At 48.7% G+C, this 60,948-nt stretch overlaps 3 protein-coding genes across 5 annotated transcripts; all 3 read left to right on the top strand.

The window, feature by feature from the left end:
* The first annotated feature begins 266 nt into the window (after positions 1-266).
* Positions 267-9,859, top strand: PRRG3 (proline rich and Gla domain 3). Of its 3 annotated transcripts, none has more exons than XM_007992997.3 (4): positions 267-424; positions 4,747-4,784; positions 5,959-6,119; positions 6,469-9,859. In XM_007992997.3, the coding sequence occupies exons 2-4, from the start codon at positions 4,778-4,780 to the stop codon at positions 6,994-6,996; spliced, it is 696 nt and encodes a 231-aa protein (XP_007991188.1). In that variant the 5' UTR covers positions 267-424; positions 4,747-4,777; the 3' UTR covers positions 6,997-9,859. The 3 variants fall into 3 exon arrangements, with proteins under 3 accessions (XP_007991188.1, XP_072869457.1, XP_007991189.1); XM_073013356.1 differs by lacking the exon at positions 267-424 and adding an exon at positions 654-955; XM_007992998.3 differs by lacking the exon at positions 267-424 and adding an exon at positions 1,138-1,214.
* Positions 9,860-22,039: 12,180 nt separating this feature from the next.
* On the top strand, positions 22,040-27,241 carry FATE1 (fetal and adult testis expressed 1). Its single transcript, XM_007993000.3, has 5 exons — positions 22,040-22,241; positions 23,286-23,413; positions 25,434-25,540; positions 25,951-26,029; positions 26,674-27,241. Exons 1-5 carry the CDS (start codon positions 22,136-22,138, stop codon positions 26,803-26,805), a joined length of 552 nt encoding a protein of 183 aa, XP_007991191.1. The 5' UTR covers positions 22,040-22,135; the 3' UTR covers positions 26,806-27,241.
* A 16,416-nt stretch (positions 27,242-43,657) lies between these two features.
* On the top strand, positions 43,658-49,563 carry CNGA2 (cyclic nucleotide gated channel subunit alpha 2). The gene is made up of 6 exons (XM_007993001.3): positions 43,658-43,767; positions 43,961-44,053; positions 44,741-44,911; positions 45,937-46,044; positions 47,679-47,785; positions 48,158-49,563. The coding sequence occupies exons 1-6, from the start codon at positions 43,658-43,660 to the stop codon at positions 49,561-49,563; spliced, it is 1,995 nt and encodes a 664-aa protein (XP_007991192.3).
* The last annotated feature ends 11,385 nt before the right edge of the window (positions 49,564-60,948 follow it).

The following is a 60,948-nucleotide window of genomic DNA, read 5'->3' as shown; positions in this document are numbered from 1 at the left end:
TAGTTCTTCCTGGACTAGTGTAATCTCTGCTATGCGTCTTGTCCTGCCATGCTAAACCTCTCACAGTGCGGCCTCCAAAGGAGCCCCCAACTAGCGCTCCTTGCAGGCCCAGAAGATTCCTTCTCCCCTTACTGAGCCTTAGAGTTTTCCAAACCCATTTCCTCCTTCAACTCGCTGCAGCCTCGCGAGGGAGGCAGAATTCTCCCCATTTCTCGGACTTTGCAGGAGAGAAGCCTGCCTTCCCAGGGCAGGGTGGGGTTAGGTAAGTGAGGAAGCCAAGGTCACCCAGTCATTGGCGGAACGCGGCCTCGACTCGGCCCTTCTTCTGCGGGCCCTGTGGATCCCTGGCAAGGCAGGCCTAGGCTGCAGGCTAGACCCCCTCTCTTTTCGGCGGCCTCAGGAGCCGAGCGGGCCTGAATGGCAGGTGAGCCCGGAGTGGGGACAGGACGGGGGTTGGGCTGCGCAGGGACGCCTGGCGCGCGGGCCTTGAGAGCGGCCGCCCGAGCTCCCTGCTGCGCGGTATCTTCCGAGGGCCCACGCCTTGGGTCACGACTGGACCAGGGCTTTGGCCAAGGGTCCTCTGTGCGCCCCAAGCCCGCCAGTCAGGCCCCGCCCCCCGGCGGCACGGGCGGGGGCAGGGGCGGCGCCGGCAGAGTGGGGCGCGGGCGCGCTGTGCTCGGTGCGCGCCGCCGCCCCTCCGGCCCAGCTTGCCCGCCCGCTCTCCCAACCCCCTCGGCCCACTCCGTCGCCCCCACCCCTCCTTCCTCCACTCGGCCAGGAGACCCGGCGGCCCGGTGCGCAGGGCAGCGCGACGATCGCGGCCTGGCGATCGGGGCACTGCGGTCGTGGCGCGCGAGGCGCGGGGCGCGAGGCCAGCCCTGGCGCGGCGGGGTGTGGGGGGCGGGCAGCTGCGGAGCTCCCAGAGGAGAGCAGGGGCAGGCAGGGGGGTGCCGAGGTAATGGGCAGGGCCTGGGCGCCCGGCTGCGAGGGGCGGGTTTCCAAGCGCACTTCGGCCCTGGAGGGGCGGGCGACAGGGTACCTGGGGCGGTGGGAGGGCAGCAGGGAGGGAGGGAGGAGACGACTGGGCCGGACCGGGGGGCTTGGCAGACGGGTAGCAGGTGGGCGGGGACAGGGCCCCTGCTGGAAGAGGCGCAGCAGCGAGGTGGCGGGCTGCGTGCGCAAACAGGGCGGCCGCCTTCTGGGCCCGGAGAACGGTGAGGCCATTTGGGTTGGGTGTCCCAGTCCCGAGGGCATGGTTCAGTGTCCAGGGCCAACGAGCTGGGCGCAGGGCATTGTTGGAGAGGGAAGAGCTAGAGGCCTGGCCGGGCCAAGGTGATGGGGGGGGGTCTTGAGCAGCCCCGGGAGAAGATTGTTGCTGGGTCAGGGCGCTGGTGTCCAGCGAAGGTGGGCGAGAACAGGCACTTTCAGAGCTGGCTTGAGTGGAAAGGGACAAGGAGGCCCCAGAGTTTGAGTTTGAGCATAATTTGGGAGTTGTCGTGTCACTGGGTGGGTCGATGAGTCATGCGATTTGGAGATCACGGAACCGTTTCCTGGCGATCAGTTCTGAGGGATGGAAATAAGGTCTAGGGTTTGGAGAAGTGGTTTGGAGGCCATGTCTTGGGACACCAGGTGCTCTGGTGGTCACGAGGCTTCATGTGAAGGACTTTGGGAGTTGTGTCCCAGAGGGCTGAGATTCAGAAGCTTCAGTCTGGGGTGGAGTTAAGCAAGGTCTTTGTGGTGGCCAGTTCCCTGCCTTCCTTCCTTTCCAGGCTGTCAGGATTCAGCTGTGTTCCTGTGGGGAGTGGGTTAAAAATTCCTTCCGCCTACAGTCAGCTTTACAGTATCCACCAGGGGCAGGAGGGACATATACATGTATGGCTGCAGCATCATTCTCTGTCGTGGAGCCCTCACGCTTGCTTCCTTATTGTTGCTATAGTAACTGTCTATTGATGGTGTATTTATAGGGGAAGAAGCAGGCGCTACATTTTGGGGAGGGAGGGGGAAGAGACCTCATGGCAGGCGGCAGCAGCAGTGAAGGTGGCTACAGAATTGCTAATGGAGTGGACCATGCCGTGGGAACTGTTTTGGGGGGTTCCCGGCTTGACTGAAGCTTAAAAATGAACTGATGACTTCAGCAGATGCGTCAGGATAACATGTATTTGGGTCTATGATAGGTGTGACATATAGCCATCTTTGACCAAGGCTAGGTGTGTGGGGGACAAAAGATGGATATATATAATCTATTATGTAAATTTTTCCACATTTTTAAAAAAACCACTGCAGTTTCCTTTGATAAGCAATGTAACATATTTTTCTCTCTTCCCTTATTAGTTAAGACTATATGCATTCTTTTCAAACCCAGATACAACAGCTCCATTTTTCTTCAATCAAAAAATCCTTGCCATGAGGCATACTACATCCACACCCTCACCACATAAAGCTCAGCTATCCATAATGCAAGCATAATTTTGAGATCATATTCCATCTTGGTTCTGACAAACATTGAGGGCCAACTGTCTCACAAGGCACTCCCATCTGTTGGCAAATTCACATGTTGATAGTTTTGAATGGGATTGTTACAGGTTTCAAAAGAGAAAGCCCCTTGATGTAGCTTTTCCACAAATAGGTGTCAGATTTGCTGTTTTACCTTTAATTTTCCTTCCTTCCTTCCTTCCTTCCTTCCTTCCTTCCTTCCTTCCTTCCTTCCTTCCTTCCTTCCTTCTTTCCTTCCTTCCTTCCTTCCTTCCCTCCCTCCCATCTTTCTTTCTTTCTCTTTCTTTCTTTCTTTCTTTCTTTCTTTCTTTCTTTCTTTCTTTCTTTCTTTCTTTCTTTCTTATTTTCTTTCTTTCTTTCTTTCTTTCTTTCTTTCTTTCTTTCTTTCTCTTTCTTTCTTTCTTTCTTTCTTTCTTTCTTTCTTTCTTTCTTTCTTTCTTTCTTTTTTCTTTCTTTCCTTCCTTTCTTCCTTTCTTCCCTTCTTCCTTTCTCCCTTCCTTTCTCCCTTCCCTTTCCTTCCTTCCTTCCTTCCTTCCTTGCTTCCTTCCTTCCTCTCTCTTTCTTTTCTTTCTTCTTTCTTTCTTTCTTTCTTTCTTTCTTTCTTTCTTTCTTTCTTTCTTTCTTTCTTTCTTTCTTTCTTTCTTTCTTTCTTGCTTTCTTTTCTTTCTTGCCCAAACTGGAGTGCAGTGGCGCAATCTTGGCTTACTGCAATCTCCGCCTCCCTGGTTCCAGTGATTCTCCTGTCTCAGCCTCCTGAGTAGCTGGGACTACAGGCGTGCACGGCACCATGCCCAATTAATTTTTGTATTTTTAGTAGAGATGGGGTTTCACCATTTTCTGGTCAGGCTGGTCTCAAACTCCTGACCTCAGATCATCTGCCCACCTCAGCCTCCCAAAGTGTTGGGATTACAGGCATGAGCCACTGCGATAGCCTAAATTATTGATTTATATCCCAACTGTTTGCCAAAAGGATTAGGTGACATATTATACATGCACAATAAGACACTGGAAACATAAATAGAAAGCTGTATACCACATCACAGGAGAGAAGCATATGTGCTTAACAACTGGGCTTCCAGTGTGCCTGTACTTGACTGGCAATAGTGACGCTGAACTTCCTGGCAGCCTAGGCAAAAAGGAGGGCTCAATGGATTCCACAGTTCACGTGTCTTGCAACCAGTTAGTCATAAAACCAGAGCTTCTGCTTGGGGAGGGGAGCAGTGGGGTGATTGCTCCCAGATGTGGACAGCTCAGCAAGGGCTCCAGAATGTGTGTATGAGTGGGTGTGTGTGTTGTGGGGAGGGACAGAGGGAGCAGTGTGCTGTTACCACGGTTTAAGTACTGGCTGGATAGCTCCTTAGCAGGAGAAAGGCTTTCGGACAATAGCTCACATTAGGGGCAACTCTTCTAGTTGGCATCTCAGTGTTGGTCATCTAAATTCATGTCTTGGTACTCTACTGCTATAGGATTTAATGCAAAGAGAGAAGAGAGGCCTGGTTCCAGAACATTCCAGGTATCTTGCCTCTTTGTCTGGTGAAGATGAACACAGTGAGTCACCTGGGCTTGGGTCTTCTGGATATGCCTGAGAATATGAAGAATGCAGCATTGCTGTGCATGGAGGATGAGACCCTGTAGAAGATGTGTCAATTGAAGATTGCTGTAGGCTAGTCCCAGCAGGGCAGTGACTTTTGAGATGGTTGATGATGTGTTAAGCTTTGTTTTCAGGGAACGTGCTTGTCATTGGAGGTATCTGTGACTCACCATTGTGATCAAAATTAGTTGTGAATTCTGGTCCTGCCACTGTCACTGTTGATTTGCTTAACCTTGTCTGAGCACGTCTCTCTGGGCTTTATTTCCTCATCTATCTCTGAGGTCCTTTCCAACTGGAATTTGCAAAGATTCATTGAGGGGAGCAAGGAAGGAGGAGCCTCAGTCTGTAGGAGCTTTCCTTTCTTAAAGAAAAAGGTCAACCCCTGGTTCTTATAGATGCTCAGAACATGTTCTTGGGGGAAAACGCTTAAAGGTTTGCTTTGGGCCCTGCTGGGCCTGGGGAGGTCTCTGGAGAAGAGCTTGGGGCAGAATCAGAAGCAGCAGAAGCTATGGGTGGCTGCATGGAGGATGATGCACCCCACAAGGTGCTGCTTCAACCTTTTGACCAGGCCAGTGGGAGGGGGGCACATCCTAGAGCCAAGAGGGTTCCCTGTAAATTTCTAGATGTGGTTTCACTGCAACTTTGCTTTTCTCTTACTCCAGAGAAGTGAGACCCTGGAGCTGAGGGAGCATCATGGCAGGTGAGTTTTTCCAGACCCGGGCAGAGCCGTGGAGGGTCATGCTTAGGGGTTCATGAGTCAGGTTTCAAGTCCTTCCCAGCTTCCCTGCCCCCCACTCCCCAAGTGGCCCTGTAGCCATTTTCCAAATAGCTGAGTAGCAGTTTTGCCCTCTCAACACTTTGGCTCCCTTCTGGAGCATATGTTACTGGTAGATGTGTACCTACCCAGACTTGCCTGAGTGACACTAACGTGACAGGCCATAGGACCTGGGGAAGGGTGCTTGCCCACTGGCAAAGACATGCCAGCTTGGGTATCCAGGGGGAGTTGCTTTACATGGGAACCAGGAAGTCCCACCTCTAGGTGAACAACAGGAGCAAACGTCACCTCTTCTTTCATCCTTCACAGTCTCAACTTAGGCTTATGTGGGTGCAGAGCTCAAGCTATTCTGGTCAGCCTGGTTGTAGCTGGGTCTCTCTCTCTGGAATAAGTAGATATGCGCACCATCCAAAGACAGTATTGTAGGGGGAGTCTGTGCCCTGTCTGTAAAGGCTTAGACTCTCCATCTGAACCCTGCTGCTTCCCATCCCCAGAGGTGCTCTTAGGCTCGTGTATGCCCACTTGTCTGATCTAGCCCAGGCTGGCTTTGCATTAGGCTTTCTTGAACAAGACTATTGATGCCAGACAACTTGGTGGCACAGGTGGATGTTCAGGTGGAGGAATGCCACCCTGGTAGAGTCTTCTAGGATTATCTGGTATTAGTTCTACCAATATCAGCCTTAAAGAGGAATACATTCTCATTGCAAGGGCTCCAACTTTCACTTTTCAAGGTGATGCAAAAGATACTGGAGATTTAGTCACTGAAGATTGCCTACTCACAGTTCTTATTCTTTATTGTTCCTGTGCAACGTGCACTTTCCTTGCAGTTGGCTCCCATTTTCTTCCATGTAACCAGGGGCCTGAGCCTTGTTGGGGCCGTGGTATTCTAGACAGGTGTATCATGGCACCATAGAATGTCAGCCTTTCCATCCCTTTTACAAAGGGCTGGCTATGTCCTTTGATCAGAAGCCTAGTGTCTTGCCTGCTCACTCGGCCTTGTTTCCCTGTGTAATTATGCTTCAGTTGCTGGGCTGGGCCTGGTTTGAAGGAGCCCCTGGGCATCTCCCCATTCCAGACCTCAGTAGGGCTGTCTCTTCAGTTTTTCTGGAGGCCAAGGATGCCCATTCGGTCCTGAAACGATTCCCTCGTGCCAATGAGTTCCTGGAGGAGCTGCGCCAGGGCACCATCGAGCGAGAGTGCATGGAGGAGATCTGCAGCTACGAGGAGGTCAAGGAAGTGTTTGAGAACAAAGAGAAAACGGCATGTACCACCCTGGGACTGGTTCTGGGAGTAGAAGTAGCCTCAGGAATAACAAGAACAGGCCCTGGTAATGCAGATGAGTCAGAAGCAAGGAAAGCCACCCAGCGTAAGGCATAGCCACTAGGGCCATCAAGGAGCAGATAAAGTCCGTACAGTCCCATTGTCTGACTCTTTTGGGGTCCTCCTCACTTGGGAGCATTGTCCTTTGCCCTTGGTACATTCTGCTGCCTCTCTAGTAACTCTCTGAGACAAGTCAGATGGGGAAGGGTAGGAAGCAGCAGACTTACTGAAGGTCTCTGAGCCCACCTGGAGCTTGAGCTTCTCATAAGTACCCCTTTTTCTTTTGCAGATGGAGTTCTGGAAGGGATACCCAAATGCAGTATACTCAGTCCGAGACCCCTCACAGAGCTCAGATGCCATGTACGTGGTGGTACCCCTTCTGGGGGTGGCATTGCTGATTGTCATCGCCTTGTTCATCATCTGGAGGTGCCAGCTACAGAAAGCAACTCGTCACCACCCCTCCTATGCTCAGAACCGGTACCTAGCCAGTCGCGCCGGGCACACCCTCCCCCGGGTCATGGTGTACCGGGGTACCATGCATAGTCAAGGGGAGCCTTCTGGGCACCGAGAGGCAGTGAGCAGCCCCCAAGTGGTGGTGGGGCCCAGTCGGGGGGGCAGGACCACAGTCCGACTCGAGAGCACTCTCTACCTCCCTGAGCTCTCTCTCTCCAGACTGTCCAGCACCACCCCTCCCCCCTCCTATGAGGAGGTGACTGCGCCCCAAGAGAGCAGCAGTGAGGAGGCCAGCATGTCTTACAGCGACCCACCCCCAAAGTACGAGGAGATAGTGGCCGCGAACCCTGGCGCTGACAAATAGTGGGACGTTTATGCCCTGTCCCGGATGAACGCCTCTTTCTGAGGTCTCATATTTTCTTTTGAACTTTTTAAAGACTGTGCCACCACAAAACAGCCTTAGCCTCCTCGTTGCCAAATAATTCCCTAACTGCGGAGTTTTAGGAAGTCAGCTGTCACAGACAAGTGGGGAGGGTGGGGGTAGGGACCACACATGAGTCAAAGCTCCCGGAAGAGCCAAAGGCCAAAGTGCCCAACTCTTTGGGATGACCCCCAAGCCTCCAACATCCTGTCTTTCCATCAGGAACTGGCTTCTCTTATGCCAAAGGAATCACCCCATTGAGTTGATTGTAACCAGAATGTCCAAAGGCCCAGCCCGGGGGCTGTGGGGCTGGCTGGAGGCCTGTCTGTGTCTGGAGCCCTGGGCCATAGGGGTAAGGGAGGGAAGCCAGCCTTTCAGCACCCCTTTCCCTCCACAGTTCTGTGCTTTCTGTCCTTGCTTATATTTGGAGGACAGGGACAAGGATTGAGCAAAAACAAAGTGAAAAAAATCATGACAAATAAATAATGAACACAATAGAACAAAACTCTAGCACCCGGGCCGTTCATAGGAGGCCAAGGGAAATTGATCACATGGATCTGTGATGCCCACCTGCCCCAAAACCTGTCCCCACATTCCTGGAAGGAGGACAGGGTGTGTGAAGCATGAAGGCCAGAGGGCTGGGTGGCAGAGTTTCCTCATCCACATTGACCAAGGGGCCCACGTGGACTCTGCCATTCAGTTTCTAGTGTGCTTGTCTCTCCAGACATGTGGACCAGCTGTGTTCAAACCACTACCCACTGGCATGAGCCTACTTTTTGTGAATGGTGCATTGAAATTGAACTTCAGATTGAGAATTTCTCCTTAATGATGGTGCCCATCTCGGGAGAAGATCCTAAAGTGTCCCTTTTAAAACACTTGTGGAGAAGCCCGTGGCCTGGAGTCGAAGGCCCATTTGGGGTTTGCTCTGCTGTTGCCAGGTGCCAGTCTGTTTTCAGTGAGGCTTTGGACAGCAGTAGGGCAGAAGGCACCTGCCCTTTAACTGTCAGTGACCATGCTAGACACTGTTGATACTGCCTCCCCCTACTTCCGTCTCCATCCTCTTGACCTCAACACCAAACCATTTCTCCTCTGTGGTGCTTTAAAAACTGTAGCAAATTTTTGTGTGGTGCAGGAATGCATGGCCTGGGTCTATTGGCAACCACAGCAGTTTAAAATTCACTCAGTTGACAAGCTTCTTTCTATCAAAATATCTCTCTAAGGCAGACATTGGGACTCATTCCTTGAATGCAGCCCTGCCTTCAGGCCACAGAGGACTTCTGGAGGCTGCTATAGCCCTGAGGACTTGTCCTGGGACGTGCTTCCAGTGAGAAGGCTTGTGTCCCTATCCCAGTGAGGCCACCAGCTTGGACCACTCGACCCTGTGGCTGGGGTTTTCCATCCTTCCCCCTACCTCATAGGCCTGTTGGAGGCTGACTGAGCAAATGCCTGTGAAGTGCTTGAAGTGCCAGGAAGCCAGTGAGGTTTGCCTTAGGAAGAGTCTTCTAGAAAGGTGCAGGTTGTAAGGAAGCAGTCTTAGCTGAGGCCCTCATATGCCTCTGATGTTGAGTCTCCACTTGGGGAGTCAATCTCCCGTCAGTTGACCCTTTCCATCCTCTCGTCCTCCCCAGAGCTCCCTGATGCCAGAGATGCTAAGCAGGTGACATTCTACCTTTCATTCCTTTGTCTTTCCCTCCCCTGGGCCTTCAACATTGCACTCTTGCCCTTCGTCACAAAGGTGTTTTTGGCTTAGAAGGCCCCTGCTTTTTCCATGTTGGGGGACCTGGGGAAACCTGAAGCTCGGGGCTAGCCCTGGCTCTCCCAATATTTCTTCAAGTAGGTGCCAGAGTGTGACCTGGGAGCAGGTGAGAAGAAACTTATCCTAAGTCTACTCAGCACAGAGCCGGGCATGAGCTCCGCTGATCAGAGCCAAAGGGAGCTTGCCAAGAAATGCCCGCTGCCTTTGGCATCTGAGTTGCAGCTGGGTGGTAATGGGAGAGAGCAGGAAGAAGCCCAAAGCCTGGCCCATGGAGAGCAGCATGTGTCCTTCAGGGACTGAGGACAGGCCATGGGAAGAGTCACAGGTGGTTGCTTAAGGCCTGTGGTGTTCGGTTCAGATGCTTCACGATGTTCTGCCAGGTGGGGTTGCACCATGGTCTCTGGGATGGTTTTTGCAGCACATTGTAGAAAAAAGACTGTACAGCACACAGCGGCATCACTCCTTGCGGTGCACACTTGGCTTTTACGAATGCCCTGTACATATCTTTTCAAACTCTGTCTTTGTATGGAGGTGGATTTGATACAATGCTAACTCTTTTGTGGCTACATTTTTGTTGTTTTTGGACTTCTATGCGTGTGTGTGTGTGTGTGTGTGTGTGTGTATCTAAGTGTGCACGTTGCCTTTTCTCATTGCTTATCTGAAACAATAGCCGGTGTGCAGCTATATTTGTACCAGGAAGGATCCGGTCTGAAAAGAGGAATGTCACCTCCCCTCCCAGGGCTGAGTAGCCTGATGACAGGACCCTGAGCAAGGAAAAGTGACATTAACTATTGGACGCCCAACCCCCAAAGTTGTCACCCTTTGCCTCCTTGAAAAAGGCTTTGGAAGAAGACAAAGCAGCTCCATTCTGCAGGCCTCCACCCTGTGCAACCCCCGCTCACACGCCCTTTTGGCATGATGCCCCTGGCCCAGGCTCCTGTTCTGTGAGTGTCAGCAGCTGAAAGAAATCTGAGCACTCCTGGGCATGTTTTTTTTTTTTTTTTTTTTTTTCTTTTTGTGGAAAGATGTGTGACTATTGACTTTGGGTATGGCGGGACTAGTTACTTAGATGTTTTTCATTTTTCAAAAAGAAGTCTTTAAAAATTTCTTGAAATGTGACTGTCACTTGTTTTCAACCAAAAACTTTTTAAGATTTTTTAAAAGAAAAATCGAGATCCTGTCCCTCCCCCCACTCCCCATTGCCTCTGGTTTTCAAAATGAAAGCACAAGTGCAAGAGTGGGGTGCACAGGTGCCTGGCGTGTGCACACCACCCGCACAGCTGCGTCGAGCCCTGGCTGAGGGAGACGCAGTGCTGAGCAGTCAGCCCCGGGAGGTCTCTCTTTCAACTTCCAATCCCACTGCCATGAATGTGAATTCCTTAGGGTGCTTCCAGAAACAGGAGTCTGCCTGGTCTGTCGGACATCGCCTTTTTGGTAGCCCGAATATGAGGAATTCAGGACAGGAAAGTGTCTTTTTGTCAAGTAGTAAGAGCCGAATGGTTCCCCTCTCCCAGTGGGTGGAGCATCACAACCCCCAGCCGGAGCTGATCTTTTGACAACCAAATGACATCCCATGAGAAGGAAGAAAAAAAAAGTTAAACACTGCCTCTAGATTGTTATTTTGTCCGAGAGAGAGAGAGATCATGCAGAGAGTCTCACTCACAGAGGCTCTGTCTTTCTAGGAGTATGTATGTGTGCTGTCTCATGTGTGGACACTCACAGTTGAGGCTGAGATGGATGTCTTGGCAGTAGAGCTGCTGGTCTAGGTGGCTTTTCAGCCTGACAAGTAATGAAGCTCCATTTCAGGACTTCACCGATTCAGAAACAAGCACAGCCCCCCACCCCCCTGCCACGGAACTCTACTGATACTAATCACTACAATTAGCTAATTTAAAAGTACAGTAATCAGACTGCTTGCAACTATAGTAAAAGTCCATTAATTTGAAGCCCACTACTTCAGAACTTCGAGAAAATCACAACTCAAGACAATTCACAGTAGCTGTGATTCTGGCTACGTAAAAATATTTGAAATATTCTTCCCTTTAGCCAATGTTCAGGGTCTTTTGTGTAAGAGAAATCCAGTTTAAAATGAGTACCCTTTTCAAAGAAAAGGCCCAAGATATTAAGGATCCCTTCACCGTGCCTTCAGCTTTGCGGTTCAGCACTTCTTGTATGTACAGTGTGATCTCTTGTTCTCTCTCCATCGCAAGGATGTTGGATATTGCAGCCTTTCACTCTACTCCTTTATTTATCCTGTGAATAACATAGTTTGTGAACTGGACTGCAATTTAAACTAATACACGTGATGTATCTTTCTAAATATTCTGTAAAGCAGATGCTTCACTGTCAGACTGGCCGCTCCATCATTCGCCTCCAAATATTCAAACGTGGGAGCTTTTCCTTTCAGACTGTGGGCAGCGAGTCTCTCTCTAGCAAGAATTTCTCTGACAAACATACCCAAATAGCACACCCTCTCAAGCTCAATGCCTCAACAGTTGTTTCACTATACTGACATCTGACTGCTGAACAGTGCCTGCCCTTTACCCACCCCCAGCCTTCAGATCTTCAGGATTGGGACAAATCCCCCAGCTGCTTTTGCCTCTCAATCCATCTCCTCTCACAGATGCCACTTTTCCAGGCCTGAACACATCTGCTATTTCATTCTGACATTGTGAATTTGTGACAGTGGAAACCCTGATATGTGCAACTGAGCTTATAGAAATAATTACTGTGAAATTGATTAATTTTGGTACCACTTTAAACTGTGCTTGTATTCATGTGTTAACCCTTGTCAGCTGGGAAATCTGTGCATTCAGTAATATGTCAGCATTTCACTGGAGCCTGGGAACAACAGACAAACTTGCTTCTGATTTCTCTCTCTTTCTTTTCATAATTGTTGAGTTTGGCTGTTACATTTTGTCTTCTTCTTTACAAGAAAACAATAATAATAAAGAGCAAATGGCATCCACTTGAATCCTGTCCTCATCCATCTTGGATCCCTACTGACTCCCAAACTTCCAAGGGGTATGGGTGGTTGTGGGTCAGACTGTAGGTAAGGAAGTAGCCCAAACCAGTCCAGGAGCAGGAAGCAGATATGTCCTGGGTCCTAAAGTTTGTCCCCAGTGTGTAAAATGATCTCCTGACCTGTCCTTCTGGGATGAGGTTAGTAAGATCTGTCACAAATCATAGCTAGAAACTTCCTAGTCAGATTATCCCTGCTTACTAACAGAGGTGTCCCTTGCTGGAAGGATGCCCTGCTTGGTTTCAAAGCTGGGAGAGGAGTAGAAGGTGTACAGTACTCAGGTTTTGCCCTGGCTGGGCTTCCTGAGTTCTAAGGATGGCAAGGGTCAGGGATTGTTCAGAGGGCAATAATGCGCAGCTTCTGCACAGAGGAAACATGGTCTTAGCCCTCAGAGATTCCCAGCTGTGGGTATGCAGAGAGATATAGCCACAGGAAGTCGCAAGTGCTAGTTGTGCCAACTCCAAGTAATGAAAGTAATCTGTCCTTTAATCGGGAAGACCCTGGAAGTGATGGGACAATGGCAGTGAAACTTGGGACCTCCTTAGAAGACTGAATATGGAGCCCAAATGCCATGAATGGCAGCCAGAGGCCTTGGGGAGATGGGGCTTGAGTGATGCTTACCTTCTGGGGATGCTGGAAAGTCAAAGGAAGGCCCTTCAGGCACACAGATGGGGTCATATTCTGAACATGGGTTTTGAACTTTAGGCTCTTTTGCCAGAGACAAATGTTCTAGGCAGTGACTTAGGGTCCCAGTTTGCGCATGCAAGGAAGTTAATACATGAAGGATGCCCTGGGCTTCCAAAGTCCCCCTTATGCACCATCCAGTGGACTGGGCCTCCCTTGCTAATCTAGCCACAGGTTCTGGGGCCAAGGCATTTGCTTATAGACGATGAGGGCAAGTCAGGGGCAGGGACTTAATGGGGTGATGGTGGAGGGAGACAGTTCTACCCCCAGAGACAGGGGATCAGGTGAAAAGCAGACCCTGTGCCTCAAGGGTGTGGCTTGGGAAGGTGGGGTCCCTCTCCTTGCCCTCTCCCCAGCCTCCCATCCTGCACCAGTGCCACTCCCTCATAGTAGCTGGCCTGAGGCTACAAGGAGTGACAGGATGGAAGGGCAGTGGGGAAGATGCCTGAATTGTGATTATAAATGATCATAGCCAGCATTTATTGAGCACTTAGTATATGCCAAGCCTTGTACATGCACTGACTGACACAATCCTCTCTAGAAACTTGTGATAAGGGGTTTATAACTAACCCTAGTTTACAGCAGAGGGAAGCAAAGCCAGCAAAGACATGCCATTTGACGAAGATCTCACAGAAAGGAAGTCCTGGCTCCATCATGTGAATCCAGGTCTGTCCTGATGTCCCCACCCCAGGCCATGCACCTAGCACTGCTGGTCCCTTTTGGGGAAGGGTGACTTTGCGTTGGTTTTGTGTTGACTATAGATCCCTCCAAAATGCCCCCTTCCTCTCCCTGCCCTATTGGTAACCCCATTTGGGCAGGGACCATGTATAACTTTTCTCACCACTTCTGCCCTAGAACACAGCACAGTGCCTGGATCACAGTAAGTGTTCAATTTTTAAAAATGTATTGATTGATTGTGTTCTAGAATTGGAGCCCAAACTCCATGCATTAGTTTGCTTGGGCTGCCAAAACAAAATATTACAGGCTGGGGGGCTTAAACCACAGAAGAATTTCTCAAGGTTCTAGAGGCTGGAAGTCTGAGATCAAGGTGCTGGCAGGGTTGATTTCTTTTGAGGCTTGTTTACTTGGCTTGCCGATGGCCATCTTTTCCCTGTGGCTTCACAGTATCTTCCCTCTGTTCTTTTTAGTGCTCCCAATCTCCTCTTCCTTATAAGGATGCCAGTCAGATTGGATTAGGTCCTACCCCATTGACCTCATTTCCACTTAATTAGTCCTTAATTACTCCTACAGTCACATGTTGAGGTCCTGGGGGTTTACAACTTCGACATATGAATTTTAGGGGGACAAATTTTGGCTCATAATGCTCCACTCATGGCAGGAAGACTCTTTGTTGCTCCTTCCTCCAACCTAAGCACATCATGCACATTCTGGAAAATCTTGAAGGGTGAACATCACAGCTTCTCTGAGATGCTGGCAAATACAGAGGGGCACCTTGTCAGTCTCCAACCAGGCCCCAAAGCAGTTTCTTCCCTGCCATGCTGGACAGACTTGGGACAGCTGCCAAAAGTTTCCACAGGGCAGGTGAGTTGGGAAAGGAGAAGTGGGCTTCAGAATGCTTCATCCAGGGTTCATCTGTGGGAAGTGATGTGAGAACCCAAAGCCTGAAGAATAGACACAACGTTTGTGCCCCACAGGTTGTTTTTATAGACAAAATATATTGTTTTGGGGAATCACAAGACCGCCAGATCCAATGACGTTAACTTCAGCATTTTCTCTGAAGAGCTCAAACTGCTTGATGGGTTCAGTTTCACTAGGATTTCTGAGCTATAAAAATAGAGACTGGGTAACATTTCATATCAGGCTGATTGCATGGGATTACAGGAGCCCAGAGGGTGGGCGAATTGGTGGTGGCACTGCTGGGTCCTTGGGCTGATAGGACATATAGGGGTGGGTGCTGGCAGAGCATGATGCTCCACAAGCTGGGGCATGCAGGCCCTGGCTGCCTGGAGCTCTGGGCATAGCTGGGTTGGGGAAACATCAGAACAGCTGTAGCAATGGTGCAAGATGAACTTTATGCTAGGGGAAGTCCAGAGGGCTGAGGCTGGGGGCTTCCAGAGAAAGTCTTCCTGAGGAAGCCATGGCCAACCAAAGTGAAGGATGGGTAAGAATCAGCCAAGCAAAGACCATGCAAGACAATTCAGACAGGCAGAGGGGCAGCACGTGAAGAGGCCTGGAGTTTAGCAAGTCCATCGTGGTTTTAAGGAAACAGAAGACAGGGTAGCATGAGGATAAAGACCTGTGCAAGATGAGATTTGCAAGATACATGGAGGTGAGCCTATGTTAGGGCCTTTAGGCAGCATTCAGAGCTGTAGTCTTTACCCTAGTGATAAGGGGAAGCCACCAAGGGGTGTCTTAAGGAGCAAGAGGGCATGGCCAGGCATGCTTTGCCAGCCATGTGGAAAACAGGCTGCGGGAGCTGAAGAATAAGAGAAGTCAGGGAGGTCAGGTTATTGCCATCACCCAGGCAAGAGACAGCAATAGGATGGATGAGGCTGATGACAGAAGAGACAGAGAGAAATAGACTGTTGAGAAGGTTTTTACTCAAACTTTGATAGGCACAAGACCATCTGATTGTTTAGAATGCAGATCTCCAGATCCCACCCTCAGAGTCTGATACCTTGAGTCCAGGGTTGGGCCAGGCATGTGCATTGTGGCCAGATCACTCAGTTGATTCTTCTGCAGGGGATCTTTGCATCACATTGGAAGAAACACTGAATTCTCTATTCAGGAGGTAGAACCATGCATGGTGACTGATTGCATTGGGAAGGGGTAGCAAGTAATCCCAGATGACTCTCAGGTTTAGGGGCTCAGATAGGAGAGTAGATGGTAGGGCCATTCCCTGGGAAGGGTCACAGTTGAGGAGGAGAAGGTTTAGGGGAGCAAAAGACTACAGGTTTGAGTTGACGTGTTGCATATGTGGTGTATAGTGCATTTGAGTGTAGTTGAGGAGGGAGGCCTAGGCTGCAGCAGAAGAGATCAGAATTGCTTGAGGTCTCAGAAAGACAACAAGTGGTCTTGAGTGTGGACCCAATGGCCCAGAAGGGAGGCCAGACAGGTGGGAGGAAAAGCACTGGAGTATGGAGCCCTGAAAACCAAAGGACTAGAATGTTTCTAGAAGGAGACAGTAGACAATGATGTGAAATGCTTTCAAGAAGCCAAGAAAGATGACAGCCAAAGTGAATTCATTGTATGGAGCCATCAGGGGGTCATTGGTGACCTTGGCAAGGGGTGGTTTCAGTTCCATAGTGACTGAAGAAGCCAGACTAGAATGAGCAGTGGGATGCCTGGGAGGCAACAAGTGGAGACAGTGCATATGATGGAGGCAACACTTTCCAGGAGTTGAGAGTTTAATGGCATAAGACAAGATGCTAAGGGGGGATCGTTTTGTTTTCTAACATTCAGGTCATTCCAATCCAACCACTATTTAGTAATCTTCTAATATGCTGGGCAGCATGCTAAGTGCTGAGGGGCCAGCAAACAAAGCAGACAAGGTCTCTGTTGATCTCTGTCTTCTAAGAGTGAAGGGCAGGTCAGAGTAGAATAGGGGCTAGAGGATGTTTTCTGAAATTCTCTGGAGCCACCTTCTCCTTGGGACTTCCTCTTGGTCTAGCAAGGACCCTGGAGTGTTAATGTGATGACCTTGGTTTATCACTGAATCAGTGAATTGGGTCATATCTCAGCCCTCTCTTCCCACCACTGTCCAGGTTTTCCATCTGTAAAATGGGGGCATAGTGGAATAGTGTCCACTTCATAGATGGGAACATCTGTCATTAGCTTCCTGTCTGAAAAAAAAAAAAAAAAACAAAAAAAAACAAAAAAACAAAAAACAAACCCATGCAGCTTCTCAGGGCTGTGCTTCCCACCTTGGGCCTTCTTTCCTCCTCTCCAACATCTTTCTCCAGCTTGGAGGGGCAGCTGCTCCTTGTGTTTTGAGCAGGTCATTGTCTGAGGTTTTGTACCACATTTTCTACTTCTTCCTTTGGCCTCTGATTCTCCTGATTTTTACATACACATCACAATTCAGCCATTGAGCACAGAAACAATTAAAAGCAGATGCATTTTGATCTGAGGAGTCACCACACAGCCGAGGCCAAGGATTTTGTGAGGTCACCTTGCTTAACCCCCCTTCCTGAGGATCAGGAAAGAGACTCTTTCCCAACAGCTCCAACGGATCTCTGGACACAAGAGCAAAGTGCCCTAGCCTCTCAGCTGGGGGGCAGGGTGACACTGGGCCACCGTGTGACAGATAGGCAGGAAACAAACTCCTCTGTGTCTCTGAAACTTCTGCAGCTTTTGGGGGAAGGATTTCTTGGGCCAGTGAAGAGAAAAGGAGAAGGCGGAAGAAGGAGCAGGCAGTGACAGCAGCTGGCTGCGCTAGGAGGCGCATTTCCCCCATTTCTGGGTGCTGTTCTTTGTCGCATGCAGGGTGGTCCTGAGTTGTTTCTAGGGCAGTCAACCAACAACAATTACCCTGAGCTCTTTGCAGCTCCACCTGAGCTGCTGAGGGAGCCTCCCCTTCTCGGGGGGAATCTTGAGGTGCTGTTCTGAAGGGACTCAGGGCACAGCAGGATGGTCTCCGGACCCCTAAGCCTGGAGGACTGGGCTGTTTGGGAACCACTTAGCATCTCAGCAACTGCAGTCCTACCTGTTGGTTTGAAAGCCGAGGCATCTGAGCCCACTTGGGAGGTAGCGAGCTGCCCCAGGCGGTGTGCAGTCAGAGGCTGCAGAGGCTGGGGACATTGCTTGGGACAGATCTCCCTTGGGCCCCTCCTTTTTAGGTTTGCCAAGCTCTAGTGAGCACCCACCACACTCCCAGACAGGCAGAGTGCAGCAGGGTTAAGGGCATGGCCACCACATAAACAGCTGCCTGCTATTGTCCCCACAGACAGATGGACTTCCTTCCTATCCATTTGATTCTCTGTTCACTAGAGCATGAACTTTGTGAGGACAGGGACCTCATCTCCATCCCCAGTGTCTAGCACATAGTCAATCTTGATTCAAGACAGAAAGCTGGAAATCAACGTGGCCCTGTCCCCATGGGAGTGGGTCCTAAGGGCTGCCCTAAGTGGCCCTGATACTTTTAATTTCCCTCTCTCTGCTCACAAGATGGCCTTCCTTCCCTGGGCCAGCTATGGTCCCTGCAGTTTGACCCTGTGTCCTTCTGTCTGTCATCCCTGCCTCTTTAAGGAGAGGCGGGAGAGATGCAAGACTCTGCTAGTCCCCTTTCCCCTTCCTCTCTGGTGTAGGGAGGGCTTTGGGGCTCCAGGGATGACCTCAGTACCAGCTGCTTCCAGGAGCAGGAAGGAGAATTGTTTATGGGTCCATAAGGTTCATTAACAAGCCAAGAGGAAGCTCTCAGCTGCCTGGAAGATCCACGTGCACCCATTTGCTTGGGTGTGGGGCTGTAGCTGCCTGAGACTGGGCTCTGAGCAGGACTGGGAGATAGGAAGTCATCACACCCAATGGCTTTTTTAACTTTCCTTCAAGACATTTGGCTTGAATGACCTCTTCCATAAAGCCCCAATATAAGAAAGTGGTAAGAGCTGAGCTGCTCTAGATGAAGAACAGCTAGAGTTTGCCTTGAAGCCCAGGCAGCACCCACAAATCTCCCTAAAATTTCCATGTGAAGATGGGAAACTGAGGCTCCAAGCAGGTGAAGCAACTTGCCTAAGATATCCCAGTGGCAGGACTCTGAGTCACTCACAGATGTGCTGACTTTGGGCTGGGTTCCTGACATCTCCTGCTGCAGCTTGCAAGGGAGGTGGGAACATGGGGCAGACAGAGCTGCGACCCTGAGCCATTGGGAACTGGAGCAGAGTGCTCAGCTGACTGAACATCTGGAAGAAGCTAATGGTTGGAAGGCACTGTTGGAGGCAGGTGATCAGGCTGGCTGGGGGCAGGCAGAGAAGACAGGCAGATACAAAGGCAGATGGGCAGGTAGGTAGGCAGCAGCCTGAGTTGGACACCTTCTCCGTGGGTGGCTGGATGCCCTCTAGGTTTCAGCAAAAGCTTAGATGCAATTAACTGGATTTGTTTGGTCCCCAGTGGAGGCTCTGGGCTCACGATCCCCCTTAGGGAAAAAGATGATACGTTTCCTTTGGAGATACTTAACTTGAAAGGAGGGAGAGTTTTTGTCTTATTCTTTTCTGTTAATAAAATAGCTCTTGTTTTAATAAAGATCCAAACCCTCCAGCAGACAGTTCATGGGAAAGAAATACAGAAGATCAATAAACATGTGAAAAATTGCTCAAGATTATTCATAATTAAGGCAATATAAATTAAAGCAACAATGAGATAGATATCATTTTTCACCCATTATGCCTTTTAAATAGGGGCATAATATTTCTGTTGATCAGACTGGGAAGAAACACAGACTTTCTTCTCCTAGGTGAGGCCTCACTTTGTACAGCCTCTTCGGAGGCTCCTTTGACAATATTGGTCCATATAGGTCAAAATAATCAACACACATACCCTAGAACCCCACAATTCCACTTCTAGGCACCCACTGTGCAAACACATTTACATATGTGTGCAGAGAGACATGTTCAGGAACGCTCAGTGCTACATTGTTTCTAAAAGTAAAAAAGCTCTAGACACCCAAAATATCCATGAGCAAGTCAATAAAGGAGCAACGGGAGGCAGCTGTGTAGGGAAATGCTATGCTGGGCTGAAAAGAAACGAGGTAGATTTGTTCTGAGATGGAGAGATCCGCAAGGCACCTGGTTCACTTGAAAAAATAAGTTGCACAATGGCACACATCTCAGATTTGTAAGATCTCATTTATGTAAAACACTGCACATTGAAAGCAGATAGACACACATACAAGCCAGGTATGTTCTGGACCCTTCCTTCCCCTATGAAGAAGCATCTGCCGAACCTCTGGGTGAGCAGGGCCTTCCACTGGAGTGTTAGGGCTCTGCAGTCTGTTGTCTGCAATTGGCCATGTGCCATCTTCCTGGACCCAGGCACCGTGTAAGACTTGAAAGATCTCCCTCTGTATCGCAGGTGCTCTAGTCCTTTGGGGCCCTGAGGTTAGCACCCAGACTTTGGGGTAGGGGGCTTTTCAGAATGGTTGGAGTACGAATTTTGGGCCATTTCAAAAGGAGATTACCGTGTAAATTACAATTATGAAATTATAATTAGCTAACATGCTAAGAGACAAATTCAAAGGCACATTAAACTCTCTGTCACCTCCAAGTTGTCCTTGGCACTCAATCCAAGCGGGGAAGGCACGCTAAGGGGGTGAGATGCTGGGGTTTCTGAGTGACCTTGGGGGTTCAGGGATTGGGAAGGAATTCTCCCACCCTCTTTGCTTGGCTTTAGGTGGTGGATTCTTATGCCACCAGGGGGCAGTGCCTCCACATGCACCTGGACCCTGTGCTCCTGTGCCCAAGAAGCCCCACCAGGGTCAGTTGATAACTAGACAGAAATCTGGCCTCCATAGCCTGAGGCCCCGTGGCAAGCCAGTGCCTACACTACTGTAGCTTTGCTGACTTCTGAGTGCTCCTCACAATCCAGCCACCCTGTAGGGAGGCTTGTCCATGGTGGAGACTGACACCAAAAGAAGGGAGAAACTTGCTCGAGGTAAAATCTTGAGGTCATAGTGAGATAAGATTGTCAGATAGAATACAGGATATGCAGCTAAATTTCAATGTTAGATCAACCCATGAATCCTTTTTTTAGTGTAAATATGTCCCAAAGGTTAGTGTACAAGAGAGAATACTTACACTACAAATGTAGTATAAGTACAGATGTGTTGTTTATCTGAAATTTAAATGTACTTCGTATCTGTATTTTCATTTGCTCAATCTGGCAACCTTGGCTGGGCTTCCCAGGCTCCTGAATCCCACTAAGCTGAGCACACTCAGCAGTTTCTCTGCTCCCAAAGTGGCCCTCCAGAAAGCTCAAATTTCATCGCAGCTGCTCCACTAGATCTGGGAAGGGCTTCTTTGGGGCCCCCAGCAATGCAGGCAGGGCCTATATCAGCTCTGCTTCCCAAGAGCTCGGCCCCAGCGCTGGACAGGTGAGGTGGGGGCAGGGGACAGGCAGCCTCAGACCATGCTGCCCTATCTCAGCTAGTTCTGACCCCTTCCTTTCCACTCCCTCTCCTTCCTTCCTTCCTTCCTTCCTTCCTTCCTTCCTTCCTTCCTTCCTTCCTTCCTTCCTTCCACCCTCCCTTCCTTCCTTCCTTCCTCCCTTCCTCTTTTCCTCCTTCCTTCTTTCCTTCCTTCCTTCTTTCCTTCCTTCCTTCTTTCCTTCCTTCCTTCCTCCCTTCCTCTTTTCCTTCCTTCCTTCTTTCCTTCCTCCCTCCCTCCCTTCCTCTTTTCCTCCTTCCTTCCTCCTCTTTATCCCACCTGGCCCAAGGGCTCTGGGGGAAGAAGAGGCTATTTCTAAAAGGAACCTTTTATAAACCTGTCCTGATTCCTTTCACAAATAGCCTCCTATTCCCCCAGGGGCTCTGGGGTTGTTTCCTAGAATGAAGGGTTCATCATAGGTCGTTGTAGCAATCAGTGTTTTCCAGAGAAACAGAACTGATAGGATGTATATATGTATGTATGTATGTATCTGCATATGCACAAGTATATATAAATTTATTTTAAGAAATTGACTTATGCGATTGTGGGGCTGACAAGTCTGAAATGTGCAGGGCAGCCTGGCAGGCTGGCAACTCAAAGAAGAGTTGACACTGCAGTCCTGGGGTAGAATTACCTTTACTTTGGGAAACCTCAGTCTTTGCTCTTCAGGCCTCTCAGTTAATTGTGTGAGACAAACCCACATCATCGAGGCTGTGTCTCTACTTTACTTCAAGTCCACTGGTTGTAGATGCCAACCACAGCTACAAAATGCCTCCACAGCAACACCTAGACTAGTGTTTGAAGGAGTCACTGGGGACTAGAACCTGGCCAGGTGACACATAAACCTGACCATCACAGTGGTCTAATCAGTAGGGAAGCTGAGGGAGAATTGGGACTTAGAAGGTGCAAGGCCTGAGGCCCCTGGGAGTTCTAGTGGCTGCAGTCAGGTCCCACCTCTCTTACCCTTCTCTCCCTTTGTTCTCATGGCTCCTCCCTAGTCTGACCTACTTCAGAAAAGGGCTACCTCCCATGTCTGGGGACTCTGGACGGGGGAGGTAGGATATGCTCTCCAGAGAATCCCTTCTGAAGGTGTGGTATGGCCTGGATTGCTAGGACCTAACTCTGCTGTAGCCACTGCCTGGCTCTTGGACCCTGTGCCAATCCCTGTTTCTTCATAGAAATGATGGAGGGTAGACCCCACCCTTCCCCCCATGGGCTAAATATGGAAATTCATGAGCCAGAGCAGTTCTCACAGTCAAAGGCATGGAATTGTATCTCTTCTCCTAAGTTGCTTACAGAGTAGCAAGGAGAAGGCCACGGACCTAGCCAACAAGATACAATAGAAACAGAAAGTGCTGAGTCCAAGGCCTCAGCCTAGAGAGGGAGTCTTGCTCCACCCCCAGGTCTGACTATATCTTCCTTGAGCTCCTGTTCCAGGAAGAGGTGATTTTCTGAGTGTGACTCCTCTGTTCCTGGCACCCTGTACATCCTTAGCCATAGCTTACAAGTGAACAGCTGGTTGTGATGGCAGGAGGCCCTCCCAACACCAAGGCAGAGATGGAAATGTCCCTGACAGAAGAACTGAATCATGGACGCCAAGGGCAAAACCAAGAGCACCTGGTGATAGCGGGTGAGGATCCCCTAAAATACCCCTAAGCTACAGCCAACTGTGTAGATACATGTCTGTACCTGTGCATGTGTGTGTTGGGAAAGGTGCATGTGTGCATGGAAGTGTTTGCACATCTGTGTGTTGGGTGGGCTTTGAGGATTTGTGGGTTGATGGTAAGGGATCTAGGAGAAAAGGGAGAGATGATGTGAGCATTTTGCACTGGGAGGGAGGAGGATGGGAACAACATGTGTGGTCCCTCTGTCTTCCCCTTGTCCAAGCCACCACAGTGTCTGTTGCAAAATACTCAGAGGGCTCAAATTATGAGACCAGAGATCAATTCTCTCTCCCAACCCAAGAATTCATTTTCCTGCCATTTGGAGGAAAATCCAGACTCCATGATCTATAAGATTGTATCAGCCTCCTCAAAACATTTCATACTATGATATAGACAGAAAATACCATTTCTATAGCACACAAAAGGATCCAGAACACATTGCATTTATGTTTGTTCTTACAATGCTCCAAGCCTGCTTCTTCCTCAAAGACCCTGCATTTGCTGTTTCCTCTGTCTGGAATGCTCTTTCCCTCAATTTCCCAGGGCTGGGTCCTTTATTTCTTTCAGGTCCCTGCCTCAATTGTTGTCTCCTACTTTTCTAGGAAGAGCCCTTTCCTTCCACTGTGTTACCCTGTTTTGATCGTTTATGGAGCCTGCATCTCTCTGTCTGCATTTGCAAGGATAGACCTTCTGTTTTACACCTGTCATTCACTCTTATACACAAAACAGATGGTCAGTTCCTTGATAGCTGGAATCTTGTTCTTGGTCATTGCTCTCTAGATTACTGGAGAGTAACCTAGTCTCGAGCTGAGCCCTCAGGAAATTCTTGTTTAACTTTTGAACAGATGAACAAACTGAGACCTGGGATCAGCTGGTGGACAGTGGTTAATGGGTGCTGAGTGATTCCCAAGAAAGCTGGGGACTCTGTCTTCTTTTTGGTGTGTTTTGTGCCCAAGAAGCCCTGGTACAACTTCTATGGGTGCTCCTGGGGTCTCTGTTCTTCTCTCTAGAAATGATGGAGCATGGATCTCGGTCCCTGGGTGCCTCCCAGAAGAGGCAGAAGTTGGAACAAAAAGCTGCTGGCTCTGCTTCAGCTAAACGAGTTTGGAATATGACTGCCACCCGATCCAAGAAAATGGTACTGCATGGGGTCCTCAGCACATGTTGGCCAGGTTGGGGTTGGGAGTACTGGTTGTAGGGGCTGTAGCCTGACCAGGTCAGGCAGGGCTAGACATTGACTTGTGAGGAGGAGGAAGCTCCTGTGTTCCAAGCTGGCAAATGAGGACAGAAAGGTCAGGGTCATCCTTTCCTATGCTTGGTATGCAACCTTGGGAGTTCAGAATGCCTGAAACAAATATTGCATGGGGAGTACATAAATATTTCACTCTGTAAATCCATTGTGTGAAATAACGCTTCCTGTATTTAAAATTGTGTGTGTGGTGCGTGTGTGTGTATACACACAATAACTCAGGTGAGGCTCCTATGCTTTCTGGCTGTTAAGAAATCCAGTCAAGTGGTCTGGCATGGTGGCTCATGCCTGTAATCTGAGCACTCTGGCAGGAAGAGGTGGGCGGATCACTTGAGGCCAGGAGTTGGAGAACAGTCTGGCCAGCATGGTGAAACCCTGTCTCTACTAAAAATACAAAAATTAGCTGGGCATGGTGGCACATGCGTGTAATCACAGCTACTCAGGAGGCTGAGGCACGAGAATCGCTTGAACCTAGCAAGCAGAGGTTGCAGTGAGCTGAGATCATGCAACTGTACTCCAGTCTGGGCAACAGAGCAAGAGAAAGAAAGGGGGTGGGGGGGAGAGAGAGAGAGAGAGAAAAAAGAAGGAAGGAAGGAAGGAAAAGGAAAAGAAAGGAAAGGAAGGAAGGAAGGAAGGAAGGAAGGAAGGAAGGAAGGAAGGAAGGAAGAAAGAAAGAAAGAAAGAAAGAAAGAAAGAAAGAAAGAAAGAAAGAGAAATAAAGAGAAAGAAAGAAAAAAGAAATCCAGGAAAGTGAATCTGACCATTTTGTAGCCAGTCCTTTTAAGCTACATTCGATATGGATGAAGGAATGTTTTAGAACAAATAGTGGCTATACTGTTGCAAATGATATTGGGAAAACACAGTCATTTTGGATGGGGAGGGAAGCCTGACTATTCTAGAGAATTAAGTGAGTCCCACAGTTCTGTAGCCAATCATTTTAGCTAGCTAAATTCACTGTGAGTAAGGGAAAGTTTTACAAAAATTGTTGTTATGCTGTTGCAAAGGCTGCTGGGAAAAGGCAACAAGATTGGAGAGGGAGGGAGGTCTGACTGCTCCAGGAAATCATGTGAGTCCCACAGTTCTGTAGCCAATTCTTTACGCTACATTCATTGTGGGTGTTGAATCTTCTAGAAAAATGCTGGCCACATTGTTGCAAAGGATACTGAGCCATTTTGCAGAGGAGGTAGACCTGACCATTTTAGGGAATCATGAATCCCATCATTGCATAGCCAATGTTTTTCACCACATTCAGGTGGATGAGGGAAAGCGTTAGAAAATGGTGGTTTTACTGTTACCACAGTAAAGTTTGAAAGTTATTGGGGGGGCAGTAAGGTTGGAGAGGGAGGGAAACTTGATTGCTGAAATGATTTTCTGGGGCAGAGATATACACACTCGGGAGTCGTTGGCAGATGGATGAAAATGAAAGCCACAGGGATGGCTGGCTGGGCTTACCCAGAGGAGTTGGTGGTTTCCCAGTAGCCAGGGTTCTAGCCTTAGCCCTGACATTTACCATGCATCCTTGGGAAGTAAAGGCACCTCGCCAGGCCTCAATGGCCTGGGCTGCCAATCAAGGTTTTACGTTCTCCTTCAGTAGGTTGCTCAGCCTCTCAGCTAATACCTGCATGTGAAAGTTCTTGCAGAGGACAGAGACCCCTGTCACTGCTCTTCTTTTGCCACAGCCTGCCTGGATGACCAAGAGCTACCGAGGAGCATGGTGCGGGTGGGGTGGTGGCCAGCAGCCTGTGTGGAGTTCCCAAGCTTTCCTAGAGGCCTGAAGCTGCCAGCCCTTGATTCCAGAGACCAGGCACCATGTGACTCCCCATGGGGTGCACCATTGGTTCTGGGCAAACTGGGGAAGCCACTCACGTGGGGCTGGGCAGGCTACTTTACTGATCATTCCTTTCTTCAGGGGTCCCAGCTGCCAATGCCCAGAATGCTGAGAGAATCAGGCCATGGGGATGCCCATCTCCAGGAGTACCCTGGCAATTTCCAAGGCATGCGTTTCCATTATGATCGGTAAGAGCTGAGGGTCTGTGGGCCCTGGCTGCTCAGACAGGGCCCAGAGTGGGGCGGAGGGGCTGGTAAGCAGCTTGGCCAGGACAGAGTCATGAGGGCCTGGAATGCCTCCCTGTCAGAGACCATGAGCACCCTGGCTCCCTGCCCATTTGGGGCATCCCAGTGCTCTGTGGGCTAGCCGAGTTGGGCTGGGCCAAGCTAGGCCAGGCTGGCTCAGGCTAGCTCAGGCTGACTCCCAGTCCTCAAGGCCCTAGGCCCTCTTTACCATGGGAGAGGACTGGAGGCTCATAGAGTCACTGTCCAAGAAGATCCCTACCTTACCTGCTTGACCTCATTGCCTTCTTGTGCTCACTGCCAGGTCCTGCCGGGGCCACCAGCAGCTTTGACCCTCTGTCTTTTTTCTCTCCCAGCAACCCAGGTACAGATGCAGTGGCACAGACTAGCCTGGAAGAGCTCAATGTACTGGAGATGGAAGTCATGAGAAGACAGGTGAGGAGGGACCCAATTGGTGGGTGCAAGCAGAATCACAATGCCTTGGAGTAGTCAGGGCTCAACAGCTGGGGTCTTGTAGCCCCTTACAGTCATCTTTCCCTTTAGCGCTGGAGGTGGGGCAGATTCCCTTCCTTTTCCTCCTCATCCCCATGGCTCTGACCCAGGTAGATGTCCAATCTCAAACCTACTGCTGTCCCTGAGATGCTGGCAGGGAATAGGGGCCGATAAAAGGTAGAGGAAGAGGGAACATACAAGGATAAGTGTTCTATGTCCAGAGAGAGAGTGATACCCAACAGTCTGAGAGAAGGGTGGCCTTTGTTCGAATCAAACCCAGACCTTCTCAGGAGGAGACCCTTTCTCCCTTGGCTCCCCGGAGCAGCTGGAATGGGCTGGCCTCTTCCAGAGAATGGAAGTGAGCATCAAGGGAGAAGGCAGAAGTAGGGCCTGCAGACGCAGCAGCCAAGTCTTTGGTCCAGCAGACCTGGCCCAGCCCCCTGCTTCTCACTAGGGGCACTCCCCGCTCCACCGCCAAAGGGCAATCAAGCCCCTTCTTGCTTTAACTTTATGCTTTTCCGATGGCTGAGCTGTGGGCTTCTGGAGAAGAGCCTGGCTCAGCAGTCCTGCCTTTGGCTCCTCTGCAGCTATATGCAGTCAACCGGCGTCTGCGCGCCCTGGAGGAGCAGGGCGCCACCTGGCGCCAGAGGGAGAACCTGATCATCGCCGTGCTGGTGTCAGCCAGCATAGCCAACCTGTGGCTGTGGATGAACCAGTGATCGCCCCCGCGCGACCTCCGTATTGGAGCCCTCCCTGCTTCCCCTTCTTTCTTTCCTCTTTCCCCGGGCCGCCATTGCCCATTCCCCTTTTATCTCCCAGCAGCCCTCAGGCAGCGTCAGGGTCATTTTCAACTCTGGTTAGGCCTCCTACCTGGGGAGGTCAGGTCACTGCATTGGGAGGTCCTGGCTGCTGCGAAGGTGGAGGAGGACTGCATGGGCTGAGATGCCACCCTTTGAAGGGTGAAGAGCATGGCGGCATCTGGACGCCACAGTAACACCTAGTGGCAACCTTGCCTTCCTGACCTCAGCGGCCCTTCTGTTGCATCCTCTGTGGGCAGGGTTGTGGCTTTGTTTTCCTCCCTCGTTTGCTTCCACCTCGTGCACAACGCTCTGCGCAAACATCATGCTCAATAAAAGTTCCGCCATAGCAGCAAAACTCTGTGGCTGAGGTTCCTGTGTCCAGCACTCATTTGGGGCAACAGTGGGGTTGGGGTGCACTGAGGAACAACAGCGCCTCTTCACAAAGACCTTGTGGCTGGGATTGAGCCTCTGCCATTGCCCCAGGTGCCCTGGTTTCCTCCTCCCTTTCACCTTCCCCGCCTCACTGTCCCCAGCCCCAGCTTTGCAAAGTTCTTCCTGTTGGGCTGATGCAAATGGGTGCTTGTGGGTGTGTGGTTCTGGGAGCATGTCTGGACTGTGTTGCAGGGATGCAATCAGAGGAAATCTCCTGAAAGGGACCAGAAACATTCTCATTCGCACAAGAGGAAATTGAATTCCAGAGGGAGGAAACATGTACCTGGGTCATCCAGCGAGACAGGGCCTGGGTGTGAGTTCTGTGGTTTGAGTTTTCCTGAGTCCTACGCTAGGGTTTGGCCTGCCTCCTGCAGACAGACTCACTGGAGATGAGGTCCTGCCTCAGCTCTACAGGCTGAACAGGAGCTACACATACCCTGCACCCTACCCACCACACAGTCTGGGTCCACAGCCCATGAAGCACACCTCAGACAGGGTGAATAGCCGGGTCGTCCAGTGGGGCTGAGCCTGAGAGGTGGAGAATGTTGCCTGCCATATGAGGGCCTGACCACACTGCAGATGTGCCTGGCTGCAGGAGGCCTACGGAAGAGCTGCAATCCCTTTCCCTGGGACCAAGGGATCAACACACATGTCTCTGACCCAGAACTTTCGATTGGTTTTAGTTGCTAAGTGCACCTTCCCTAATCCCCCAAATCTGTCAAGGATTCTCCATCTATAAAGATTGGGGAGTGTGTTAGTCACTAGGTATGAAATGAATGTGTGTGCCTGTGTATGTGAGACAGAGAGACAGTGAAGAGACAGGGAGAGGAGGAGGGGCGAGGAGAGAAGAAAGCATGCAGGAAGGGAAAGGCAGAGAGAGAGAGAAAGTCAGAGACACAGAGCAGCAGAGGGAGGGAAGTTAGAGTAGAGGGAGAGAGAGAAGATTGAGTCCCAGAGCCTGCTCTGCCCCTGCTCCCCATCTTTCTCTCTGGTCCTCATGGGCTCCTATACAATGAGGGGGTTCTTCCACACCTGACACTCTAGGGCTTGCAATACTTCTAAGATGAGGATGCAGGGCCTCCTGTCAGCCCTGTGGGACACCAGGTACGTGGTCCCTGGAGCCTGGGCCCTGCTCAAAGCAGAGAAAAGGACACCTAGGAAAGAAACAGTTGGGAGATTCTCTCTCTGGTCCCAGAGCACAGAGGTAATCAAGTGCTACAGGAAGCCCCTCTGCAGAATGGGGAAACAGCAGCACCCAGATATGAGTACTTCTGGCCAGGAGAGCCAAGAGGGCCAGGGAGTACCAAGGGTGTTCCCTGTCCTCTGCAAATGGGCTCTGGGGCCCCAGGAGTCACCCATGGGTTAGATGGAAGACGGGGGGACCTCCTTGCAGGCTGCCCCTCCTCTTCTTGCAGCCTCAGGACAGATCAGGACCCAAGATATAGAGGAATATTAAGGGAACCAGGGAGATGGAGCAGGGGCAGCACGTGCAGCTTCTTGCTGTCAGCCCAGGGCTCCCACTGCCATGAGTCCAGCCTTCACACTGTCTACCCTGGGCTGCCCCTTTCTCCTGCCCCAGTCAGACCTCACAGGAAGCTCAGAGGAAGAGGAGGCTGCAACCGGGAAGGGCTGGGTCTGCCCTTTGGGACCTAAGTGTTTGTCAGCCTGCACAGACATGGACATAGTTGCAGAAAAAGTCTGGCTGAAAATATGTTGTGAAACAAAGGTTCACCCTTGGGAGCAATTTAGCTGAGTTGCAAACAAACAGCATGGCAGTGCCCTGGAGGAACGTCTCCTGAGCCGGATGAGCTCATAAGGAGCCCTTGACTGGGCCTCCACCCTGCCTTTCTGTGTGACCACTTGGCTGGTTCCCAGCAGGGCTGGGGGCCAGTTCCTAGATGGGCATTCTTGCTCTATCTCTAGAACTCCCTGCCCCACCTAGAAGACCTCAGGAAGCTCCTACCAGGAATTGGAGTCAGAGCTGCCCAGGCTGGGCCCCTCTGCAATGTTCCTTAAGGGGCATGGGGACCATATTGTGGGGGCTGGCGCATCTGTGATTCCTGAGCCCCTGGGAGACCCAAAGAGGCTCAGGGGGCAGAGCGCCAGGAGGCAAGTTGGCACCTCCTGCCTGGCCCTCTGGCTCTGACCCACCTGGAGCATTTGCTCATCTGATTGCATTTCTCTGCCAACCTGTCCTTGCCTTGCCCAACCCCTCCACCCTGAGCCCACCCCTTCCTTCAGCAAGCCATGAACTTCCCCATGGCGAAGCAGGATGCTGTGGGTGAATGAATGAGGGAAGGAACTCATTCTTACTTGGGGGTAGGGGAGGGGATTCTCCTGGCATGCTGTTTATCTCTAGTCTGTGAAGCTTCCCAGGGGCTGACCAGGCTTAGTGTTAGAGGGGTACACATCAGTCCTCCACTGGATCAGTAGCTTCTTGAGGGCACAAGGTAGCCTGCATTGTCTTCTGCACTCCTGGAACAAGTAAAGGACTGGCAGGATGGCCTCTGATTAGGGTCCCCAGAGATTGATTCTAGCCCTGGTCTTCCCCTCCTGGCCTTTAGGGCGTGCCTTCTGTTGAAAACCTTTCCCTACCAAAGGAAGTCAGTTCTATTCATTGCTTCCTACGGCACATCTACTCTGTGCCATACACGTTGTATCTTAAAAATGTTTAATTACACAAGTTGTTCATGAACACATTCTCCCCAAAAAGGCAAACATTCCAGGCCTAGCTAACACAGTCCCTTGCACCCCAAGTGCCAAGTCCCTCCACCAAAGTATTTCCCATGGTTTGGTTGGTGCGTATCCTTGCAAACTCTCTATGCTGTTCCATGCAGATTATGCGCACCTGTATGTACCCCAGGCTTTGCACGCAGGATGTCATTTAAGCCACTCCTAACAGCCCCCGAGGGAGTGGCTTGTCTTCCCAGCTGGCTGCGCAGGTGGGCAAAGCTTTAATCCTCCATTTATGTAGTTTCCTGCCCTGCCAAGTGGGCCCCTGGTCCTCCGCCAGTCCTGAGCAAAAGCTGAAACTCAATATTCCAGTTCTTTTGTCACAGGCTGGCTTCCTGGCAGCTGGTGGAAGGTGGGAAGAGGAAGGTGGGCGTGTGAGGAGGGGTACATGAGGGTGCATGGAGGGGAATCTGCTGTACCCAGGAGCAGCCTGAAATCCTGGTTTCTTGGAAAGGAGCCCAAAGCTCACTGCCCCAAGGGTCTTGCCCTGTTTCCCTTCCCTAACCCCAACCCTTCTTGGAGGCCAAGTCCAGGGGACCTGACAGAGAAGGTATGGATTTTCCCCCTCAGGCCAGGCCTACCCCAGGTACCTCTTCTCTCAGATTTCTCCCTGGCTTGACCTCAGATCAGGTGGACTGGCTGAGATTGTGCCAAGACCTGGAGGCAAGTACACCAGAGCTGTGAGCTGGTGGGGTTGAATCCCCAGACACAAAGCTCTGAGCATGCTCTGTACAAGGGAGGGCTCCTCAGGGAGCTTGGGAGGGGCTGGTTCCTGGATCTGGGCAGGCAAGCAGCTTCCACAGCCAAGCAGCCCAGCATCCAGCCCTCGCCTGCCAACAGCCTGGGGTGTACAGGGCCCACAGACAGGCCAGCTTCTCCAGTGGGCAGGTGACACCCTGGGGCAGCATCTTGAGTTTGCCTTAGCTATGGGCATGAGCTCTTCTCGGCCTCTGCCAGCTTCCCCTGTTGGCCTCAGGCAGGGTGGGGCAGCTTTCTGACCTGGAGGCTGCAGCTAATTTGTCAGGGGCTCAAGGGCCCTGCTGGCCTGAGGGGCAGGAATGGCAGGAGATCTCTCTTAGCTCCAGATGCTGATGAGCCCCCAGTTGTTTGTCTCTGACTGGAGGTTGTGCAGAAGGACCAACAGATGCTGACTGCTCAGGAGATCCCCTGCCTCTGAAGCCATCTGATTGGTGAGGAAAGGGGCTGACCTTGGGCTGATACCTTTCTGTGACCACAGGCCAGTTGCCTCCATGGGGTTACAGAGCTGGAGTCCGTGAAAAGTATGTAGGCCCTAGAACCTGGCTTGACATGGGTCTTCATGTGCATGGTCTGCCGAGGGAGCTGAGGAAAGTGGCTGTGTTGGGAAACTTTGTCCCTTGTTAAAGCAGTCAAATAAATTGTTTGGGGCTCTAGGAGGGTGGAAGCACTGAGTGCCACACAAAATTTGTCCTGAAGCAGCTGGGACTTTGTCCTTTCCTAGGAGAGTGGCAGGGAAGGTTGCTGGAGAAGATTTGGAGCAGAGGGACTTAGGGCCTGCCAGACAGGCAAGCTTCAGTGGGAGGAATTTGGGAACCCATGGGCCTTCACTGCCTGCCTGACTCTGAGCATTTCTGGCCCCCCCCAGCCTCAGAACATGGGCAGTGTTCACTTGGAGCCTGTGGCTCTCTGCATATGAGTAGCAGTGGAGGTAGGGGCATGGGTTATGTGGCCTTCTCTCAGGAACCATGCTGGGATTTCAGCCTTTGCTTTTGACTGTTTGAACTGCACCCTGACTTCTTCTGGAAATCCTTAGATTTCCAGAAGAAGTCAGAAGCACGCAATTCAGGCCTCTCAGGCTTGGGAGCCATCCACTCTGCCATTTGGGGAAATGCATGCGGGGTGAAGCCCTTGGAGCTTCTGGCTGAGGGAAGATTCTGGAGCCAGGCAACAGGCCTGGGGCAGAGATAGGCTTCCAGGGCTGGAAGCAGAGATAGGCTTCCAGGGCTGCTTCAGGCCTGGCACCCAATTTGGGCCCTCCAGCTGAGCTTGCATCCATCTCAGCTTGAGCCCAGAGTGGCAAGTATAGGCTCGGTCTATGTGAGACTGTGGCCACAGGAGGCAGCTAGTATTGGAGCAGCCTCATCTCTAGACATCCTGCCAGTAGCTGGGTCCCTGGGCCCCTCTTTCTTCATAGCTGGGCCCCCTCCAATTGCTCCTTAGTACCACTCATCAGTGACCACCTTCTCCAGAGGGAGGGACACTAGTGCTTAGACTGGACACATGCATGTGGCAGACAGAATATGTATGTGGTTGGTCTGCAGGTGTCATGGTGGCCACAAAACTGCCAAGACCAGCCCTGGCCACACCCCCACTAAGCTCCAACACAAAATGGCCCCATAGGAGATGAGGCTGCAGAGATGGGTCTAGTGACATCCTGAAGGAGTTTGAAAGCCTGAGTGCAGAGTTTGGAATGTATTATTTAGATGATCCTTTCATTCATCCAACAAATACCAGACATGATCCCTAATCCTGGCATGCAGCAGGGAACAAAAAAATCTGTAGTTCATTGTCAGGATATGATAAATCTATGATACAAATAAAGTCGGGGAAAAGTGAACATGAAACAAGGTAGATTTGGGAGAGTACAGAGCAAGTTCTGGGAATTCATTCATTCATTCATTCATTCACTTGCCAAATATGTATCAAGCACTTATTACGTGCTTACCATTGGGTTCAGCTCTGCAGATTAATGACTAAAAAAATTAGATGAGTCCTTGTCACATAAAGTTTATTTCTAGAGCGCAGTCTTCTTTCCATGGGTTTTCAGAAGAGCAACAAACAGGACCAGGTGTAGTCCTATGGAACTCACCCTGGTGGTGTGGAAGGCAAAGGAAAGGAAGAGCTGGAATCTGAAGATAGAGAAACAGTGAGACTGTGACAGAGTCTGGGCCAGGCCCAGGGCAGCAGCAGTCAGAATGGATGGAGAAGAAGGTGCTGGAGAGAGATTCCAGCAGAATAACAAATACGATTTGGGGAGCGTGTGTGAGGTATCAAGGATGATGCCTAGGTTTCTGAATTAAGCACATGTGGGGCAAGATATGCCTTTCTCCAGATAAGGTGCTGGGTACAGAGGAACTGGGGTAGAGGGACAGAAGTTCATGTCAGTTTGAACATATTGGTTCCAGGGGCCCAGTGTCTTCCTCCAGGAGATGGAGATGGCCCATGGGCACCTGAAGATGTGGAGCTCAGGAGGGGCTTCTCAGTGAGGACAGGAGCATTTAGGGAGATGAGCTACAATCACTAGGATTCAGCCTGTCTTGGGCGGCCTTCTAGGAGGAGCCTCCCTTGGGGTGTGGACTGTGTGCGGCTGATGCCAGGTATATTGCCCCAGCCCCATCTTTGTCTGTAAAGAGACGAAGCCTCCCTTGGCAAAGCAGCCCAACCATGGTAAGTTGGGCATAGTGGTATCCACACTAGAGATTGTAGCCCCCTGTCAAGGTAGTGATCAACCACGCTGGCCTGCCAAGCCTCTTGGGCAAAGCCCTGCCTCTTGTGTATCCTTCTGAAGATTTTATTCATTCAACAAGTAGTTCTCAAGGACCTAGTTCATGAAGCTGCTGTGCTGGAGCCCGAACTCAGGGAGGCTGAGGCGGCTCAGACTCAAAGGCCTACTACCTGCCTAGTGAGTGCCGGACATGATCTCCACCTCCAGCTCCTGCAGCTCACCTTATCACAGTGGGGCCCCCTCCCACTGTCCCTCCTGAGCCTGGGCACAGGGGGTCACGGCAGCTTCAGCTCCACACTCAAAAGTCAGTCCAGGAGCCTGCTGCTTCCAGTGCAGTTCTGACCATACCTCTCTTTTTAGTACTTGTGCACTTCCTGGCTCCTTTTGCCTTCTAAACTGGCCCTGTGACTGAGTGTGCTTTTGGAGCCAAATTGCTTAGGTATGAATCTGTGCAATGGGGATAAGAATAGTGTCAACTTTGTCAGGTTGTCATGAGGATTAAATGAATTAACTTATGTCAAGTACTTAGCACAAGGTAGCTGCTCCATGAATGAGAACCTGCCCCTGAATCACCAAATTCCAGCTTCCTGTCAGGGATACCCACTGCTTCCTCTGGGACTTCGCTATTGCTGCTCACCCACACACTTCCCTGCTTCTCTGCCTGCCTGCCCTACTGCCCTGCCCCCCATGATGTCTATGACTATCCCCTGTACCGTTCTCTGCCTGCCACCCAAGACTTTTGCCACTGCAATGGAAAATATCTGATATTAAAACATAACAGATATTGACTATCTGGGGGACTAGTTTCCAGCTAAGACGTGTAGTATCTCTGGGCTGTCAACCATGAAAAAGATCCCTTCCCAGTATCAGTGGAAAAACTTTGGCTTGACCCGGTATTAACTTGAACCTGAAACCAAAATGGGCTGAATTTTTGTTACTGTTGTTGTTTTAAAGTAATATTTTACTTTATTATATAGCCCTATAACCTCCCTTCCCGACTACAGACATCACATATTACAATACAGAATATTGGACACTATAAAAAATATACAAAGGAAAACAATTTCCCTACACCCTCAGAATTGAGAAATAAAGTCTTGATCTTGTGAGTTTATGTATCTGTGTGTGAATGTATATCACACATGTATGTATGGACTACATTATTAACATAACAGAACTTTCCATTTTGAAACCTGCTTTCCCCCTGACAAGAAATAGTCTTTTACAATAGCAATACCATTTTAAGGGCTGCATTGTATTCCACCCTATGGTCTTGGTTCACTCGGTTAATTGATTAATTCATTAAGATATACGTTACTGTGACTAGTATCTTTGCATCTGTGTTTTTGTGATTTTACTGTTTCTATTTTTTCAATATATTGATTTGTAAGATCTCTGTTTATAAAAAAATCTTTTTCTTTCTCTGTCAATTTTTTTTTCAGTTTATTGTATTCTTTTAAATGTTGGGTTTAATGTGAATTTATGTTCAATGTTTTCTTTCATGGTATTGTCTTTCTAACTCAATATCATATAAAATGTTTCCTACAGTTTCATCATCATAGTTTTGTTGTTTACATTAAATTTTTTTGTTGATACATAGAGATTATAAATATGTAGTACACGTGATAGTTTGGTGCATGCATACAATGTGTAATAATCAAATCTGGGGATACTCATAATCTCACACATTTATCATTTCTTGTGTTGGGACTATTTCAAATCTTCTCTTTTAGCAGTTTTGAAATATACTATGAATTATTAACCATAGTCTATTTAAAACATTTCTTTTTATTCCCAGTACCTATGCACTTCATTTATTTTTCTTGCTTATTGCACTGGCTAAGAAATCCAGCACAGTATTGTTTAGAAATGGTGAGGATTTACTTACTTTTTAAAATTCCTTTTTTTTTTTTTTGGAGAGAAAGTCTTACTCTGTCTCCCAGGCTGCAGTGCAGTGGCGCCATCTCAGCTCACTGCAACCTCCACCTCCCACGTTCAAGTGATTCTCGTACCTTAGCCTCCCGAGTAGCTGGGATTACAGACGCCTGCCACCACGCCCAGCTAACTTTTGTATTTTTAGTAGAGATGGGGTTTTGCCACATTGGCCAGGCTGGTCTCGAACTGCTGGCCTCAAGTGATCCACCTGCCCCAGCCTCCCAAAGTGCTGGGATTGGAGGCGTGAGCCACCATGCCCTACCTAAAATTCCTAATCCCATGAAAAAAGAAAACAATTTCTTAATATTGAAATAGATTATAATGTATATATAATATATATTTATATTTATATATTATGTATTTCTATGTATATATTAGGAATAGAAAGAAGGTCCTTTCTATTTCTGATTTCATAAGATATTTAAAAAGTAAATAGGTTCTGAATTTTGTTCAATATTTTTTCTTTTTTTTTTTTAAATTTATTTATTATTATTAAACTTCAAGTTGTAGGGTACATGTGCACAACGTGCAGGTTTGCTACATATGTATACTTGTGCCATGTTGGTGTGCTGCACCCATCAACTCGTCATTTACATCAGGTATAACTCCCAATGCAATTCCTCCCCCCTCCCCCCTCCCCATGATAGGCCCCGGTGTGTGATGTTCCCCTTCCCGAGTCCAAGTGATCTCATTGTTCAGTTCCCGCCTATGAGTGAGAACATGCGGTGTTTGGTTTTCTGTTCTTGTGATAGTTTGCTGAGAATGATGGTTTCCAGCTGCATCCATGTCCCTACAAAGGACACAAACTCATTCTTTTTTATGGCTGCATAGTATTCCATGGTGTATATGTGCCACATTTTCTTAATCCAATCTGTCACTGATGGACATTTGGGTTGATTCCAAGTCTTTGCTATTGTGAATAGTGCTGCAATAAACATACGTGTGCATGTGTCTTTATAGCAGCATAATTTATAATCCTTTGGGTATATACCTAGTAATGGGATGGCTGGGTCATATGGTACATGTAGTTCTAGATCCTTGAGGAATCGCCATACTGTTTTCCATAATGGTTGAACTAGTTTACAATCCCACCAACAGTGTAAAAGTGTTCCTATTTCTCCACATCCTCTCCAGCACCTGTTGTTTCCTGACTTTTTAATGATCGCCATTCTAACTGGTGTGAGATGGTATCTCATTGTGGTTTTGATTTGCATTTCTCTGATGGCCAGTGATGATGAGCATTTTTTCATGTGTCTGTTGGCTGTATGAATATCTTCTTTTGAGAAATGTCTGTTCATATCCTTTGCCCACTTTTGGATGGGGTTGTTTGTTTTTTTCTTGTAAATTCGTTTGAGTTCTTTGTAGGTTCTGGATATTAGCCCTTTGTCAGATGAGTAGATTGTAAAAATTTTCTCCCATTCTGTAGGTTGCCTGTTCACTCTGATGGTAGTTTCTTTTGCTGTGCAGAAGCTCTTTAGTTTAATGAGATCCCATTTGTCAATTTTGGCTTTTGCTGCCGTTGCTTTTGGTGTTTTAGACATGAAGTCTTTGCCCATGCCTATGTCAATATTTTTTCTATACCAATTGAGATGATGTAATTTTTTCTCTTTTAACTAGATCAAGTATTCTAATTATATTGATTGAATCATTTAAGTCCTTATTGAGCTTCTTATGCTTTTCTGTCAAGGATGGGCTGGGCTGTATAAGAAGCTGGGACGTCTGGTTACTTGGAGAAACCGGTTTCATAAACCACTCCCTCACCAACCCCACTCCCCAGGAAGACCCCCTGCATCTATTCTCCCCTGCTCACTGCTTTAGGCTCAGCACTTCCCTTTTCTGAGCTCTGTCTTCTGAGATTCCTCAGAACTTCACTAAGATCTAGCCTTTATATCTTTTTCCCTCTCTCTCTCCCTCTCTTCCTTCTTTCCACCAACATATATGCAATGCTTTTCAGGAGCCAGCCTCAGTGTGGTGCAGGAAAGTAATGGACAAGAACAGACACTGATGCCTGCCCTCAGGCAGTACACACTCTAGTGCAGGCAGTATTGGCAAGAAGGGTGGCATAGTCTGAACACAGGCTTCACCCCAGGACCTGAGAAACTTGGCAGAAAGCTGTGGACAGGGAGAAGGAGCCTGGGCATGCTCTTCAGGGAGAATTTAGAACGCCAAGCCACCCTGGAAGCCAGCAGTTGAGGGTCTGAAGGCCCAGTCAGTCACAAATGTCTGTCTGTCAAAGGGCTGATGGTGGCAATGAATAGTGTGACTTGAGGCAAGATGAGCTGCAGCTTTCCAAGGGCACCCAGAGAGTAATGTCCAGTTGGAAGTTGGAAGGAAAGCTTGAAGCTTAGCAGAGAGGTCTTGTTGTCACCTGTACCTTTGTTAGTGGATATTAGATGCCATCCACACTTTTGTGATTCAGTGCATAATGCGTCTTCTTTCTCGGGCAACTGTTACGATTTCCCTATTATCAGTGGATGTGGGCACTTTGATACTCATATGCCTTGTAGTTTCCACTGACGCTTTGCTTTTTATTGTTGCTGTTGCTGCTATTGTTGTTTTCTGATTATCTTTTCTTTCTGTGCTACACTGTGGATAGTTTTATTGTCTAAATAAATACTGTAAATTCATTTTAAAATCAGTTTGTCTGTACGTGCACTAATTCCTTCTTCTGCAATATCTGATCTTCTGTGAATCCCACATAGTGTAATTTTCATCTCAAAAATTGTAGTTTTCATCTTTAGAAATTTGAGTTGGGTCTTTTTATATATTTCATGGCCCTACTTAACTTTTTGAACATATAGAATACAGTTGTATTAGTTGTTTTCATATTCTTGTGTACTAATTGTACATCTGTGTCAATTATGGGTATATTTCAATTGATAAATTGTTGCCTCCTCATTATTGAGAATTCATTTGCATGGCTGATCATTTCTGAGTGGATGCCACATTGTGATTTTTACTTTGTGGGTGCTGTGCGGTTTTGTACTTCTAGAAACATTCTTGAACCTTGAACCTTGTTCTGGTGTGAAGTTAAGTTAATGGAAAGAGTTTGATCCTTTTGGGTCTTGCTTTTAAGATTTTTCAGTAGGACTAGAACCATACTCAGTGAAAGGAACAGTTATTCCTCCTGAGTGAGGTAAGCCTCTTCTAGGCACTCTACCCCATAGCCCATGAACCACTAGGTTTCCAGTTTGACTGGTGGCATGAAGCACTATTCCAGGCCATGTGTGAGAGCTGGAAACTATAATGTCTAATTTGGGGGGATGGTTCTTTCCTAAGCTGTGGATAACCACCTCATTGGTGTATGCAAATAAGCACTCAGATGGATACTTGGGAAAGACTCTTTGCAGGTCTCCAGAGCTCTCTCTGTGCACCTCTCTCCTTTGCAGTACTCTGTTCTGCAAACTTTAGCTGCTTTGGTATCCTTTCATTCTGTTCTCTGTCCTTAACCCAGGGAGTCATCCATCAGGTTCCACCTGCATTCTCCTCTGTGCCATGGCCTGGAAACTCTCACAAAGGAGTAATCTGGGGCAGTCACAGGATTCACATTTGACTCCTGTCTCTTAGGGATGGCTGTCCTTTGTTGCCTAATGTTTATAGTCTTGAAAACTGTTGTGTCGTATATTTTTTATATGTTTGGTTATTTCATTCTGGAGGAAAAATATGATCCCTGTTACCCCATGTTGGCTAAGAGGAAAAGGGTGGCATGTTCCTTTAAAATCAAATAATTGATACAGCAGAATCCTATGCTGTACAATGAAAGTAAAAAGAGAGGGAGTAATGGACTGGGAAAAATGCAGGTACCATGCATAGACTACTCATTTAAAACTTATTTATTGAACACCTACTATGTTCCAGGCACTGAGAAAAGATGGTAGCTTTGATTAATGTGGTAATGGTGGAGACAAAAGGTGATTGGATAAGAGGTATGTTTTTAAGGTAGAGCCCATATGATTTGCATATATGTAGAGTCCATGGGGTATGAAAAAAAGAGGAGTCAAGGATGATGCTATGGTTTGTGACCAGAGTAACTGGGAGTATGGCTCCCAGTTATATGGCTTTGCCTTTACTGAGATGCAGATGATTATGGAAGGATAAGCTTTTGAGGGGAAGATAACTCACTTTTGGACATATGGAACCTGAGATGCCTATTCAAAATCCAAGTGGTTATGTGAGGGAGGTAAATTACTGTCCATGGGATAGGTTGAACTGGTTTTAAGAGTTTGCAAGTCACTAACATACAGATGTATTTAAAGCCATGAGACTGGAGAAGGAGGTGATGAAGAGAGAAAAGACAAGAAGTCCATTGAAAGACTGAGTTTGGGACTCTCCAACATTTAGAGTTGGGGAAGAGGAGGAGGCCTCTTCAAAGAACATTGAGAAGTGGCCAGTGAGGTAGGAGGAGAACGAGGGGAGTAGAATCCATTATTTCAAGAAAGGTGGAGTGGATAAACTGTTAGATGCTGCTCAGTGGATAAACTGTTAGACGCTGCTCAGAAACAGAACAGAACGTGAACAGAGAAGTGACTTGCGATAAATCGTGTTCCTATCTGTCTCTTACTCTGGGAGTACCACTGAGATCGAGACTGTCAGACTCTTCTTTCTGAACTCAGCACCCAGCAAAGGATCCAGCACATAGTAGGTGTCTTGGGTATGTGTATGAGATAGATGAGTGAATGAATGGGCCATGAACTGAAACTTCTAATCTTGGCTACATGACGAACTTGTTCCTTCTCTCTCTGACTTGACTTCTAGAGGAAGGAATTTTCCTCAAAACTCTTTCAATAAACTCCTTGACCAGGCTGGTTTTTCTTTAAAGTCTTGGGCTGGCTGCTCAGCTTGTGGATAAGGAGAAAAGAAGCCTACAACTCCACCTTGACTGTGTTTGGACTTTTTATCAAATAATCATGCCTTACTGTAGGCTGTTAAACCACCCTCCTTGAGAATCCCACTGCTCATCTGTTGCCCATCTCTGTTCTCTTTGGTAGGTACATGGTCTGTTGTCTTCCTTGTCAAGCCTTTACTTGTCCTCACACTTGTTTGGTATCCCCTGTCTCTCTTTGCAGCAGCTATTGCAAACGTTCTGGCCTCCTCCAAAGTCTGCACCTACTCTGCCTGGTGTCTCTGAAGATGAAAGCCCCCGCACCCTTCCCATTTCACTTAGAACACTGGGGTTTTGCAAGAGTGAATCCCTTCAACTGTCTCATGGCCTGTTTCTCAGCAGCCCCTTCCCATTGTCCTGGATCTGTCTCCTGTCACTTCCTCTGGTACCTGAACCTTCCCATTCCACCCATCTTTCATGGGCTCCAGCCTCAACTGGAGTTGCTCACAAGCACACATATTTTTATTATCTACTGAATTCCTCCTGAAAACCTTTAAGCTTGCTTTATTATCTTCTTGACACAGAATAATAACAGCAACAGCAAGACAGAGAACCTTTGTCAGCCTCGCACCCTCCTCCAGTTCCCACTCTATCTTTCCTCTTTTTCTTGGTCAGTCTCTTAGAAAGACTGAGCTATGTGCTCTATCTCTTGTCTGTCCCCTCCTACTCCTTGCTTGAAACTTTGTGAAGCAAGCTCTCTTTGACCACCACTCCTTGACGCTACTCTTGATAAGGTCCCCAGCGAGGCCCCTATTGTTCCACCCAGTGCCCGCTCCAGCTCTCATCTTAAGGGCAAGGAGTATCTGGCACAGAGCACTTATCTTCCTGATATGGGAGGGGGGCATTGGCCTTGCAGACAGCTCCCTTCCTGAAAGTCTGCCTTCCCTGGGAACTCCCTCATGTTTCTCATACTCCCAGCCTCATTCCCCTTCACTCACTCAGCCCCTCAGCTATCTTTCATGGTTGCAGTTCCCCAGAGCTCCACCCTTAGCTTTTCTCTCTGCTGTCACGATATGGGGATGGATACATCCCCCTGAGAGCTTTACCTGCAATGTAAACTCTGGTGCTCATGTGCCCCCTCCAGTCCAGATCCCAGCGAATGCTGGGCCATCCGGAGTCCACTGCAGCAGGCCTGGAGAGCCATGTTGAAAGCTTGAGACCAGTCCAGGGCCTTGGGGATGGAGGGCAATGGGTGGACAGAACTTTGACGCTTTTTGTAGGGGCAATCAACTCAGGACAGAGGCTGCTTGGATGTGATAAAGGAAACAAGGAGTTACGGTTGACACCAGGCTTCCAGCTTGAGTGACTGGGAAGAGGGCAAGCCCCTTTCAGAGGTGGGTAACTTTGAGGAGGAGCTGATTTGACGCGATGGTATCTGGAGCCTTGGGACTTGAGGTTTCCTGGAGAAGGTGTATACATGAGACCCACCAGTCCAACTGCCTTGTTTCCCGCAAGCAGCCTGAGGGGCAGTTTCTGACAAAGAGGAGGGTATGCAGGCAGTCAGGCTCAGGGATGGGTCTGTTTCCTGGTACAGAAGAAGCAGGGGTCATGGGGTGGGGGGAATCTGTCTTTGTGGCAGAACCTTAGAGAGGGTGTGAACATATACACTGCCCCCGGCACTGGCCTGGCCCTGGATTACAGCCCTTTTGATCTGCCAGCTTCAGCTTCAACACCAGCTTTTCCAGGAGGCCAGCCCTGAAACTCTGGTGCGAATGGCTCTGGCTTTGTTTGTGTTGCCTGAAACTTTTTGTCTCCATGGTCTGCTGTCTCCAGGGTCCAAGCAGGGACTCAGCGATGCTGGTTCCTTTCCCTCAAGTGCCCTCATTACTATCTTGGTGCCATAGTCCCACAGAGAGCACCAGGTGAGCATCTCTGAGGCTGTTTGACGTGCCTGCCATTGCCATGGTGATAGCTTCAGAGGCTGGAACAAGCTTGGGTGGGGGTTAAGGGAGCTCCCGGAACAGCTTCCGGACTGTGTGGGTCCAGCAGCATGGGCTGTGGGAAATCTGGGGGTCATGCTGACCATTTCTGGCCACACCTGGTAGGGCATGCCAACCAGCCCTGGCAGGGAAGAACTCCTCCAAGTATCTCCTGACTCTGTGGCAAGAGATACTGTGGGACACAATCTCCTGTCCCTCCTCTAGATTGCTACCTCCTGGGCTATTCCTTCTCCATCTGTTTTGTGGGCACCTCATCCTCTGCTCAACTCTTAAATATTGGGGTTCTCCACAACTCTGCTCCAGACTCTCACTTTGTCTCCTCTTTCTTTGTGATCCCACCCACTCTCTCCATTGCTCCCCACATGCACTCCTTCTCTGAGTCCCATCCATTCTCCTTCCTAGATAGTTACACACTCTGCCTTCTTGTCTTGGGCTCCATTGGTACTGTTGTCCAGCCTCCTCCCTGCCCCAACCTTCACTCTTGCTATCCCTCTAATGCAGGCTCCACAGAGCAGCCAGAGGGATTTTTCTGGCAAAGAATGCTACCCTTGTCCCTCTCCTGCTCTGCGCAGAGGAGAGAGCCCTCACTACCAAACTATCAAAGCTAAAACAAAACAAAATGAACAAAAACTGTTTAAGCCATCTCCCTGTGCCTTCGCTTTGCAGATGTCTGGCACACGCTTAAGCTGCCGAGCAGTTCCAAGGCAGCCACTGCCCCAGAGCCCTGGCCCAAGGGAGGAGGTATGTCTCCCTGGCCCAGAGCAGCTGCTCTCTACCCCACACCTCCCCAAGCCACCCAGCTTTCTGGTTCTCCTCACTGGATACCACCTCAGAGCTTATGCTCCTTAAGGAAGAGGGAAGTTATTCTGGGTCAGGGATATGCACTTCCTCCCTTGGGCCAGGGCTTTGGGGCAGTGACTGCCTTGGAGCTGCTTGGCAGCTTACATATGTGCCAGACATCTGCAAAGTGAACGCACAGGAAGATGGCTTAAACAGTTTTTGTTTGTTATGTTTTGTTTTAGCTTTGATAGTTTGTATGTAAAAAAAAAAAAAAATACTGGAGTAAAATAGAAAAGCAAACACTTTTTGTAGTTTAGCACTGTTTCCATTTGCAATTACATATTAGGGTTGGGGGAGTACCCTCATTTTCTTGGCCCCTGGTGCCTGGCACTTAGGGAATGCTGTATCCCACTGCCCTGACGGTCATAGCAGTGCCTGAGGGTGCTGAGATTGGCGAGGTGGGCCTGGGTTCTAATCCATTCTGTTTGCTTGCCACTCTCCCACTCTCTGTGGGTGTCAGGGTCCTCTGTGACCTTCTTCTTGGCCCTCTTCCTGGCAGATAAGCGCTCTGGTTGTACATGGAGGATGACTGAAAAAGCCAATGGCGTGAAGAGCTCTCCAGTCAATAATCACAACCATCATGCACCCCCTGCCATCAAGGCCAATGGCAAAGATGACCACAGGACAAGCAGCAGGTGAGTCTGCGTGGTATCAGGGAGGGTACAGAGGCTGCTACTTCTTCCCAGCTCTGCCTCATTGTCACAGAGCAAGCAATCTTTGTCTCCAGGACAGCCTCTAAAAAGAACATGGGATTTCTAAGCATGACCCAGGAGGGGAGACAAGTCATGCCCTGATAACCCTGGGTCAACCCTGCTCTTTTTTCCGCAGGCCACACTCTGCAGGTGACGATGACACCTCTTCAGAACTGCAGAGGCTGGCAGACGTGGATGTCCCACAGTGGGGAAGGGGTGACTTCCGCAGGTGGGTCCCACCACTACCCTGCTGCTTCCCCTTCCTACTCATGGGGCCTGTCAGGGTGGTGACCACTGCCCTCCTCTTCCCGGTCCCACTAGTCCTGTCCACCAAGACCTCCAGGGAGCACTGTCGGTGGTAGCCAAACATAATTATTTCCTCATGAGGCCTGGGCAAACCCCAAGGCAGGCAAGCTCAGAGGGGCCAGAAGAGGCCTCCCTTCACATTTGGCTGTCTCAACATCAGAGAGTGATACCCTTCCCAGTAGAGAGGCCTAGGTAGAGGACCCAAGGCCTCTCTATCCCAGAGTCAGAGGCTCCATAGGGAAAGCAGGAAGCTCGGGGCAAGCTTTACTCCTGACAGTTCCTGCCTTAACACAACCTCCATCTTGTCCTGAAGACCTCCTCTTTGCTCTTCTCACCATCAACTGAGATGGCACTTCCTATAGGAAGTCTTCCCAGGACAGCTGTCTTCCCCTGGACTGCATTCAGAGTCACGCCTGAGCCCCAGACCCCGGCCCTAAGTGCTGGCCTCTACCCCAGCTTTTAGCACACGGGAAATCATGGTCTGGCCTGTTTGTAGGTTTCACTGTCCTTCTTTCACCTTCCTCAGCAGACAGTGAGATCGTGGGGACAGGTGCTCTCTGAACAGCATGAGTCTTGGCTCTGGCTCATGCTCCTTTTCTCTCACCTCTAGGATAGTTCGCCTGGTGGGGATCATCAGAGAGTGGGCCAACAAGAATTTCCGAGAGGAGGAACCTAGGCCTGACTCATTCCTCGAGCGTTTTCGTGGGCCTGAACTCCAGACTGTGATCACACAGCAGGGGGATGGCAAAGGCGACAAGGATGGCAAGGACAAAGGCACCAAGTACAGTTGTTCAGCCTGTGGGGCTCAAATGGGCTCCAAGCACGCAATGGAAGAGCTCACTGGGATTTCTATGCTACTGCCAGGGGCTATGACAAACCCTGCTGCAGTAAGGAGAGTGGTGGACAAGGGTGACTTGCAATGTTTTCAACTCCAGAATATTTCCATTGTTCCCCCAACAGCCAGTGGCCTACTTGCCATGAGAACCTCTGGTGTCTTTTCTTGCCTTAGTTGCCTCTTGCCAGATGTCCTCTTGCTGCACGTGAATGTACAGCCCAGTTCCAGTGGCCAGGAAATACTGAGATGGTGCATTCAGGGATTGCCCTGGAGGGGATGACAATCTCAGCTCCACTGTGGGCGAGGAAGTGGGTCTTTGAAGAGATCATGTAGACGGCTGGAGGAGAAGGGCTGGATGATGGAACAGGATAGCATGGGGAGGGCAGAGAAGGTAGAGCTGGAGGATCTGTCCTTTGAGGAATGAGAAGACAACTGCAGATGTCTGGCCAAGCTGACATTCCCCACCTCTGGCCAGTAGAGGGAAAGCAGGACACAACATCCCTTGCCAAAGCAGGACACAACATCTGGGAAAGTGATTTGGAGGCTTGAGGCCAATGACTGAAAAGGGAGGGTGAGGTGAGCAGGAAGCTCGTGGTGCTCACTCACCTGGAGCACCTGTCTTTAGGGAGGGATGTGGGAATAGGCGTAAGTCTCAATTACCATCCTGTGGAAATCCCTTCCCAGGCCCTGAGACCCACTGCTACTGAAAGCTCTGCCCTCTGGGCAAGGGGCCTGTACGGTGCATGGGAATCAATGGACCTATCTGGGTTCAGAATGGGAAGATGAGTTCCACTCAGATGCCCAGTACCAGGTTGTAGGTGTCTGAAAAATGGCGCCCTCAGCCAACCCATCTTTCACCCCACGTATCCCCTTTGGCAGTGCTTTCTCAGGCACCTCTGGTTTCGGGGAGCTGGGGTGCTATCACATTGGGGGACCTGATCCCCAAGCTTTGCCTTTGTCTGCCTTCTCAGGAAGAAATTTGAATTATTTGTCTTGGACCCAGCTGGGGATTGGTACTACTGCTGGCTGTTTGTCATTGCCATGCCTGTCCTTTACAACTGGTGCCTGCTGGTGGCCAGGTGAGCAGGGTGGGGCCCAGGAGGGGTGGCCAAAGCAACCCAGTCTTCAGACCCCGGGATTGATAGCGCAGCAGTCCCTGGATACCAATGGCACCTCCAACTTCTCTGTTAGCCCCAACCCTCTCTCCATTTAATATGCCATGAAGATTTCTTGTCTGTCCTGTGTCTGGGACAACTACAGTGGTGCCACACACCTAGGGTGCATCTTCCACTTTTGCAACAAACATGCTTGACAGAAAACTAGGATTTGGTGATGCCATTCCCTCCTCACAAACCCTTAAGTGGCTCCCCATTGTCCACGGGATGAAGTTAAAGTCCTAAGCATGGCCTTCAAACTCCTCTGAACCTGACCTTTTTCTCTTGCTACACCTTCTGGACACACCCTAGCCCCAGCATTCACCACTCTTGGATCAGAACACGCTGTTTCCTCTACAGAAAATTCCCTTTCCCTTCCGTTTTCCACCTATGGAGATTCTTCTCCTTGCAGGCTCAGTTCAAAAGCCACTATCTACATGTAGCTTTCCTTGGCAGCATTCCCCAACCTACTCCATCCCAATCCCAGTCATTCATTCAGCAAGGATTTGACTGAGCACCTCATGTGTGCTCAGTGCTGGGGATAACGTGGTGAGCACAACAACCATGGTCTCTGCTCTCCTGGAACTCCCAGGCTAGTGACAGACAATGACTGTAAACCTGAAATGAAACAAATGACCAGGATGATGCCAGGGACTGGTGGCAGAGAGCTGCTAGAGAAAGGGCAGTTGGGATCATGCTCTCTGAGGAGGTGATGCCTTAGCTGGTGGGAGGGAGGCAGCTAATTAGATACCTGAGGATGGTGGAGGGAGCATTCTGGCCAGAAGAAACAGCAAGTATGAAAACCCTGTCTCGGGATGGCCTAGTGTGGCTGGAGGCTGTGAATGAGCCATCACTGGCATGGGTCAGCTCTGCAGACTCAGTGGGAAGGGCAGGGGGCTGGAGTTTCAGTCTAAATGTGACCAAGTAGGCAGAATTAATGGCTCTCCCCTTTGACTAGTACACTCACTGGACAATCATCCTGGGCTCTGTCCTTGACTCTGCTCTCTCCCCAACCCTCTCCCAACTCAGTTGCCAAATCCTGCCACTTCCTTTTAAAACGTTCCTGCAACCTCCAACCTTTCTCCATTCCCACTACTACCCTCTCTCTCACGTGTATTGGCTAGTGCTGTTTGTTGGGTGCTGAATAAGATGTATGTTGAAGAGATGAGCATGGAGACGGTTCAGTTGTGCTCTGTAGTTTGTTCTTCCAATGACTTGTTCATTCATTCAACTCACAGCCTTTGAGCACTCAAATCCTGTTGCCCTAGGTCAGTCATGGGGCATGCCGTAATGACTAAGAGGGGTGCCTGCCTTCCTGGACTTCACAGTTCAGAGGGTGAGACAGAAAATTAATGGTCAGTGGTGCTGTCTATGTAGTGATGTTATGTCATGAGGAGGGGTGGGGCGGAAGTTACTTGTAGATAAGTGTCTCTTGGCGTCAGGCTGACTGTGACTAAATGATGCCCCTGGTAGCCATCCCAAGCCCTGCACACAGTGAACACTCATTTTGGGACCTTTGGCTGGCTTTGAGGGTGAAGCTTAGCCCTGTCCTCCTGCAGAGCCTGCTTCAGTGACCTACAGAAAGACTACTACCTGGTGTGGCTGGTGCTGGACTATGTCTCAGATGTGGTCTATATTGCAGACATCTTCATCCGATTGCGCACAGGTCAGTGAGCAACTGGGATGCAGGTAAATCCGAAGGCCTGAGTCCAAATCTTTAGGAAACCCACCGGACATGGTGTTGGACTAAATTACTTGGGTGGGACTCTGGTAGGTGAGTGCCCCTCTTTGAACCTCATGGTCCCACATGCATAGACAGGTTTCAATCTGGGGGTGTTCTCTTAGAGTCCTTCTGGCCAGCCCTGGTATGTGAGCTATATCCCTCCTTGGGAAGGAAGTTTCAGTGACCGGTATTTTCCTTGCCTAGAGTGACCGGTATTTTCCTTGCCTAGAGTGTGTATATATACATCCTAGAGGATGTATATATACACACACATCCTGAGGGCAGAGGTGACATGCTGGCTTGCATCTCTACTAGGTTTCCTGGAGCAGGGGCTGCTGGTCAAAGATACCAAGAAACTACGAGACAACTACATCCACACCCTGCAGTTCAAGCTAGATGTGGCTTCCATCATCCCCACTGACCTGATCTATTTTGCTGTGGGCATCCACAGCCCTGAGGTGCGCTTCAACCGCCTGCTGCACTTTGCCCGCATGTTTGAGTTCTTTGACCGGACAGAGACACGCACCAGCTACCCTAACATCTTCCGCATCAGCAACCTTGTCCTCTATATCTTGGTCATCATCCACTGGAACGCCTGCATCTATTATGCCATCTCCAAATCCATAGGCTTTGGGGTTGACACCTGGGTTTACCCGAATATCACTGACCCTGAGTATGGCTACCTGGCTAGGGAATACATCTATTGCCTTTACTGGTCCACACTGACCCTCACTACCATTGGGGAGACACCACCCCCTGTAAAGGATGAGGAGTACCTATTTGTCATCTTTGACTTCCTGATTGGCGTCCTCATCTTTGCCACCATTGTGGGAAATGTGGGCTCCATGATCTCCAACATGAATGCCACTCGGGCAGAGTTCCAGGCTAAGATAGATGCCGTGAAACACTACATGCAGTTCCGAAAGGTCAGCAAGGAGATGGAAGCCAAGGTCATTAGGTGGTTTGACTACTTGTGGACCAATAAGAAGACAGTGGATGAGCGAGAAGTTCTCAAGAATCTGCCAGCTAAGCTCAGGGCTGAGATAGCCATCAATGTCCACTTGTCCACACTTAAGAAAGTGCGCATCTTCCATGATTGTGAGGCTGGCCTGCTGGTAGAGCTGGTATTGAAACTCCGTCCTCAAGTCTTCAGTCCTGGGGATTACATTTGTCGCAAAGGGGACATCGGCAAGGAGATGTACATCATTAAGGAGGGCAAGTTGGCAGTGGTGGCTGATGATGGGGTGACTCAGTATGCCCTGCTCTTGGCTGGAAGCTGCTTTGGTGAGATCAGTATCCTTAACATTAAGGGAAGTAAAATGGGCAATCGACGCACGGCTAATATCCGCAGCCTGGGCTACTCAGACCTCTTCTGCTTGTCCAAGGATGATCTTATGGAAGCAGTGACTGAATACCCTGATGCCAAGAAAGTCCTAGAAGAGAGGGGTCGGGAGATCCTCATGAAGGAGGGGCTGCTGGATGAGAATGAAGTGGCAACCAGCATGGAGGTGGACGTGCAGGAGAAGCTAGGGCAGCTGGAGACCAACATGGAAACCTTACACACTCGCTTTGGCCGCCTGCTAGCTGAGTACACAGGGGCCCAGCAGAAGCTCAAGCAGCGCATCACGATTCTGGAAACCAAGATGAAACAGAACAATGAAGATGACTACCTGTCTGATGGGATGAGCAGCCCCGAGCTGGCTGCTGCTGACAAGCCATAAGACCTGGGGCCCAACTGCTTCTCCAGCCTTGGCCTTGATCCCAGGAGCTAGAGGAGCTATTTAGATCTCCAGATTTACATGCATTACCCTCACGTTCCCTGAATTCTCCCAAAAGCCTCTCTGACCCCTGGTTTTTGGCCTAAACATCCAAGATTCCACCTCCAAGTTTAGCCCATTTTGTGGAGAGTACAGACTGTGTTGGCTGGGCTTCCGAGAGTTTCAGCTAAGTCTGAGGAAGGGAGAAGGGAGCAGCTGTCTCCAAGGGGTCTGTCCTGGGACTGGGAGCCTGGGCAATGATCTGCTCTGAAGAAGGCCATTTGCAAAATGACATACACCTTGCTGCAGTACTGCCCCCCTCTGGCTCTTTTGCATATAGTCACTTCTGCCTTGGTTCTGGCTGCCACTTTTTCTAACATGTGTTCTGAATACTCCCTTTTCCCTGCACATGCATGTGCTTTAAGCACCTACTATAGACATTTAGATCAGGTACCCAGTGTCTGTCTCCCAAGACAGGCCAAGGGATGTGATAGTGTTGTTGGGAGGGGGTAGAAGGGTGCCCACTCAGGGCTATTCCTCCCCATCAGATACTCTAGCTCCTGCTCTGTAGATTGATCTGTCTGCTAGCCAGGATGGGGTCTCTGCAATCTTCTGTGGACCAAGGAGATAGACCCGGCTTCTGGTCCATTTCAGGGCAGGGAGTGAGGAGCAAGGCAACTAGCGTTTGTCCACCTGGAGACATAGGTAGCTGGCAGCTCTGGCCATCCCTCCCCTATGAAGAGCATTTCTGAAGAGGCCTGAAAACTGCTGTTGGTGGGGAAGACTCTTCAAGTGAATATCTGTATTAGAGGCACCTACGAGTTAACAAATTCCTTCGAACTGTCTGTGGTTATTGCTCAACTCTGCTATTCACATTCTCTCCCTCCCTCCATTAATCCCTCTCTTTTCCCTATATGGTTGTCCCTCAGTATTCATGAGGGATTGCTTTCAGGAGTCCCCATGGATACCTAAATTTGTGGATGTTCAAGTCCCTGATACAAAATGACGTAGTATTTGAATATAACCTATGCATATCCTCCCATACTTTAAGTCATTTCTCGATTATTTGTAATACCTAATACAATGTCAGTGATATGTAAATAGCTGTTATATTGTACCTTTTCTTTGTATTATTTTGATCTGTTATTTTTTTCCTGAATATTTTTAATCTACCACTGGTTGAACCTGCAGATGTGAAACGCAAGGATATGAAGGACAGACTACTTTTCTTCACCCCTATCCAGAACTCTTTTGGTCTAAAATACACTCTCCCACCTTTCCCTGTCTGCCTAAACCTTACGGGTCCTTCAGGGCTTAGCTCAGGCACCACCCTCTCTCAGAAGGCCCACTTGACTGCAACGACTCGCACACTTGTCAGTTATCTCCTCTCTATACTCCCACAGTGCATAAGAACCTCTCTGTCCTGGTTTTGTAATGTGGGATCGGTTTTAGTGGACTTCGTTTCCCGTCCTGACTGTGGACGAGGCCAAGACAGTCTCCCTCATGGGTCTCTTTGCAGCCTCAGTGACATAGCTGGCACTGAGGAGCATTCAGAGAACATTTATTCAATGGGGGAGTAAGTGAACACATGAATGAGTGAATGAGTGAATGAATGAATGAATGAATGAGCAAAGAAACACAGCTGACCAAAACTCCTATGCTTCTCCCTGCCAGCAGTCATGCCTTGACAGAAGCATTGGCTCTGCTGGGGGAGTTGGGAAAGGTCTCCTGGAGTATCATGTCTTTCAGCTGGGCATTATAACCTGATTAGGAGCCTGAAGGAAAAGTATTAATTAGTGAGCAAGAAAATCTAGGTGCAGACTCAGAGGCCTTCCTGTTCACATGCACACCACTTATTTATGCATGTACTTCTTGTGGTGAAATACACATAAAATTTACCATCATAATCACTTTTAAGTGTACAGTTCGGTAGTGTTAAGTATATTCACATTGTTGTGAAAACAATCTTGAGAATTTTTCATCTTGCAAAACTGAAACTTTGTCTCCAGTAAAAATTCCCCATTGCTTCTACCCAGCCCCTGGAAGCCACCATTCTACTTTCTGTCTCTATAAATTTAACTTCTCTGGGGACCTCGTATAAGTGCTATCGTACAGCATTTGTCCTTTGTGCCCGGCTTATTTTACTCAGCATAATATCTTTAAGACTCATTGATGTTGTACCATGTGTCAGAATTTCTTTCCTTTTTAAGGCCAAATAATATTTGATTGTATAGACCACCACATTTTGCTTAGTCATTCGTTTCTCGATGAACATCTGGGTTGTCTCCACCATTTGGCTATGGTGAATATTCCTGTATACATGCGTATACAAATAGCTCTTTGAGATCCCGTTTTCAGTTTTTTGGGTATATACTCAGAAATGAAATTGCTGGATCACATAGTTATTCTATTTTTAATTTTTTGAGAAACGATTTTCTTTTTTGTGTGTCACCAAAACAGTGACATCATTTTACATTCCTACCAACAGTGCACAAGGGTTCCAATTTCTCTACATTTTCACCATCACTTAGTTTCTGTGTTTTTGTAGCTATCCTAATGGGTGTGAGGTGAATCTTATTGTAGTTTTGATTTTCATTTCTCTAATGACAGGTGATTTTGAGCATATTTTCACAAGCTTGTTGGCCATTTGTATATCTTTTTTGGAGAAATGTCTATTCAAGTTCTTTGGCCATTTTTTAATTGGAGTGTCAAGTTGTAGAAGTTCTTTAAATATTCTGGATATTAAACCCTTATCAGATATGATTTGCAACTATTTTCCTTATTCTCTAGGTTGCCTTTTTACTGTGTGACCATGGGGATTGTGTCCTTTGGTATGCAGAAATGTTTAATTTTGTTGTAATTCAATTAATCTACTTTTACTTCTGTTGCCTGTGCCTTTGGCATTACCATTCCTTTTTAACTGAATTCATCCTTCTGGCCAGGCTTCTTTTACACTTAGTGTAGTTTCTTGACTTCTTCCCTAGCTTAGAGGAAGAAATCTTAACCAGGGGAAGACTCACCAGGAGGGATCTGCAACATGACACATGCCTAGGTCCTGGTCCCTGAAAGTTGCAGCAGGAAGGAGATGCATTCATGATGGAGCAGTGCTTTGTGTACACCCTCCCTTTGGGTACTGGGCTTGGAGAAAAGGCTCTAAACCCCTTTGTCTCAAGAGAACCCTACACAACAGGAGGAGTCTTTGGAGACCCAGCCAGCTCCTTGCCAATACCTTCATTACTAAGGTTGCACTGAGTTCAGTTTTTACAGTGTCTTGGAACCAGGACAATGTGTAACTTTTGCAGGCGTAAGATGGTACTGGGGCCAGAAGCAGGGGGATGACTGCACTGAAATTTTTTGCCTTGATTTCAGCAAGAAATCTGCAGTGTTCTCCCTGAAGCCTGGCTCACCATCAGCCCCGCCCCAACAGGTGCCTGATTTCCAGCCCGCATCATGGGATGGACATTGTGTCTTGGATTTGGTTTTCCCCAGGGCAAGGCAGGCACCTTCTCTGGATCACATGGGGAGCTCAGTGGTTCAAGACACAGACTCCAGGGCTCAGCTCCCACCCTCTTCCAGTTTTCTTTTCCCCAGATATCCTGGGGTCCAGTCTCTCACAACTTTTTGCCGTGTCTCGAATGTCTATGTTCTCTTAAGCTTTCAGGTATTTTCTTTTCTTTCTTTTTTTTTTTTTTAAATAAAATTAAATACAAATTTTATTAAGGATTTCAAGTTACATACTTCAAATTTCTAGAATGGAATGGAATGATTTTGGAACTGGAAAAGTGGCATAAACGCTGACATCCCTTGAAACTTCAATTTTATAAAGACAATTATGCAAACCACATCCCCATTATGTAACAAGACTAGGCATTATCTACACCTTCACTTTGGCAATAGCTATTTCCTAAAAGAATGAAAAAGGTGATTTTGCTACTTCAGTTCATTAAAAACGGGATTCTATCTTTAAAGTTCAGGAAAAGATGCATTTAGATGAACTATGATTACCAGCTCCCGCTCAAAAAATAATAATAATAATAAAAAAAAAGCACAGAGTGTCTAATCAAAGCAAAGGAAAACATTGTTGAAAATAAAGAGAAAAAAACTATTATCATTTGTTAAGAATTTCCAGTAGTAAGTTAAAATCTCAGGAGAGGAATGGATAGCACTACAAACAATGTGTTCACATTCCAAGACCTTAACACTAACTTTATCTGTTCTGGATCTGGGCAGGCAGCATTCTTTTAGATCTTTGTGTGGCTCCTATTTTTATAGAAGTGGATGGATGCACTATTTCACAATGTCTAAGAACTTTTTTCAGATATTTTTGATGACTGTATTGTAGTAAATACTATAGGGATAGCACTATAGTATTGTAGTCATGACACTAAAGTGGAAATAAGACTATTTTTGACAAAAGATGCCATTAAATTTCAGACTGTAGAGCCACATTTACAATATCTCAGGCTAATTACTGTTTATTTTGGGGTTGAACTTTTTGTTTCTTTTGACGACAGCGAGGGTGGACTATTGGATTGTCATTAGAGGAAGGTCTAGATTTCCTGCTCTTTTTTATTTTTCTTTTAAAAACTTCATTTAAAAATATTTTTATTACTTAATTTTTGGTATTTTTTTGCTCAAGGGAATATTCTTTGATTTAGTTAGCTACTGAGTGCTTCTAAAATTGCGATTAAAAAAAGTTAAAATTTCAAGTTACTTTATTATTATTATTATTATTATACTTTAAGTTCTAGGGTACATGTGCATAACATGCAGGTTTGTTACATATGTATACTTGTACCATGTTGGTGTGCTGCACCCATCAACTCGTCAGCACCCATCAACTCGATTTCCTGCTCTTAATAAAATTACATTGAATTCATTTTTAGAGTTGATGAAAACTTCCTTTTTGAGAAGTTAGGGTTAAGGTCTTGGAATACTTTCAGGTATTTTCTCACGCTGTTCCCTCTGCCTGGATTACCGTTTTCTGCCTCTTTTTCTTCTGAGATTAAATTCACAGACCCCTTCTCTGCGTCCCAACACAGCTTTCTATGTGAGACTCCCTTGCACATTGGTCTGCAAGTGTCCGTTTAGCAATAATATCTTCTCATCTAAAGACAGCTTGTTCATTGAGAAAAGGATGAAGGAACAACAGAAGGAATATCTGTGCAGCTTGTCGTGTGTGTGTGTGTGTGTGTGTGTGTGTGTGTGTGTGTATGCCTGTGTGAGGACCTGGATGTCAGCCTAGGCAGTGTCTGTCTCTGGTCAACCCCTCACCCACCCTCTCTCGGGTTGCTTTCTCTGTAAGAGCCTGACTCTCCTGTCTGTTGCTGGCCGCCGCCCCCGCTTCTCTCCTATAACTGGCTGTAATATAGGAACTGAAGTACATTTTCCATTATGTGTTGGATTTATTCAGCACAGCCTGTTGTTTCCTGCTCTTGATTTTAAAATGTTTAAATTGGAATGTTTTTTATTTTCCTTTGAAAATATCCATTGAAGGTAAATTGCTCTAGTTGAATATGGCCATCAATTTGCTTTTCTCTGCATTGGTGACCTTCTATAGAAAAAAAAAGTCCCCTTTCCTGAGCACCACACTCCCTCTTCTTTTGGTGTGACCTGTGGTGGCCCTTGTCTGGCCAGCCCAACCTGAGTCCAAGCCTCGGAAGCATCTATTCCTTGGTCTGGAGCTTAAAGTTAGGTTGACCATTTATCCCTTCCCTTCGGTGAATCCGAGGCAGAGGGTCTCTGTTTTCTGTTTAACCCGGGAACAAGGAAGCCCCCAGTGCACAGAGATGGGGAACCCTACCACCAGAGGGCGCATGAACCTCAGGAAAGGGTGGTGGGCTCCACTCTGTGAACCCTCCACACAGCAGAGAACTGAGCAGGGCCGGTTGAGGCAGTTAGGTGGCTGCCTCCCGGGGCCTTGCAGAGCTATTGGACCAGGTCTCTTTTCCACTGTGCCCCACTGTGATCCCTTTGAAGGCCCTCAGAGGTTCCTGAGTGTCAAGGCCAATGTCCAGTACAAGTTTGTTCATGCTAGGTACCCAGACTCTGCTGGAGATTGGGGAAGGAGAGAATGTCAGGGTGGAATTACAGGGAGACTTGAGCACTGTGGTTGTCATTACTTATTGTATTCAGAAAAAAAAAAATACTAGAAATCTGAAAAACCCTTGATGTTATGGATAAGATTGGTTAGCATGGAGCTAATGTCAGCCTACTTAAAATTGACATAAATAAAATTATTATAAAAATAATTGTTCCAGTGTCACGTGAAAGTAGTACACAGGTGATTGTATACATATAGCCAAATACCTACTAGATGCCACCATGCTATTTGAAAAGTAACACCACCATAACTCACCCCTTGGAGTTTCCTAGAGAACCTGCTCATCTTCCCATGTTGGTAATGGCACGTCTGTCCTAGTTGCTCAGGCCAAAGCCCCTGATGTAAGCCTGGATCCCTCTCTTTTCTTCATCCACTGCATCCAATAAGCCAGAAAATACCCTGTCTGCATAACTTTTCAAAGTCCAGTCAGAATCCATGCACCTCTCTCACCTCTGCCACTCCTGCCCTCGTGCAGGGCTCTCTCCTGGATGACTACAGTCGCCTCTAGACTGGTGTCCCTGTTTCCACCTTTGCTCCCTCCACTCCAACCCACTCCCCATCTAGCCAGCAGAGTAGTCAAAAGCAATGAAAGTCATGTCTCATCCTGCTTACATTCTTTTGGGGTCTTCCATTACTCTTATAATAAAATTCAAACTCATGGCTTGGTCTCCAGGTCCTGTTGCACAGACCCCACCAGCATCCTTGGCCTCACTTGCTTTCTCTCCCGGCCTCTTCTGGAGCCAGCTCCTCCAGTCTCCTCTGAGTTCCTCAAACACACCCAGCTTCTCTGTCCCTTGGCAGCTTTGCACTTGTTGTCTTTCTGTGTTGCTCTCTTTCCTCTGGACCTTCTGTGACTGGCTTCCTGTCCTCAGGACTCCACAACAAAAAGAGTCCCCAGCCTCCCAGTCATGCTGGTCTCAGCACCCTGTGAGGTTTTCCTAACAGCACTTAGCACCCTCCACAATCTTCTTGTTCATTGGTTTCCTTGTTTATTGCTCGTTTCCCCAGTTAGAATGTCAGCTCCCTGAGATAGACCTTTGTGCTGGCCCCCACTGCAACTGCAGCACCTAGAGCAGCTACTGGTACCTCAGTGTTCTGTACATGCCCAATACTGGGAACTTCTTAGGGGCTGGCTTCCTCCTTTGTCTCTAATGGACTAAACCCCGTATCCTCAGCTGCTTCTCTCTGCCCATCCTCATAGCCCTACAGCTTTTACTCACACAAAATTCCTTGGTATTCCATAACCCAACTGAAGCTGTCCCACGAGGAACTCGGCTTACACCTACTTCTATCCCTACATCTGTCTGCAACATTCCCCTAATCCTTCAAAGTCACCTCTAATGTCACCTCCCTCCCAAAGCCTTCTTTGATCCCCTACAAACAAGTGTGACTCCAGCTATCATCTGTATTTGTGACTTTCCCCCTCCCTTGCTCCCAGAGGATGGGGCTGTGTGAGATTCATACTGCCCTCCTATAGCCAAAGCTACTTGCAGGAGGGTATGTGTGTGGAGGAGGAGAGTGGGTGTGGACTTGGTTCCCAGAGGGCTCTGCTAAGGTAGAGCTTCCCAGTTGAACAGGGAGCTGAGGTAGGCAGGCATGGGGTACCAGCTGGCCCCAGCAGGAGGAGTACTGTGCCATACTGGCTGTGGGTTCAGTGGCAGGTCACCTTCCCCCCCGGCAGGGACTGAGCTGCCAAGAACTAAGTGATTTTGCTTCTCTCTGAGGCAGACATTTCCCTGGAAGGACAATCTAGCCCTGATTCAGGGCCTGACACCAAGCCAGCTACAGTTAGCCTGACGGGGAGGGTGATGAAGATGCCTTTCTAGATAAAATGTTTGCTAAGCCCAGGTCAAAAAGGGACTCAATGCTGTGGCTTGGACCAAGGCCATGCTTAGGGAGGGCCCGTAGGAACACTGGCCTAGGAGCCCTGTAACCTAAGCTTGGTCCTGTTCCACTCCCATTTTCTGGGGACTTGGACAATTCTATTCCTGGAAATCTGGAACATAGCACAGTAGGGTAGATGGGGGAAGAGGACAGTATGCAATAGAGCCTCTTTCCTTGGCTCCCCTAGGCTTGAGGAAGACCCTGCTCTTTCCCAGTGCTGCCAGCCTAACTGCATATTCACATGACTCAAACTGGGCAGTGCTAAGGGGGCCTCAGCAAGCTGCTGTCTTGTCTTCTATGGACAGATTTGTCCCTGGAACCTGATATTTGCCCAGGGTCTTGAAAGATGCAGAAGAGCTGGATGGGCAAGCAGGATGAGATGTGAGGTCCCACAAGCCAAATGAGCAAGAGTGTTGAAGAGCAAGACAAATGGCCCCAGTCTGTGGCCAGGAGGGGGTTCAGTGGAGCATGAACCTAACTCTCTCCTGGGCTCTACAGATCCTGGAGTTAACGTGATCTCAGTGGTTGAACTGAAAAAATTTCTTTCCCTTTTGGGCTCAGTTTCCCACTTATTTTAAGAAAGGAAGTTTGCAGGCCCTTTGCAGCCCTCCTGGGGACAGTCAGAGGATAGATTTGTCTTACCTCAGCTCCTACCCTTGTATCACTCAAGTTTGTCTAAGTTCAAACTTCCAGTCAGGCCTTTGGAGTTGCCAGTTTCTATGGATCAATGTTTTCAATTAGATGGGTTTTCTTGTTTCTCCTTTATTGAATCGGGTAAGCAAATTAAATTGAGCAATTTGTTGTTAGGTCATTTAAATACCAATTGGGTTTCATAGCCTGGGTTTGTGCCATATCCAAGTCCCTCCAACTTCTTCCCGAAGTGGTGGAATCAGAGACCAGCTGGAGGAGTAGGCATACCTGGGAACCATAGGTGTGGCTCTCTGGCTCTTGAGGGTCTGAGTCCCTGCGGCATAGACCCATTCTCTTTGTTGGTCTAGAATGGCAAGGCGGATGGTCACAGGGGCTCGGAACTCAAGTTGGATGGGAACAGTACTGAGATAATAATCAGGAGTTCCTAGGGTTGCCTGTGGACAAGGCACTTCCTTGAACCTGTAGCCTCTGTTTTGTTATCTATATAATTGGTAAGGTCTCTGGAGACCCTTCTGTTCTGGCATTCTGTTGCCCTCTGACCCTGGGAAGGTGGAATCTACTCCACCAAGATATAACTTATTTGTCTGGTGCTGGAGGGGACACAGCCTTCGGGATCCGAGTCTTGGAAGGCTGACCCAAGTGGGCTGGGCAAGAGGCCTGGGTTGGGCAGCAGCCTGGGCCAGGTCTGGGCAGCACCCAGCTGACCAAGCTAAGGCTGCCTCAGGCTCCAGACAGCTCGCCCTGCTGCTGTTCCACCTCCGGCCATAAAGAATGGTGGGGACGCTCTTGCACCGCGATTTGAGCGCGCAGCTGGGCTTGCCAAGCCCTTTCTCAATCTCCATGTAGCGGGAGTTTTTTTGCACGACCTGTACTCTAGGAGTGGGAGCGCCCCAAGATCCTCCGGTGAAAGAATTTGAGCAGGGCAGCTGCAGGCACAGGGCATGGCAGGAGGAAGCTCTTCAGCGCCTGCCCCAGATCTCCTCATCTCCACATCTCCCTTGGAGCCTTTGCCCTCACCCTCTCCTCTCAATGGCCACATTTGCCAGTGACACAGTGCCACCCTGCAGGGTTTTTGTTGGCAACCCATTCCATTTCTTGCCCAAAGAAAGGGAGGAGGGGTGCAGCTGTAGGCCATTCACCTCTGGGACCTGTTCTGAGAGAGGGTAAGGTTGGGACTGCTAGGCCATCTTCCTGGCTCCTGGAGACACAAGAGTGATGAGGCAGGTCTGTAGACAGCCTGCCCAAACCTGTTGAATTCAAGGAGATAGTGACAAGATGTGACAGGCGAACAGGGACAATGGCCAGAGGGCTCCAGCAGGCGCTGGGGACAGGTATTCAGGGCATCGGGCTTGGTAAATAACATTAACAAGGCAGCAACCTGAGCAGGCAAATTGGGAATGCAGACAGAGCTCCGTGACTGTGCTGGCTGTCTGCCTGTGAGTCACCTCTGTGGATCGATTTAATTGCTGAGCACTTGGATATGCAATGTGCTTAGAGAGGCTGAGTTGGAGTCCCCACCTCAAAAGCAGTGCAACAATTCGGATGTACCACCAGTGGCCCAAGAGTATTGCCTCCTCAGGCCAGGCCCCGAAGCCTTAGCTCATGTCTCTCCCCCTTTCTGTCTCTTTTGTAAGCACTGGGTCCCTCAGGTTTCAAGATGAAACAAACTTTTCTAAAGCCACCCTGATTTGGGGGGTCTCTAGAGATCTCCCCAGCCCCACTCAATCAAATCACCTCTTGTTGCTTGATTACACTGTCTCTGTTCAGTGCCTGACCCAGAGTAGATGCCAACAAATATTTTTTGAAAGAATGAGAAAACCAGTGTATTTCTTGTTTTTTTCAGGTGCTGAGTGTTTTCTATTATGCCTATGAAATAAAAATACAGCCCTTTAGGAAACAATGTTGTGTCCAGCATGTCCATAGTATAGCAGTCATTTCAGAGAATAGACCAGTTTTGTGCAGATGTGGACTGAGGGGTAGGTGGGGGAGTAAATAATCTGAGAAACAGGAACTCTGTCAGCAAACAGAGTCCCAGGAATGCATCTCATTTTACAGGCACGGTCTTGTTCTTCCTTTTCTGTTCTGACCATGTGGAACAGAAAACAGTTTTCCTTGGCTCAAAGACAAGGCAGGCGAGGCAGTGACTGTGTTCAAACGTGCCGAGAGCTAACTGTACCTGTTATGGAACAGTTTCAGGTACTGTGTACAGAAAGGAGTGGAGTGTGCAGTTCAAAATACTGGCTGCTGTGGTCATGCCAGTCCAAAGTTGCTCCTGAACCTCAAAGTGATAGCACCCCCAGACTGAGCCACTGTGGGCCAGAAACCCAGGTTTCTGGTGGGTTGTTTACCCAATTGTAGAGATAACATCATAGCCAGATGGGGTAAGTCCTGATTGGTGATATTTGAGGATTTTGAGATGAAGCTAGCTAAAACTTGATTTTTCTATTTTCAAATCTTGTCATGTATTGAATCATTTTTGAATGGCATGAAAATCTTATTTATTAGTTAATATCTGTCCATTATTTTAAGAGTAGTTTTCATAACCAGTGACCATCCCTAGATCCAGGAAGTACTTTGAATTAGTGGCCCTACAAAGCCACAGCTTAGGGTTGGAAGCAGCTTTTCTCTACTACTCAAAGGGGTGGTGACTGTACTGAGTGGCCAGCTGTGAGATTACTGCCCTACACACTCTTGGGTTCTACCTAGCTTCC

The sequence above is a fragment of the Chlorocebus sabaeus genome, chromosome X (assembly GCF_047675955.1).
Source record: "Chlorocebus sabaeus isolate Y175 chromosome X, mChlSab1.0.hap1, whole genome shotgun sequence".
In the NCBI taxonomy this organism is placed as follows: Eukaryota; Metazoa; Chordata; class Mammalia; order Primates; family Cercopithecidae; genus Chlorocebus; species Chlorocebus sabaeus.
Note: the sequence above shows the minus strand (reverse complement) of the source record. Positions and strands in the feature narration are given on the sequence as shown.

Coding starts and splice junctions, on each gene's coding strand:
- PRRG3 (XM_007992997.3), top strand. Junction 6,120..6,468: donor TTGAGAACAAAGAGAAAACG/GCATGTACCACC, acceptor TTTCTTTTGCAG/ATGGAGTTCTGGAAGGGATA.
- FATE1 (XM_007993000.3), top strand. CDS start 22,136: ATGGCAGGAGGCCCTCCCAACACCAAGGCAGAGATGGAAATGTCCCTG. Junction 22,242..23,285: donor AGAGCACCTGGTGATAGCGG/GTGAGGATCCCC, acceptor TCTTCTCTCTAG/AAATGATGGAGCATGGATCT. Junction 23,414..25,433: donor CCACCCGATCCAAGAAAATG/GTACTGCATGGG, acceptor TCCTTTCTTCAG/GGGTCCCAGCTGCCAATGCC.
- CNGA2 (XM_007993001.3), top strand. CDS start 43,658: ATGACTGAAAAAGCCAATGGCGTGAAGAGCTCTCCAGTCAATAATCAC. Junction 43,768..43,960: donor GACCACAGGACAAGCAGCAG/GTGAGTCTGCGT, acceptor TTTTTTCCGCAG/GCCACACTCTGCAGGTGACG. Junction 44,054..44,740: donor GGAAGGGGTGACTTCCGCAG/GTGGGTCCCACC, acceptor TCTCACCTCTAG/GATAGTTCGCCTGGTGGGGA.